Source organism: Mercenaria mercenaria, chromosome 8 (genome assembly GCF_021730395.1).
Source record: "Mercenaria mercenaria strain notata chromosome 8, MADL_Memer_1, whole genome shotgun sequence".
NCBI classification, from domain to species: Eukaryota; Metazoa; Mollusca; class Bivalvia; order Venerida; family Veneridae; genus Mercenaria; species Mercenaria mercenaria.
Genome location: NC_069368.1, coordinates 84,234,004 through 84,306,092, shown reverse-complemented (window position 1 = coordinate 84,306,092; position 72,089 = coordinate 84,234,004). Strand labels below are relative to the sequence as shown.

Sequence of the window (72,089 nt, the reverse complement as noted above, 5' to 3'; positions counted from 1 at the left end):
AAATAACGGAAAATGTGTTTCTGGCTGGTCACATGTCAGATTACCCCACCCACTTTTAATGTGAATATCTATAAAAGTAAGTCAAAACTGGTAACAGTAACACTTGTTAATGAAACTTAACACATGTAGGTATATTACCACAAAGTATAAATAAAATCAAAAAAACATTTTGCGCAGACACCTAACTGGGACCCCCACCCCTCTTTGAAATGTTTTTCAGTCTTATATTTTTTTCCATTACAGGCAGATAGAGCAGAGACAAGATGCAAATGACTAAGTTCAAAGTGGTGTGTGCATTTTAAATGAACAGAGACAGACTTGTTTTCACCATTCAAAATCACACAAACTCTTATTTAGTCCATATTTACACGTATTGTTTCTCATTATGATATCATCCCATAGAAGAGGCGTCTGCACGTAAAAAGGCACTATTGCTTAATGTTATCTTTTATTGACAAGTAATAGCAATACCGTCTGTTCTCAATTTTTTCTATGCCAGTTTGTATACCAAGTACGCTGTCCTAATGAATAAATGAGACAAGGGTATTCTCCTATATGAATGATTATGCGATAAGTTAATTTGTATAGTCTGATATATGTGGGAGAAACACGTCCGCTCTCTTCAGCTGCACAATTGGTCATGTGATCACTAACAACTTGAAGAAAAAATGCTCGATTCTGATTGGTCGGTTTCTTTCAGTGTAGACTCGTCCTTTTGGGCGAAACAAAATTTAAAACCATCAGCCAATCAAAACGTTTTGTGACGTTATTGAGTTTTGTTATTTTTGGGCAGGCCTATAAAAGTAGCTGCACAAGCTCAGTTGTTCAGTCGGGCGGCTTTCACCATTAGAATTTCAAGGCTTTTCCGCGTTAGCTTTTTTTTGTGATTTAGTGTTTGGGAATAAGGACAGCTAGCATTATGGAGGTGTCGTAAGACCAGCTAGACCAGCTTAATGCTATAGTAGGGTGATGCAGCATGAGGAACCGCTTCTGGCCATCAAGAAACGTTACATGCTTGGTAAAGTAGGAGATTCGCCATCTAGTGACAGGATCTGGCCTTGTTATGTCCGCTAAAATTGCTAGATCGGGTATACATACCAGCTCTGTATGCCTTAAGGGTGCCAACTTACGACAAGCCTGCATCGTTATCCTAGTACAAAAACAACGCTCGACTCCAGTGTAAGTCACATCAAAATTTCAAAACTTGCATTTAGTTTACAGCAAATTTGGATTTGAACAGCTGTGCACGACTCTTCTCTTTCTCTCTTCAAAAATGGACCGAATGGCAAGCGATATTACTAGGGTCTGGTTCAAATTTAGGGAATAAGGACAGCTAGAAGTATGGAGTTGTCGTTAGACCAGCTTAATGCTATAGTGAGGTGATGCACAGTAGCATTAGGAACCGTTTCTGGCTATCACAAAACGTTACAGGCTTGGTAAATTAAAAGATTCTCCGTCTAGTGACAACATCTGGCCTTGTTGTGTCCGCTAAGATTGCTAGATCGGGTATACATACCAGTTCTGTATGCCTTAAAGGTGCCTACTAACGACAAATGCATCGTTATCCTAGTAAAAAAAAAGAAACGCTCGATTCTTGTGTAAGTCACATCAAAATTCCAAAACTTGCATTCATGGTACAGCTTGTTTTGATTAGAAAAACTGTGAACGACACTTCTCTTTCTCTCTTCAAAAATGAACGGATAGACCGAACGGCGACCGATATTGCTGGGGTCGGGTTCAAGTTTAGGGAATAAGGACAGCTAGAGGTATGGAGGTGTCGTTAGACCAGCTTAGTGCTATAGTGGGGTGATGTACAGTAGCATTAGGATGCCTGCCTATGAAATGCCTGCTTCGTTATCAAGTACAAAAACAAAAACGCTCGATTCTTGTGTAAGTCACATCAAAATTTCAGAACTTCGGCAAACACAATCTCTTTCTCTCTTCAAAAAGAAAACTAAAAACATTAATGGACCGAACGGCAACCGAAGCTTCTCATTCGATTTGACATTCATAGATCGGCCCGACTCTGCATCTGGTAGGCAATGAAGCCGGTGCGGTGAATTATTTTGCCCGTCCAATCTTGTACAATAGAGACTCTTCATGCTAAGATGATGTGCTTGCTTGACTCAGATATATGAGACGCCATATGTTCTTTGAATGATCGTCCGATCTATCTTGTTCAATGGTGTACTCGAGATACTTCATGCTAAGATGATGTCCTTCTTTGACTGAGATATATTAGATACTACATATGCTTTGAATGAACGTCCGATCTATCTTGTTCAATAGAGACACTTCATGCCTGTTGGTTCTTTTTACAATTAGAGAAAATGATGTGCTTGCTTGACTGAAATATATTTCGAGCCTGTCCATTCTAAGATGGTGTGCTCGCTTGACTGAGATATATGAGTCAATGAATGTGATTTGATAGAACGTCAGATCTTGTACAATTGAGACACTTCATGCTTAGATGAAGTGCTTGCTTGATTGAGATATATGAGACACTACATTTGCTTTGAATGAACGTCCGATCTATCTTGTTCAATGGTGTCAGTAAGACACTTCATGCTAAGATGATGGCTTGCTTGACTGAGATATATGATACTAAATGTGCTTTGAACAAGCGTCCGATCTATCTTGTTCAATGGTGTCACTGAGACACTTCATGCCTTAGACAAAATAATCTCAAACCAGGACCAGACACACAAAGAGCCGATATCACTTTGGATGCCTCCTATCATTGTTTAAAAATTAGACGTTAGAGTTCGAATTCAAATCTGTATCCTTTGTTCTACATAGTTGTGTATCATATCAAATGTAGTGTTGGACGTCTTGTACTCCAAAAGTAAGATGTGGACACATAACGAAAGTGCCCAATATGAAGATATGTAGTGTATTAGTGAAAGGTCGTATCAAAGCATGTCGGTCCTAGATATGTCAAATTAACACTTGCACACACAATGATTTTGGTTTTAGTTATTTATTGATTGACGATCAGACAAATCAGAACCTAGATTGGGCTGAAACAGTCCTCCAGGTAGTCCTTTAGAAGATCAGGTAATGGTAGCTTGTCAATATCAGATGATTTATCAAGATACAACGGCTTGTTCATTGTTACTCTGATGATAACTTCGCTTAAGGTGTAACAGTTTGTTCAAAATCTGTAGATATTATAACCCTTGAAAAAAGTACAGTCAAATACATGGTGAATAAACACATTGAACTTTGTTGTAGGTGATTTTAATATTACTGTGTACTTGATGTGATCGCATTTATCCCCAACATTGAACATGACAAAGGATCCAATAGTCGAGGCAGAAAATATTTCATGTGCTTCTTTCCTCAATCTTCTCTTCATGGCTGTCTTTTGCTCGTGTCTCAGGTAATCGATTGGCATATTGAAAAAACTTATCAGTTTTAACAGTCATCATCGCTTTGGGGTTCGTCTTGAATTACAATCGGTTGTTTCACTTCATCGGGAAGTAGAAAGCAACATCTGACACTTATATTTACCAGCTATGATTCATTTTTCTCCTTTAAGTCCCAAGAAGGGCAGCACATTATATGCGTAGAGTTTGTCTAATACTGTGCGCATCAGCAATATGACTTTGTTATCATGATGCAACACTATACCAGCTGTGTCATTTTCTAAGATTTTTCGTCCATCCGTAACAGTGGCCTTACGACACTTGCACTCTTACGAAACAAGTACCATATTAAATCCGGCTTTCAAAAGATTCAGGTCGTGTTTTTCTGTGCATGTATATGCAACATAACGTTCAAGCGAAGATCGGGCTGTTGTTTCCAGTGTATCGCTGCTAGAGTTACGAAAGACAGGAATTTTGTACAACATATTTCACGTGTGTTCAACAAGGATGTGAGTACAAAATAAACAATGTTACGCATATATATGTATGTTATAACTATTTTTTTAAATATGACCAAACACATCGGCAACGCATAATATTCAATTTTCCTATCCTATTTCGATACAGCAATACAGCAATTTGATGACGTGTCCATCAAAACATGAGTCGATGTACGTCCATTCATCATGATACAATTATCTTATTTTCGCATTCATTTCTCTTACGCACACATGGGTTGACCCATTCTTGAACTCTATGTCATGTTCAAGCTTCATATCACGTATTTTGGACTTTCGTAATACCCAAAGCTCTTCATTCAAGAAATCAGGCAAGCTCAAAGGCGTGAGATTCTTTCCATAACGTTGGACCATTATGGAACACAGCTTATTCACCGTTGAGTCCAAAAAGAAACAACATTAGTCAAGCCTTTCATAGCTCATCACTATGAAAAAAGCAGTAGCAGCCATGTCACTGGCACATCTATCCGAGAAGAAAATGTGGCACCGTGTAAAACTTTGTACAGTTTTCTTCTTTCATGAGCAAAAAAGTCAGCTCCGTTTTTGTCAAAGTCGTTGAATTTCATCTTCAATTCTTTGATTCCTTCATCTTCTGAGCAAGACAGAGAGTATTTCTTCAATGCATGCACAACATATGATAAGAATGAAGCGTTTAGACATGTCAGTATTCTCATTGTTAGTAGTATGTGTCATATCAAACAAGAAGTAGTGATTTCCCTGTGTGTAATTCAAGAAGTAGTGATTTTCCTGTGAGTGTCTTATTAAAGTCCAGGTAGTGATTTTCGTGTGTGTGCAATATTTATCACGTGACCATGTAGTGATATTCAGGTGAAAATTAAAATCTTTCTATTGATCATTTTCAAGACGAATCGCCCACAATGGTTACATTTAATGCTTATTCAGTGCAGTGTTGAATTTATACACGTCTACGTTGATCGGAAGGTACTGTAATCATATTCCGGTTAGAAGTTGGTGTAGTGACTTTTCTCCATAAACACGTGTGTGTGTGTGTGTGTGTGTGTGTGTGTGTGTGTGTGTGTGTGTGTGCGTGTGGACTTGTTTGTGGTGGAATGTCGCTACATTTGAGCGCATACACACCAACAACCTCGCTACAATTTGGACACTCGCTACGTTTTTTCTGTAGCGACTTTTAGAAACCTGGCAAAATACTTCTTTTCATCAAAACTTTCATTAAAAATAAAATTCAGCTCATGTGTCATTTGCCGGAGTGTGTCGAAAAATTTTGCGCACAGATTTTGGGTCATTTTTAAGCCAAACACACTTTACTCCATTTCCGGTATGACGCATGCGCAGTAGACCCGTAATAAAAACATGGCGGCGATTGTTGTTAGAGACCAAGGTCAGGTCAGTACACATCGTAACAATTATTACAACATATAACAGAGAAAAATCACTGTGAAAATTAAAAAAAAGGGGTTATAAGGGCAGATGTACATGCACAGTGTTTGAATCCGCAGTACACTACAACATGTTTTACAAATGATGATTCAAAGAAAACTGAACAAAACAAATACAGTATTCTATTTCGAGCCTAAGAGTAGCCATTGATGATGTCAACTTCATTTTATTTACAAACGGATTTGCCAAAGGGTGTTGTTTTTTTTTTTCAAGGAACACAACGACTTGAAACATTAATGATTAAATAGATTTAATACAGAAAAAAAAACGCACGGTATACCGGATTGATAACATGTTATGATGTTCATTAGAAAGCTCTGATGTTAACGAAAAAGAAACCTGATAGACGATTCTGTTACTGCTTTAGAAACAACATCACTCTGAGCAAAGAATATTTTATTACAAGTTGAAGCAACAGTGAAGGAGTATAGTGTCCAGCAACATGTGATGACAACGATATAGTACAAAAGTCAGTGCAGTCAAAAGCGGAAATGATACGGACTCATCTTGGCAGACATGTTTAAATTTGGACATCAAAACTTTGACAAGGAGAAACGAATCATTTATGATTTTCTTTTTATTAATATTGGAACGTAGATGTTAGATTCTGGGAGGTAGTCGTACACTTCAAGCAATAAGTCTACAGTAGGCATGTTAACTGTTGTGCCTTCCGTTTCGGATAATGGCCATTGTGGACATGGTACAGTATAATTTCACTTGCTTATATTTATTAGATGAAAAAACTTGCACAGCATCAAGTTTATTTTGTCCAGATGTTATTCTGCTTACTTCTATCAAAGAGCTATAAAAAAATATGAAGTGGCTATAGGTAGCTAGCTAAAAATATTCAACTCGGAGATGTTTATAATATTCTCACTACCGACATTATCAGGCTGGTAACATTGCCCGATCGGGCTTTCGACAATAAAACTAATATTTCTTGAAAAATAATGAAGATATTTCTTTCAAACTTGGTCCATTTATTAAGCATTACGTATGATACAAATTAAAATAAAAATAACTTGGTTGCCTTCAGTTTTGGTAGAATTATTTCCCCTTTTCAGATTTTTATGACGCATAATTTCTGAAATCCAAAAACATATGTTCTAATGCTAAGTTTAAAACAAAAAAGGGTTCAATGGCTTTTTTATGCTCTAAATTATTGCGCTAGTACATGAATGTATATATTTTATTGTGCTTTCACTTACAACATTGTAAAAAATGTTAGTTGCAAAAAAAGTGTTAGTACATCTGCACAAGAAACAAATTATTCACACTAAATATATAGAATAAAAGTATTGGCGCACAAGTTTGGAGCAATAGAAAGCCATTGAACCTTTTTCCGTTAAACATTGCATTAAAAACTATTTTTTGGGGGGCTTCAAAAATTATGCATCATAAAAATCTGAAAAAGGGAAGTAACTCTAACAAAACTGAAGGCAACAAAGGTATTTCTATCTTAACATGCATCATATGTTATGCTTAATAAATAGACCAAATTTGAAAGAATTATCTTCATTATTTTTCAAGAAATATTAGTTTTTATGTCGAAAGCCCGATCGGGCAATGTTACCAGCCTGATTATAGGTTAAATCCCGTTTTCCGGTATTAACCACCAATAAACGCCCATTCCCGGTTTTATGGTGAGTGGGTATCAGCCATTATGCTACATGGCGGTAGTGTTTACAGGGTTTTATTTCGGCCGTTTTTATATTCGGCTATATACCCAATGCCAAAAAGTATGTATTTTTCCCAAAATGAGTGCAAAAAATCCCAATCTACATTCTGAAAAAAAAATCATCAATATTGCATATAAATTGACCAAATTACGGACAATTTTGTAACACAGGCACCAGTATCGGACCTGGGACAAAGAATATGGCCTTGTTTTCATCCTAAATGAGTTCAAAATGAAAAATGTGTAATGAAATATGACCCCCACTGCAAATGATACATATGTCTACTGAAGGCCAGAATCTCGAGAATCGAGCCTGGGAGCAATGGGTTCACTTCCCGGGCCATTGTGAAATAAAAAGGGGTGTCATATTTCATTACACATTTTTCATTTTGAACTCATTTAGGATGAAAACAAGGCCATATTCTTGGTCCCAGGTCCGATACTGGTGCCTGTGTTTTGTAATGGAAGTATGTTAAAGAGGTTCTACAATGTGAAACATGCTTAAACATATTCTTACTATATCCTATGGGACTATATATTTCCCAGTTTGGAACATTTTCGCGTCAAAATTCCCAGTTTTTGGGGGTATAGGCTATGTTCCCAAATTAGCTAGAAAAAACCCTGGTTTAAACTTTTAAACAAAGAAAATGATTTTATAAAAAAGTATTGCAGATTAAACATTCTTGTAATTGAGATGTAGTAAAAATAGCCTCAAAGTCTACTTTATATTTGAAATTTTATCTTTTATTCTACACTGCTGCTTCCGTGGCTCAATACCAAAAGTGTGAAATTATTCACATTTTTCAAGGTAAACAGATTATTTTGGGAAAAAAATTGTTGCCGAGGTCGTAGAATAGTATTTCCATTATGAGAAAGTAAGAACTTTCCTAAATCCCTATCTTCTGGCAAAAATAATTGCTAATATTTGACACGGTCTTTATATCGGTTTATCGCACCAGCTCCCCTGACCCTATTTACGCAAATACCGATAAACGGGATTTATGTCATAAATGTGTGTTACACACAAGCTTCTAATTGGTACCCCTGTCTGCAATATTTTGTCCGCCATTGTAGCTGTCACCATATCAGGGTACTCTTCATTCTGAAAACCAATAGATGTTATAGAATCATTTATAAATTTACCTTTTCTGCAAACATAATCCTTCTAAGGTAGGATTTTATGAATTTTATCAAAAATGGTTATGTTTATGATTAAAATTTAAATTTATAATAGTAAAATTTTAATCTTTATTTTCAACTCAAATTCATTAGTATGAGTGTTAAGTAACAGATATAAGCGTGACCTGTATTCTAACACCTCATTTGTAGACGGATATACAACAGTTTATTGTCTTGAGGCCCTGTATTGCATAAATTAAAATTGTGTTGTTTTAAACCATCATATTCTTTGAAGTCAAGTTTTGTAAACAGTAAAAGATTGAACAAGGGGATGGATACTAAAGTTAAAATGCTAATACATACATCTACAGAGCTCTTAACTTAGAAGGTAAAACACAAATTTGAAACAAATTCAAACAGATGACCATCTGAGTAATCGGCCATCTGTGTCCTTATCTACCACCTAACGGAACAAAACATGACATCTTTCTAGAAACTGAAGAAATATTTAATAATAGTAGTCGGTTTCTTTTTAATAATAAGTTAGATGCAAATGGCAATCATGACTCTTTGTATTGTTTGATAGTCAATCATATCCCTGTGGTGACTGCTATATGTCGTTTTTTGTATTATCGCTTCTTCAGGTTTCAGGGCAAAGGCTCGACAGATAAAGGGCATTCACGGGACGTTTAAATTACTGCTTACACTGATGTTTACGAATAGAATATTAAATTTTCATGTTTTCGTCCATAAAGGTCTTTGCTAATGTTAATGTACCTTATTTTTTTAAAGATGCTTATATTCAGCGAAGATGACCCTTTATCCGCATCTTCAAAGCATGCCTGAAATCTATTTAATATCGTTTCTTAACAGTTAAGATCAAAATTCTTAATTTTGTATAATCATATAGTATTCAATTATTCATAATTAAAATGCAGACGCTGTTCTTAATTTCAACGCTTGTTAAGTTCGGCTTCAAACCTAAGTGATTTATAATAGCAGTCGATACCACTGCCACCAGATCAATGTACATGTTATACCTTATCCCTAAGATTGCTATGATCTTCAAAAAGCCTTTCATATTACAAGATCTGTCAAATTGGCAATGGTTTGATGGAGACGAGTAAAAATGATATTATTGTTCTAATCCATGTAATGAGTTTTCTTCTTGTATAAGTCAATACATGCACATTTGCCTGTATGTGTAGTACAAACCAACCTATAAAAAAGCAAGTTTATGCGACTGATATGCTGTGAAATGATGCAAACAATCAACATTCCATATAGGTTTAACAAAAACATTCGTACGCCCGCCTGTTTAGCATAATAGAGTGAGCGCAGATCTACAGATCTCGGGCTCATGAGTTCGATCTTCAAGCGGGACGTATGTTCTCCGTGGCGATTCGATAAATGGCATTGTGTTTTTCCACCTCTGATTCATGTTGGGGAATTGTCAGTTACTTTCGGACTTGTGCCGAAACCAGAAGCATCGATTAGGTTAACTGTCCGCTGTTACATAACTTAAATACAGTTGCAAAACGGCGTTAAACCCAAAACAAACACACAAACATTCTTAAGGTAATTCTGCACGTTTGATATACCGGAAGTGATGGCGTACCGTTATTTATCCGGAAAACGTATAATAAAGCCTGGATTCGGCGTACGGAAATGAAAATAATTTTCTGATTTAATCGAAACCTGTGAGTAAATTTATCACAATTGCACTGTTGCTATATTACTAAAGTCAAAATATGATATCAAAATATATGACACGTTAAAAAATTTAAAAAATGTCTTAAAATTAGCGTGAAATGTACGGTTTACTTTAATATTGGTCAATTATCTAAAAAATGAGCACATGGACCTATACATTTTATTTCACCAAATTATAGGCCATATATTTATTTACAACTGTGAGAAGTTTCATCAAAATCTACATTGTAGAAAAATGTCTATTCGTGAAAATGTTATGAAAGTTATGATTTCCCCATAGACTCCCATTATGAAGTATTGCGTGAGGTCCAAATTTTTCAAATCAGTCTTAGACTAGCAAAAAATCAAGCACACGACCCTATCTTTTTTATTTGCTGAATTTTCTAGGTATATTCTGAAGATTTGAAAAATCAGAGTTTAATCAAATTCTACATTGTAGAAAACATTTCGATCCAAACCTACAGAACTACATTAATGGCAGATGTACAGTATACAACAAAACATGCGCAAATTAATATATTTAAAATATTCACTCTAGATCATTTACTGTGAGTGTTTAGTTTATTATTTAAACTGAATATAATTTCTTAATTTACATTGTAATTTCAACGCTTGTTAAGTTCGGCTTCAAACCTAAGTGATTTATAATAGCAGTCGATACCACTGCCACCAGATCAATGTACATGTTATACCTTATCCCTAAGATTACTATGAGAAAAATTGTACATCGCATTTCACACCTAGAATGCATGGGTTCTATAAAATTATTGAACAAGTTGTAATTTACAATCTGCAGCTACATTGTATGTAGTAGCATTTAAGTTATTTTTTTTAAAAGAAAAAAATAATTACTGATGAATAATACGAACAATAGACAAATAGGTAGTTTTTCTTACTGATTCTGTTGTGTGGAAATCGTTACAACCTTGTCAGTTTGGGTTCGATTATTAGTTCCGCCAGAAATTACGTCTGTAAAACTCAATTTGGTAATGATGTTAAATAATTTTATTTCAATTTTATCAAATTATGGGTGGTCATTTTAACATATTCCATCATAAACTTTCTGGTGTGAAATAAGTAGTATGTAAGGAAATGAAACACAGGAAAATGTCCTCATAATATCATGGCACATTTTTGAGATATTGAATCTGGTATTCTGAAGTAACTCTAATAAATATTGGAGCCGTTATTGTGGATCATATGCTGAATTGGTCAATTACTAGTATGCTATAGTATGAATGTTTGCTTTGAATATCAGAAAAAGATATTTTAAGATTTCTAGCAAGTACTGGCTGGCTACGTTTAGTATTCGAGCAATTTTGTAAAAACCGATGTGGTGTCAAAATTCAGGACATAGGTGTTAAACCGGCCTCCAGAAAAATAGAATTTCTAACCAAATTGATGCATACGTTTTTCTAAAACAAACTTGTCGGCATTTACGTTAAAAGGGGTTGAACACCAAACATGTGTATTTGAAAGTCAGAAACGAGAAAAAAACATTAATAGGGGATCGTAAACAGAAAGTATATTCTTATTGCTACTGCAGATAGGTGGGGTACTTGTTATCATCAATATTTGCTCGAAATTCATAAACAGGTATAGCAATTATTATTTATAAAAAATTCTTGAACTGCATTATTATGTAATGCTTGCATGCTGATAAAGAATGATACTATTATTTTGTTTAATTAATTTTATTTAAGATACATTTGCAATACTTTGATTAAAATCTTTGAAGCTGCCCTTGAATATCACCTAATTTCCAGAGTTTTACAGGACTTTTTTCCTGTATTTTATAAGTAACTAAGGCCTAAAAAAACTTTTGTTTCCGGTAACATGCTCAAAACAATAGGGTAGGTAGGTCGGGGTTGTTTTTTGTTTTTGTTTTTTTTTGTATTAAGGGAGACTTTTCGGAAATTATTTTTGTGTAAAAAAATGAATACAAATAAGGGGGTTATGCCTTTAGAGCATCAGTAAGTTGATTTCTAATATCACTGACCATGTTTAAAGCATAAAAAGTGCAGAAAAATTATCCTCCATGGCCATAAAAACATTTAGGGGCGGGCCAAAAATTGAGGGTAGATCGGGATACCGGAAACAAACAATTTTTTTACGCCTAAAGATTATAAATCATCAATAAAACTTTATATTGGAATAAGTGTAAGGCTCTGGCATTATTTCTAGTAAAATCGTTGTCTAGCCTAAGTTTGTGGATAGTTCAAGTTCGTGGATTCCCTATTACATATGATGTCACACTCCAGCCTTGGCGCACGCGCGCACTAACCAACCGGAAACCGGAAGTAAACAAACCTTTGTCAACAACCAAAAAAAAAAAGTCAAAATATGCGGTTTAAACAGGTAAGAACACCAATAAAACCCCAAGCATACAGAAATACCTTATATTCAAATTTTACTAATCCCAAATAACTCCCTTAAATACCTTAGAATGACAGGTATCAACTCGTCTGCTTTGTTTACATTTTAACTTGACAGCCTCGTTTGGGGTTTTCATTACATTTAGGCCAAGGTTATTTTATTATGTGTTGATTAGTCCAGAAACCTTACGGGTCCATTTTTACCAAAAAGATAACAATCTTTTTTTTTTATTTTAGATAAATCCTCGTCCTTTGAAGCAGATATACCGCCTCTACTCACCTACTGCCATGCACAATGCCTACAAATATATAAAAGATGAAAATGTCTCAGTGTGTAGAGCTGCTAAGATTTTTGGAGTGCCTGAGCAGACCCTTAGGGACAGAATACATGGTAAAATTGATCCGGATTGTGTGACCATTGGAAGGGCCACTGTTCTTTCTCTGTATGAGGAGTCTAAAAAAGTTGACCATCTGAAAACGATGGCTGGGTACGGGTATGGATATACCAAACAAGAAACAGTTGACATTGCCACTGACTATGCTATCAGATTAGGTAAACGTACCAAATCCAATCCGCTTACTCTGGCTTGTTTGAAGGTTTCAGAAACAGATGGCCAGATGTGAAAGTACACAAACCAAGAAGTTCGGAACAGCTGAGAGCAAAGATGGCAAATGAGAAAAATGTGAACACTTACTTTGACAATCTCAGGGGAATACTAGACCAGTATGATTTACATGACAAACCCCACCTCATTTTTAATATTGACGAAAAGGGTATCTCGTTGGACCATAAACAATAGCACATATTGTTCATGTACATGCTAATCCACCGGCAGTCACAACTGGAAAGAGCAAAACAGTCACTGTCTTGGGCAGCGGTAGTGCCAGTGGTGTGGCCATTCCGCCCTATTTTGTATTTGCAGGAACGCGCATGAATCCTGACTTACTGGCGGGCAAATGCGCTGGTGCAGATGGAACAGTAAGCGAGACCGGCTGGTCCAATGGTGCTATCTCCAGACACTGAATTGAACATCATTTTATCAAGTACATTCCAGGTCGCACCAATGAACCTGTTCTACTTATGTTGGATGGTCACAAGTCGCATGTTTCTGTAGGGCTTGCAGAGTGGGCTCTGGAACAGAATATTGTCATTTTTGTCTTTCCTGCTCATTGCTCCCATATTCTTCAACCCTTTGATGTTGCCTGCTTTGGACCCTTCCAAAAATATATAACATCCAGTGCCACAAGTTAATAAGGGAAACATCTGCCACTATTTGTCGGTACAATGTGTGTGAGCTGGCGTGCAAAGCCTACACTAAGGCAGTATCCCCTGAAAATCTATAGTCTGGGTTCAGGAAGACGGGTATATATCCCCTGGATAAAGCTGCCATACCTCAAGACAAGCTTCTACCAGCTGATGTCTACCAGGAGTCTGCAGAATGTAGTCAAGCTAGTGAAGCTTCTACAATGGAAGGGGGCTTTGAAGTTAACAAAGATGAATGATGTAGTGTCTTCATGCAAGAAAAAGAGAAAGAACTTAAGAGAAAGAAATCAGAAACTGAAAAGCAGAGAAAAACAAGAAAAACTATGAGCAAAATAGTATCAGGAAAAGAGATGTCTACAGAAAGTGTAATAGAGCAAATGAAAGAACATGAACTAAGTCAGAACAAAAGGAAGCCAGAACAAATGCAAACAAAGGAGAAGTTAGTTAAAAAATTAATGAAAATCAAACTCTTGAACAAACAGTCCAGTCCGAAGCCAGGCCCACTGAGAAGTCTGCTGAAAGCTCATATAGATGTGAAATATCTGACTCTGAGTCAGACAACATGGACACTGAGCCATGCTGTGTATGCAGTGCACGCCAGCCTATTGAAATCTCTAGAAACAGGTCTGATAAGTTTGTTGAGTTGCCTCAGTGTGATGGTAAACATGGCTGGAGGCCCTGTTTACACTGGGTACACCTGAAATATTGTTGCCCCATAACTGAAGTTACTGAAGGTCAGAAATTCTACTGCCCTTACTGTGTTGACTATGAGGAATAGGCACTGACTTGTGAAAAAAAACTTATTTGTAAATAATTTACTGTAAATAAATCATTAATTACTATATTTTGTGTTGATGTTAAATGCTATGTAAAACAAACTTTTTTTCCTAAGCCTAATTGACAATTCTCGTGAGCACATAAACTGATGACGTCATCCACGAACTTGAAAATGAAAGTAAGTAAACTAACTGACATGCCTGTTTTGTTCTGCACATTTCTGCAAGGTTGATGGTATTTTTCACGCGTTTTGCATGCTTTTGAAAAGGAAGTTGATTAAGGATTTGATTGTAAGTATAAATTTGTTGCTGTTTGCTAATCTTATTCGAGTATGAACTTGTTGTTTCTTGTATCCACGAACTTTGACCAGACAAGGATATAACTCGCCTAATAGTATTATATTAAAGCTATTTTATATACCCGGTATATATATAGACAATATCGATTATTGCGTATGCATATACTGGATATAACTAGTTATTAAAGTTAAATGCGTACAATAAAGTACAAACAAGTGTGTCCTGCCATTAGAATGGATATAAGGTATCGTGTAAAAGTAAGTAGAATTTGCTTCAGCATTTCAGAAAATGATGTTCAAATCCATAAAAAAGAAAAACTGTTGATGGTTTTGTCTTTTTCTTCGCTTTTGTATCAGGCTATATTTAGGTAATAATGATATTGAACTAATTTTAAATTCGTGGGTTTCCAAATATTTGGGAAAAAAATTTTCAATGTGTTAGAAAACGGACCTTTATTGGTCCGGATATTCTTAATCATTATGCTCGTTAGTGGTGCTAACTTATGGAAAAACATTACATCTTCTTTAAGATGGAGTTATATTCTTAGGAGTATGCTTAAAATGAAATATATCTTTTTTAGCAAACTGCATGCCATATTCTTTAACTTGTATCATTATGTTTTATACATTGTGAAGAAAAACTTAAATCATGTATATATACACATAAACATAAGATAAATGTAACAGTAGAATTCATATCAAACATTTTAATTCTTATCCAATTAAATTGATCAGCATTTTATATTGTTGATCTTCAAAAAGCCTATCATATTACAAGATCTGTCAAATTGGCAATGGTTTGATGGAGACGAGTAAAAATGATATTGTTGTTCTAATTCATGTAATGAGCTTTCGTATTGTATAAGTCAATACATGCACATTTAAAAAAAAGCAAGTTTATGCGACTGATATGCTGTGAAATGATGCAAACAATCAACATTCCATATAGGTTTAACAATTACTTTCGTACGCCCGCCTGTTTAGCATAATAGAGTGAGCGCAGATCTACAGATCTCGGGCTCATGAGTTCGATCCTCAAGCGGGACGTATGTTCTCCGTGGCGATTCGATAAATGGCATTGTGTTTTACATTATTCGTCCTCCATCTCTGATTCATGTTGGGGAGTTGACAGTTACTTTCGGACTTGTGCCGAAACCAGGAGCACGGGTTAGGTTAACTGTCCTCTGTTTCATAACTGAAATACAGTTGCAAAACGGCGTTAAACCTAAAACAAACACACAAACATTCTTAATGGCAGATGTACAGTATACAACAAAACATGCGTAAATGAAGATATCTAGATCATTTACTGTGGGTGTTTAGTTTATTATTCAAACAGAATATAATTTCCTAATTTACATTTTAGTAGTTAAACGTGTTTCAATTAAAATATAGTTCACCTAGTATATTACTATTTTACTGATGAGAACATATCTTTTATTTTGCAGATGAAGTTGTGCATTGGTGTAATTATTCAATTCATCCTGCATTACGTCGTAATGAATTATTTCTTACTGACACCCACAAATGCTTTGGAACAACCACAACTGATCCTTAAAGCAAACAAGAATTCAATTTTAAATTCACAATTTGCGTCATACCTGGAACGAGTTAAAGTCTTGAAGCCAAATAATCTTTGCTCATTCAAAAACTTAACAGAGTGTCATTACAGTGAGGAATTATATAACCTTTATTATGATACCTGTTTCACAGAACAAGTTTGCCCAAAAGAAAACTACTATTGTATAAACGGTGATGGATACACAATTCATATATGTGGGCAATTTAGTGACTGTACGAAAAGTAAGTACATGTAGTTCTATTTTACTATACAGAATCGATTATAGTGAAATATCACTGCGCGCTATTACATGAAAAAGTAGGTAAGTTAAGTCAAAATGCATGCTTACATTTGATATTAAATTTACTTTAATTAGTCTTTGCCTTATGATAGTTTTGCGACGCAGTGTTATGGGTAATGTTACATGTGATTAGTTGACACTTTAAATGTCATAAAATAAAAAAATGGCAAAGGGGTAATTTTACCTAAATTTGTTGTATGCTTATTTGCTTCCTCTTAATAATAATAATAATAATAATAATAATAATCGTCATCATCATCATCATAATCATAATAAAGACTTTCGTCACATTTATTTGATTACAGGGAAGAGGAACATTGTTTTGTACAATGTATCAAATCCTGATTTTGTTGACGCATTCTCCATTCCATGTCCTGACGGGTATTTTCAATTCAGCTCAGGAAACTGCTTCTACGCATGCGTGAAAGATGACTCTATCGTTGTAATTAAAAAATCAACGATAGATACTCATGCTCAGGGCTACTGCAATTTCGAAAGAAATTTCTGCAATCCGGATGGCTTCACGTCTTTCCCTCTGGATTCGCAGCATGATAATTGTGTTGATGTAAGCTATAATGATCACGGATTAAAATGTGATGACAACAAAGACTTGATGCCTAGTAAGTTAATATAACATGCCGTTCAGAAAAATGATTGTGAAAGTTTGAAATATCGATCCAGCAACTGCACATACATCTATGCAATAATGCAATTGGCTTTAATTATATTGAGCATTTTCATAACTTCTCTAGACGGAAACAGCCAAAACTTTAAAATGTCAATAGCATGCTTAAATGTATTGAAATGTGAAATATACAGTGTTTTTTTTCTCAATACGTACCATAAATTTGTCGTTTTGTAGGTAAATAGGGAGGTCACAATCTAATACATTAAGCGGAAATAACGTTCGTAGCTTTGACTTTTTACTTTAACAAGTACATTATATAATCATTTCGGATAGGATCGCACTGGGTATTTGATGTTTGCTTCAAAATAAAAGTAATGTTGTAATACAATGTTTCTCAAACACATAGCGTTTCTCAAGAACAAGAAAATGTTTATTTATCATATACATTTGTTCTTCAGATTGCTCCTGTGTTCCATCATGTATGCCTGGACAAGTCAGGACCTACGATAGTCATTTCGTATGCCAATGGTAAAATATTTTTTGCCGACTTATTATAGAATATGTTATGTTGCGTATATCAACCCCGTTACATTTTCAGGATTTATTTCATTTTGCATTTGATAAACATAGACTTTACAAATCTAGTGAGCAACAAATCTTAAATAAAAAGATTGGGTGTTTTTGGATCGTAGAATTTTAAGAGTTATTAAAGGAACTCTCACGCTTTGATCATATGAACAAATTTATTTCATCGAATTCTGAAATTACTCTGCAGTTTTGTATATTTATGCTAGACATGATTATGTTTTAAATAACTTTCAAGGATAATATTGGCTTTTAACACATTCTATTTGCCTTATTTTTAGGCGTAACGGCAGCGGGTTGAGTTACGCTACCCTGACACCTTTTGTGAAAGTATCGGTGCCTGACGGAGTTACGACAACTCATGGTTACCATACAAGTCAAACTGCCGAAACGAACGATAGGACGAAAGACGGCAATCAAGGTAGAAAAACATATTTCAGATTATTTTGAAAATGTTATTTAACCTGTAACACATTGATAGCTCGCAGATCAGTTTTTAAGTCAATTACTCATTGTGTTTATTTTATTTGTTATTGATTGTGGTAGAACATTCCGATAATTCTTACAAATACTACTTATTTTATATACTTAATTAGGTCATTGATGGTATTTACTACTCTAGCAAATTTCATAACATCGGAATGTTTTATCCATTAAGTTTTGCATAAATGACCTTATTCACTATTATAACTGGTCAGATATTGCAAAGTTATCAGCAGATAATGTTTTGATGGAACTTTCATTAATTGTTCAAAAATGTTAATTACTTTCTTTACCTGGTCAGCTTACTGTTGTTGTTTACAACTTTAGCAAAATGAATCAAAGTGGAATGTCAAAAAGATTTGACCTTAATTATTTTGTTTGTTTCAGTACCAGTCATTTATGTACAAAAATACCCAATAGTGACTGATTCTACATCTGATGTTTACGGTTATTTAGTATATAATGGGTATTTTGATTGCCTTGTTTTTGAAATTGCTATAAACATTTTAAATACTTGTAAACATGTTATTACTATGCAGTTTGTGAAAAGGGTATAAATACGAAGGAAAAATGATTAGAAAGAGATCAAATTGAAGAACTGAACTAGGAAGAGAGATAAAATTAGGAGGATAGAATTAGAGAAAAGGAAATATTTAATAGAAATGGAATCTGATAATTGAACAATACGAGATTGGGATAGAGAGAGGGTTAAGAAATGTTGAAGATTTGGAAAGGGTTCTTAGGTTATTGTAACATAGAACTTTTCGGCTAAGAAATATTATTTTTTAAAACAGTTTGGCGTGGGACAAACACTGTTTAAGAAGCTGATGTATCTATACCTGGATCAATTTTTAGTATAATTTACCTTGTAAATAAAATCGTGTGTGTTAAAAACTATTGATTTTTTTTAATCTATGCTACATACAAAAAGGCGCATGGTGCTACAAATCAGCACTCCTCCTCCTCCTTATTTTAACATGTCGAATAAGAATATTTTGTCCGATGAGACGAAATGCTTTTCTATGATCTATAAACTGTCGTCATATGTAGTTTATCTTATACAATATTTGGAAAATCTCTGTTTCAATGTATTACCTGCTGCCAGTTTGCAAATTATATTTGATTATGTTTAACTTTAAGAGGAATTTGCACTATTTGATGCGGTTGAATGTTTACAGTTATATAACTTTTCAATTGGTTATAATTTTATTGAATTTTTAAGAAAATAATGTTTGGAAAAAGTTTGAATATGTATGCTCACAGTAAACTTAGTGCTGAATGTTGTCAGGAAATATGACTGTAGGCTGGTAGCATGTACAAGACTTACATTTCATTAGCAAAATTGAATACAATAAAAAGCTTCTTGATTATACATAGAAACATACAACATGCATTTAAATTTATTTTCAATCCTGTGTGAATACACAAGAACTACTGCCACTTGCTAACCGTACTTATATGTAAGTTGTTTTGCAGTTTGAATAACTTTCCTGCATGTTTATATTTTCTGGTGTATAAGGCTAGCAGAGACTGTTCGCCGTCTGTTAATTTTATACCATCTCCCTTCCTTCACAACACATAAACAACTTAACTTTCTTTTGGTGCATAATTGGCTGATAAACATGATTGTTCAGTTCCTTTTGTAATACTGTTACATCACATTGTTTGCTTTTTTTGTAGCATATCATATTTGATTGCTTACAAGTCACCAATTTGTTGTGAAGCTTAGTCATTCTGTTGTGTTCCATTTTGTATTAATGAGCATTACCAGCTATATAATGCGTGCTTAAAATCCTTATTAACTTTTCTTGGTTTTCATGAAACAGAGCTGTCGATCATCACTTAAGTACTCCATTAGTTATGCTATTTTGATATATTTCATTTGTCAATGGGGTTTATTATCAGTAACTGTTCAGTGTATTTAAATAAATGTCTTATTTACCGATTCAGATTTGAGTGGAGCCAATTTGATAAGGGCTAAAATATTCTCTCTCTCTCTCTCTCTCTCTCTCTCTCTCTCTCTCTCTCTCTCTATTCATTGGCACAATTAAGTGTACTGGAAAACAACAGCGTGAATTTGAAGAAAAAAAAACTATTCGAATATGAAATACTAAACAATAAGTTACAATTATTTATGATAAACTTATTATATAAGGCTCAAACACACTAAACAGCTGTCCTTTATTTTATATAAAATTGACATATTTCCAGTGGTTGTAGCACACATCAGGACCCATTTTGAATTTTATAACTTACATTTTCTTGAAGAATATTGTCATTGCTGAATAAAATTCAAAAGAAAAAAGGGGGTCATGTTTGATGCGAGAAACATATTTTCAGTCAAACATACAAACTGTAAAAAATTAGCTAACAATGAGACCCAAATTTGCAGAAGTGGTGGTATATGATCTATGTATCCATAACAAATTCTGTTATGGTATTATTTTTTTTATGAAAATGCTACCTACATGTCACACATACATCTGTCATGTGATTTCAGCAAATGATTGCAAAGAAGATACTACAGAGCAAATAAAAATGAGGACTATTTAAATCCGCCATTATCAGGATGCATGTACCACGTGACTTTTTTGCTAGTCAGGGGTGTCAAAAACATGGCGGATTTTTCAGTAAATGAAACATTTTCTTAAATACCTTTTCACCAACTTGTTCAAATAAAAGGAAACATAGATGAGTGCCATCTCATAAGAAATTTCAACACTCGGCTACAAGTTGTTTGTTTCAAAGTCCGCTCGTATGCTGTAAAAATGCAACCGCGCATCTGAAGGATTGAGGATGTTAAGACGGGGGACATTTTCACAAATTCAATAAATTAACATTATGTAAGACCGAAAAAGACAGTCTGCGACACAGATATTTGTACGAGTATTATCCTGACATATACACCTTACGAAATTACAAATAAGAGCATTCTATAGGTTCGGGGCCAGATTTATGAAAATGCTAAGCAGGGGTACCGTTTTATCATTTTTCTTAATGCTGAGACGGGGGCATGATTTAACGATTTGGTAGTTGTAGTCCTTTGTTTCATTAAACTGCTACTTTTCAGTTTTTCCATGTTTATACTGCTTACTATAAAACACTCTCATTATATGTCTGGTAAAATTCAAATGGTCATGTCAAATGAAAGTTTTTTGCCGACGGTAAACTGTAGAATTTCACCTAAGTAAAATACTTAATTTGACTGATTTAATTGAAAATGCACCAACTTTCACTTTATGTGGCAAGTTGACGCTTCTTAACAGTATAAGTACATTTCTAGATCGGCTTTGGAAAAATAGTTAGTCTGTTTTTATATCGCACTGGCGTTGTCTTCATTACTTAAAGGCGCTCGTGGTAGTTTTTTCGGACGGGTCGATATTTACCCCGACACCGTGCTAATTTGGTTGTTCATAATCCCTGTACCGTACATCCGTATTCGGGAACTATCTGTTTTGTTCTGAAATCTATGACATCAAAATACTGAAAACTGAAAACTGCTTTATTTGATTAAACGCCTAATTTTACACATAGTATATTCACTGGCGTTGTACATTGAGTTATACCTGATTTATATAGCGCCCAAGGCGCTTTACATAGTTCAAATGCAGCCACACAGGGCGCATAATTCATCCTCTACTAGTACAGACACAGAGCGATCTGACCAGAGGGACAGAGCGAGACAAAGCCCCCACGACAGAGAGATCAGAAATCAGATACAGGCTTATCCGGCTAACTTAGCCTAGCTCGTTTCGAATAGACAGCCTGGTTCTTTAACGTGCCCAGTGTATAGCACTGATACACGCAAGGATTGCCTGGGTTCCTGACCAGTACACCTCTAGTGTACCTCGAGTACAAAACACTCCAGAAACACGTAAAAATCCGCTTATTAAGAAATCTGCCGTTTGATAATTTGATATATTTCTAGGTCACATGTTCAAATCATTGACGTATAAACACTGAAAAGAGTTTCCGCAGCATTTGTTGAGAAGCCTTTTACCTGCACCCTTCACCCTACTTAGTGGGTTGATTGGCCAAATGGAGTAGATAACCCTAAGTGCTTTTAAGATCAATATGTTAAAGGTTAAGGATGCAGCAGCCGGAATGATTCCTCTCTGTTTCTTCCTTAAAAAATACAGAAAAAAACCTGGTCCAGTTTCTTCAGAGTTTATTCCAGATGTTCCTCAGGTGAGCTACCTAAGGCCATTTGATCCTCTTGTTAACTATCTTTGCCTTAAGCTGTGGACAAAAACAGAATACTGTCAAAGATTTTGGCTGAATATATGCCATTGTTTGAAATAAAAATTGATTAGTAATACGTATTTCGTACCAACCTGCGTTCTATAAATGCACACTACACTCCATCCCGTTGTAATTTAATTTAAGCCAAATCTAATATGGTGGCCTACAAATTTTCTTTTTGTTTTAGATTAGGTAGACATAAGCAAATACATGTGCAGAGTTTGATTTAGTTCTATTATGTGAAATTTGATAAAATAGCAGAAATACCAACTTAACATTGACAAAAATATGAAAAAGTAACCATCGGTCTGCTGAACAACTATTGTTCTTTTTTACAAAATCAATTTCTTTTGACTTCTTTGTGCATGTCTCCACTAGAAATATTGTTTTCTGTTATAAAAATGTTTAAATTCTAAATTTATACTAGTTATTGTACTTCACTGAAACACATGGTAGGAGTATGGAAATTTTGAAAAGTGTACAAAATAGCATCATATCTGAGGACAAATAACACTGAAACAGTGCTGGTGACCTAGTATTTTTATTTCATTTTTCAATACATCATAACATAAATCTTGTAATACAGAACATTTCATCAAAATCTATTATTGCGAAAAAATGACGAAACTGCCGCGAGCGTCTTTAAGTAGTTTGTTCGGTTCAACTTTCGATATCAATATTATATTACTCTGACTGAAACAAATCTGTAACTGTAACTCTCATTCCTTTATTTAAATTTATTAAAATGTAAACCATTCTTACTTTTGCTTTGCTTCATAAAGAAACCACTGAGAGTGATTGAGCAATTCTGCACAGCAACGTTAATCTTGTATTCAGTTCTTTTTATATCATAATTGGTGCTTTTGTATCGCTTTTATTGGAATAGATATTTTCAAACTGCAGTTTAAGATACATTATCATATTTTCAAAGCCTTAAGAATGTTATATAGATATTGAATTATCAGAGTATGTGCCGGTAACCTCTTCACATGTCTTGTGAAATCATAGTAAAAGTTTGAAAATTAAAGTTAAAGAACTTCTGTTTAAAAGAAAACATAATTAGAGCCAATATTTATCAAACAACACGTTGCAGGTTTAGCAGACGCAGTAATCATTTTGATACTTAATCATACTATAAAGAGGTCGATCATCTCAATGGTCGAGTGGTAAGAGTCGCCGACTTAAAATCACTGTAACCTCTCTCTCACATAGGGCCTTGATTCGAAGCCCGAAACCGGCTATATCTCTTACGTAAGAAAGATTTGAATCTGGTGTCGGTTCCTTCCAGGAACGATAGTTCGTTAAATTGACCACAATACAACTGGCTTTAAATTTCATAAAATTAATATAAATAAATATAAATATATTGTGAGTAAAGTAAAATTATGTATGAATGTATGCAATAGACCAAGTTTCTTAGTATGTTGTTGCAAAGCAAATGGCACAGAAAAAGAATTAAAGCCTGTCAATATTATTCCTTTTTGATCTAGAAAAGAGATGAGAATCGGTTTCAAGTGTGTATCGCAGTCCGATTCTTTTCTTAAACGGCTTAAGACATTTACACTTCAGAAAAATAATATTCTGTAGGCTGTATAAGTTATTCGAACCAATACTTTTTTATCAAAAATATCATAAAGTAACATTTTTGGTAACAATAAATTCAAATCATAATCAGGTTGATATTTAATCAGTTACAGTCAAGACAGTGACCTTTAAAAGCTCGAGCGCAATCTTTCCAGGTTGTAATGACTCAATTTACATTCAGAAACAAGAATTATCCTTAAATGCATTTTTGTCACAAACTTTCCTTTTTGTGTATGCGAATATTAATACAATCAAAAAAGGAAGTAGCCAATTTATTAATGTATTAAATGCCTTTCAGTTTAAATTAATGAAGAACAATAATTAATAATAAAAATAAAGGGGAAAAGCGCTACCTTTACGACCAATGGTAAATTATACTTGATCATTTGTAAAAATTCGAAATAATTCAAATTTATTTGATTGAGAAGTTGGACACCAAAGCATACTGTAGGGGAATGCTTAATGGTCATTGAAGCATAAAGTTTTTCGCAGGACCAAAATATCCCTTTACCATCTCCTGAACATCAGGGTATATCAGCTGTGAAATATTGAAAGTAATCCACCTTATACAATTTCTGTAAGTAAGGGCAGATGGACAATGTGTGCAATGCTTAATATAATATATGCCAATGTAGGGTCGTGGCCTCTTTCATGACGCAGAAGGCTTTTTCTGGGATATATGCCCTTTCACATTCCTGGCACACAAATGTCTGAAATGCAAATGCGCTTTAGTACTACAATAATAAGCACATTCCGAACAAAATGATTTAAAATAAGATGTCTGAAAATACAAATTTATGATCAACAAAACCAGTACCATTTTCGATTTCTTTTGACAACTGTTACTTACGCTCATGATGCGCCGATGTATCTTATTCCTGACTAAGAATTCAGACAGATAACGCTTCCGAATTGTGTTCTTTATGATCAGAATTCAATATAAACTGTTGCTTTAAAATAACTTAAGAGTATCTGTTACAAAGAATGGTCTAGACATGATATTTTACTCTAAGGTACATGTTATTTCAAAAAGACAAGGCTATATACACAATGTAGTTGCGCAAAATAAAGGAAGAATTTCATAAAGAAATGTTTCGAACCTCTTTAGTTAAAGAAAAACAGTATCCCTGCTTAGCATTTTCATAAATCTGGCCCCGGGAGCTTATTTTGTAATTTCGTAAGGTGTATATGTCAAGACATTACTCGTACAAATATCTGTATCGCAAATTGGTCTTTTTCGATATCATAAAAGCTTAAGTTATTGAATTTACGAAAATGTCCTCCGTCTTAACATCCTCAAATTTGTTTTCTTCAGATGCGCGGTTGCACTTTTAGAGAAAATGAGCGGACTTTGAAACAAACAAAAAATGTAGCCGAGTATTGCATGTTCATGTGAGACGGCACCCATCTATATTGCCTTCTATTTGAACAGGTTGGTGAAAAACTATTAAAGAAAATGGTAACTTTACCGAGGAATCCGCAATGTTTTTGGTACCCATGGAGACTATAGATGATAATCACTCATCTAAAACTATTACATATACACAGATGTATACACAAAACCTACAGCAGTAAGAATATTGTATAAGATCGTAAGATGCGATTCCTGCCATCTGACTGTGACTAAGTATATGAATGAGTGGGCAAATAAGAGGTAGGACAGAAGGAGTGTATCCAGATGTGAGTGAGTGAGTAGTGAGTGAGCGAGTGAGTTTATCATCGACAAATTGTTTAAGCATTGAAGACCTCATTCGATAACAAAATCAGAAAGGAGCAGTTGTATAATTAAAGGTCATTATAACAGTAGCTAGATCTGGTATTTGTTTTCGGCTCTCGCGGCTTTTGCTAGTTTGGAACACACTCGCGCCTCATATTTTCCGACCTGGCTAATTAACTCGAGCCGAATACAGCATCCCAGATCAAGCTACTTATAAAATAACCTTATTATATTGACAGAATATTGTTAAATCCATTCTAGCAACATTGGCACATTTAAAGTAAACAAAGAATGTTAACAATTGACCGTTTTAATAGCAAATGAGTCAATTCTGAACGAAAGTATTACACATTTGCTTGACTTTTTATTACTGATTAGGATTCCTTAACAAGTAAACACACGTACACAATATTATCCAGCTGACGTGTTCGCCATTTCATAAAGTACCTCGAAAGTAAAATGTCCTAAAATGATTTTGTTATTTAGATAATGACCAGTCCTTGTCCACACTGGCGTTGGTAGCGATTGCGATAGTGCTGGCGGTTGTGATGGCTATAGGTATATATTTCAAGATGATTGTTAATTTTCAGTTTAATTAATAAATGCCTATAAATATTGCGCTTAAATGTACATTACCTTTAAACCGAGGTTGACGTTTCAATGTCTTTCTCTAAGTGTTTCACTGTACTTGTGACAGACATGTAAATCTTTGAAATAAGGTAGGTAAATAAAAGTTAGAATAGGAACGTTTGGAAGCGTAGATCAAAACCGAGTACAAAAATAGCAGACTCAGTTTAATGGGTCTGTCCGTGAGAGGTAATGAAATATGCGATATTAATGAAACATACTAGCACCGGCTTAAAAGATATTCTATTCAACATTTATATTGAATGGAGTCCATGATCCCATAAGACAAGAACATATAACAACAACCAATTCTAGGTACTGGGATACATTTACATATTGCACCTAATGACTGCTGTTGAAATATTCAATATAACAAAATAGCATAGGACGTAACCAGCAATATAGTTATTCAAAAAATCCGTTCATATAGCATTGAAATGTACCTTTTTTTATTTAATAGCTTATACACGTCATTTTCTTCTGGTCAGTGTACTTTAATGCATGGGAAATAAAGGAATAAATAAGAATATTCGGAGTTAATCTTACATTTGGCAGAAAATCCATTTTACATATATAATGCAGTGTACAAATAATTTGTGGCTAATAATTTCAGTTGTGATTTCCCTAGTTTGTATGGCTTACAAGCTGCTCCGTGAAAAAGGTAAGCATTTTCTTTGCTATTTTCCCATGAAAATATTGACAATCTGTTTCTTGTTTACTTGTTAGTGTTACATTATCACCCTTTAATTTCCTACTGTTGTTACTGCGTAACGTTTTGTGCGATGAACGGTTACTTATTTATAGACTTTCCTTTGCTTTATAACTTTCAAACGGTATCGGACACATTGCGTTGGTTGAAATGTATGATAACTAAAAAGATACTTGTGGGTTTCTGTATATAGGAAATGCATAATTATGCAATAAATAATATCCCTGTTTACAAGTAAGACGACGGAAAGGTTTTGGTAGTTTAGACATGAATATACACAATTTCACTTAAATTTTTACACGAGTGTAACTATGTTTAAGAGCTTCATTATGCTATTTTTCTGAACAAAACACACACAAGGGTGGAAACAATGCAGGCATATAGTTCAGTAAGAGGTCCTGGCAAAAACGGACATAAGTTAAATAATATCTAGATCTAACTATCACAAAAAAAAAGATTGGATACATGTACCCATGTTCGGTTTCTTTCTGGTGTAAATGAAAGAAGCTACTTATATGTCACTGGAAAAGTTGTGATAAATGTGACTTTTGTTACCTTTCTAGTTTATCTTAATAGATAGTCTCTCTTCAATAAAAAAATAAACCTTTTTCATAATAATTGTCATGAATTGTATTAACTGTTGCATGATTTGTGTTATTTATGTAAAATTCTACTAAAGTGAATATATAAATTATTTAAATTTGCAATCACAGATTGTTTGAATTCTTAGTCTTCTTAATATCAGTTTATTTCAAATAGAGCATTTCTGTACTAAAACTGTCCATAGTAACCTATACAACACTACTGATCTCTAAAACTGATAATGTATATATTAAAGTAGATTTATTCATATTTAGAAAAAAATAAGTCCATAGAATATTAATCTAGGAAATGTATTTAAGCTACAATGATAACATATTTGCAGAAAATGAAAGGTTAGAGTATAATACCGCTAATAATAATAATTCAATTTCATTCCCGCTTTAGATAACCGTGGAGGCCCTGTCTTGTATAGCAGAGCAGAAGGTAAGCGTAACGAAAGCAGTTTTTTCTTGTATATTAATAGTATGTGTTGCAGATTGATGAAATATGCACAGATTCAAATAATACCGCCAGCATACTGATTATAATGAATGTTTCTACGCTTTAGATATAACCTTTTCCGTGTTCTTTAAAAAGAAACAATTGCTGTTAAAATATGTAACCTTTTAGTACTAAATTATTTTTTTGCAATTTCTCTGATAATTTTTGTTTATATTTTATTCAAATGAATGTAGTACATGTACTACATGTACTTAACGAACTCTCAAATCATTGCATGTTTTTTCTTCTCAACCCTAGACAAATCTGATGAAGATTCAGTACATCTTGGCAACGGTATTACACCAGGTATATTTGCTCTATTGTTAAAAATGCAGTTTTGAACATCTGAAAACAAAATAATACATTACTAAAACTATTGTGGAAAGAGTACATCCAGATTGAGGTCAATATGTTTTTAGAAAATGTTTCCGCATTAATGGACCTCCTTTCTTGAAACTTGGATGTAGTTATCAATACTGGTCCGCCCTTAATATACAAGATGATCTTCTAATCAAAAGCAACAGAACCAAGCTTTGTATATAGCAAGGTAACCAGACTTTGACCAAATCTGTTCTTTTATGATAGAATGAAAGATATTTAATTTCATTAATGTGAGAAATTAGTTTCTACCTTTACCTTTTATATTTAATAAAACCAATAGAATAATTCAAGAAAAACATTGAAACAGAACAATACATATTAATCTCTATATTTTAGCTGATTGAAAAATGTAGTGTATTGACTTTGTATTTTCTTAAAAATGTAATTGCAGGTCCAGTTATAAATAAAAAGAGTAAAAAGGTGATAAACAATACGACTAATATTCAAGCAAACGGCGATGTTTACGTTCATCCAGGGAACGGTCATGCAATGCCAAATATCAATTCTCAAGACATAGATTGTGAATTTGGTTCTAGTCGTTGTGGCGTTGCATCTGTTGACGAACCGGAAATGGAAAATCTCAAAGTATGTTACTTGTCACAGTATTACATAGATACAGGCATTGTCAGCATATATAACAGTGAATTCTTAATTGGACAAAAATAGTGGATCCACGTATGTATGGAAAACTATTTAACAGAATCGATATTAGGCTATATATTTTTACACAATAAAATGAAATATACTCGTAGGTATAACTGCTATGCATTACGTACATGTATGTTTTCTCTTAGTGTGTGTGTTATAGAAAAATAACTGTTAGAATTTGTTTGTTTCTGTTCACATAAAGTAAACTGAACGATGAGTACAATATATAACATACATCTTCATTTTAGCTTACCTGTGAGTATGGCGAGGAAGCAGATAGTGCTAATTTATCTTCGGAGACCACTTATGTGAAGAGAACATACTAACTCGGCTACCTTACCATAAAACAGGTTATATAAAGAAAAGATGCCTGCAAACAAATGATTTGTACCAGCCAAAAATCGGGCAAAAAGTAGCAAGTAAACTAAAAGTGAACAGCGCATGAAAAGTTATAGAAACAAATACGGTTAAGATTGTGCCAAAGACCACCTGCGACCAGAGATCATCGGCTCTAAATATCTCCATAGCATGGTCTTTATATACATGTTTGACTGTATGCTGCAATTATTAATGAAGACTATGTAATTGGTGGGTGAAATAGAATGTTCCCTAAAATGGTGAATGAAATGAAAATTAATAACCATACAGAAAATGGTTTGATTTAATGCTACGCAGTTTTAGATAAAAAAAACTAATAATTTTTAAATATTTGTTAAGCTGATGAAGGGTTGTTGACATGCACTTGTTTCAGTCCTATTTTCAAAGGTGTATTTCGACCATAGAATAGTATTATTATTATTTAAACTAGTCGGTTATCATGTGTGTAAAGTAAGTGGTGCTTGAAGATACATTATATACAATTTAATCAAACTATATCCTTCAGTATGTGAATAACTAGCCAACAAAGCTTTACATTTATATAGATTATTTCAATTTTATCTATGGGGGCATCACTTGACTCAGAATGAAAGTTTGAAGTAAATACGATATGAAAGGTTTCACTCATACACAAGTGTGAACCTTTATGTGATACACGTATATATGTATAAAATTATAAAAAACTGCATTGTATGTTCTATTTATACATGTCTCTTGTCAGAAGATTTAAGAGTACTCATTTCTCGAATATTCATTTGAGTATTACGTCCCCTGACTCTACTAGTGCACTAACTATCATTTTTGAAAAGTTTGAAATTATTTTACCGCTGAATTAGTCTCAGACAAAGTTATTCTACTTGTGACCTTGAACTTGGTGTTGCAAGTATACAGATACTACTAAATTGCATATATGTACAAAAGTAACTATCCGCAAAAAACAAATTATATGTGACTTATAGTGTTCAAGCATATAGCATTATGATATTACAAGGTTGTATATAAATTATCTCTGCATTTATATGAAAGTAGCATTATTGGTGTGACTGGATTTTAGTAGATGATGTAATAAGTAGTTGTTCGATTTGATTAATGCTGCTTTAAACTGATTTTAAAGCTTTAAAAAGGCGATTTACAGACAATTCTATGAACTTTAAGTGAACATGATACTTTAGAATGCTTTGTCAATGCTAAGTTCTAAAATAATAAGTCGGCTTGTTTAGTTGAAGCGCAGTTAGTTTTATCACCGTCATTACGACTCATTGTGTCAAAGCTTGTCTTGATTTTGCATTTGTAGAATGTAATATATTTGTACTATGTTTTTCATAGTGTGCGATATGTATATTCTAAAAAAGGTAATTATATGTCACATGTATCACCTTGTTTGTACTAATTACAGTCAACCAATGATATACCTTTTCTTGTTTCTTGTTGATTCACCCTTTCATACTGCTTACTACCTGCTGCAAATATTGCTTCCGGTACAATCGAAAAGATTCATTTCCGTGGCAATACTATTTTTATTGCTGAAGGAATGTTGGCCATTACGGCCACAGTTTAGATTTTCCTTTGACTGTAAATGCATGTTGAATACCTAAACAGGAAACAGTATTGTTTATAAAGTACATTTTTCAGGTGTAGCTTTCATCTTGTTATATTTGTATGAAATACAATAAAACATTGATAATGAATTATTTAACCATGACTATGAAACAAGTAAGATTTTTGACTTATTAAATAAATCAGTACCTCATTTTTAATAGTTGAAATACAAACAAATGTCCACAAATTTCCCTGAAACATCTATTTCATTTAAAAAACAAAACATGACTGTATAGTTATAAGCAAATATCATGATATTTTAGTATCAAAGAAAAGTATGTGATCAAAACAAATGTAACCAATCGTGGTCCTCTATAATAGCAGAAACATCAAAGGCACATAATATATTGCATATTTTCTATTTTAATTTTACATACATCAGCTTGGTTCTTGTTCTCCTGATATTAAGAAGATCATCTCGTATATTACGGATTGCTAACCAATACCCTAGTATTCAGTTAGCTGAAATATACAGCAGTAGAAAAGTCCGTTTCACTGCAAATGCATTCTGTAACAGACTGCAAATATTTAAAGCCTGAGAGGGACTAGAGAACAGGCAGTATAAGCTGACCTTTATGCTCTACCTGAGTACATTAAATTACGTAAACTGGAGCAATTTGGGAAAATGACACGCTCAGAGTACCCCGGATCCTCGATATATTGACTTAGTTAGCTTCAGGCAATATTTTTTATGCTTACGAAAAGAAATCTAGATTTGTTCAACATCATGATCGGTCTATCTTACATCTTTCTCAAAATATGAGCTCAATAAATGATAGCGCCAATGAAAGGTAAAACTTGCACCAAAAATCTTATATTTGCCCTTTTAACAGCAGCCGAATGGTGAAGATAGCGAGCTTTGTTCAATTTTTTACAATGATTGTAAAAACTTCGATAAGATTTCGATCGTTTAAATATCAACAGTTACAAGCTTAATATTTCCCTGCATCAAACAAGTGTATTAGCATTTGCTGTCAGTCTATATTTAAGAAATAATAAGTTCCCAATCGTGGTTTATCGTAGAATAACCCGTGTTTTGAGTTCTTATGCGTAAGAATATATCACGAAGGCCGTACGATAAATCACACTTGGCAACTTGTTATTTCGATTCTAACACGACATACTAGTATCAACAGTGTTAGAAAAATTGTAACTACTTTTTAGGACCGTGCTTCGCACTTGGATCGGATGACGTCATTGCACGCGCGTGGGTTATTGCAGAATAACCCGTGATAGATTTTGCTCTACATGTATGTAGGTTATTTGTTGGTCGTGTTAGAATACTAAAATGTCCTTTGACTACCTGGTATCATTGATTGCAAACCTCAAATCCGATGCAAGCATAGATACAGTAAGAACATAGGAACATTCTATAGAATAAATCTTTATGTCCTGACATTTTGATAAAAATACTTTGACTTCTTTATACATGATTACGTACTCTGTATGATAAAACATAGAATGTTGCAACATGATTCAGTAAGCAAAGAAAGGACTGTATGCTTTTATACAATATGAATTGTAAATATCAAATTGACTAGCCATGAACGCGTTAAGATCCGTAATTTCATGTAGATCAGTTCCCGTTTCTAAGACAACGGACCGTTCCAGGAAATTGTTTATGTTTTATTATCTTATCAGTACCGTTCTATATGACATGTCATATATGCTGTTTAGTATGTTCATGGTAGTAAATAACCCCACATCCTCACACAACGCAGACTTCTGTACTGAGTTTCAAGTTTAGATATCAAAATGTTTTTCTTAAAATATTACTTGAATCACTCAGTACAGTGCCTGCTCTTGTGGGGAATTGGGGGGGGGGGGGGGGGGGGGGTGAGGGGGGCGTGTATTTGAATCACTCAGTACAGTGCCTGATCTTGGGGGGAGGGGGCGTGTTTGCGTTTTGAAGAGGGTTGGAGTTAGGGTAGGGTTACTGTTACTTCACGATAAGATTTTTGTTTGAAAACAACATATTAAACGACCGAAACGTTCGAGAAGCTTAGAGGTTTGATTTACCTTGCTTTCTGTGCAAAAAAAGCAATTAGCAAGCTGTAAATCAGCTAACAAATCTCAAAAAGCCCAAAAAGACACTCAAGTCCCAGCTGCTGAGATTAAACCCATCTAAATTTCCAGGCCTATGCAATTGGTTTGCGTGTATGTTCTTAACCTTGAGAAATCCAAAGGTGGTCATGAAAAGTCTCGGTTAAAACAGACCATTTCACCTGTTATGCCAAGGATATTCCTTGCAGAAATCAGAAAGCTACTTCTACGGCTAAAGCGCTTGATGAACATTCATAGTTCACTACTCCTTCCCGGAGCAGCTCCACTCTGACTAAGGTTGCAACTTTGAGAGCTAAAATATCAAAGAGGTCTGTAAGTTGGCTAATGTCTGCAAGACTCGTTCTACCACCATACCATCTAATGGGCAACTCTTTTGCAGAAAGACTACAAAAACAACTTAGTTACGCCTACCGTATTGCTGGTGATGCCTCTAGGAAGAGGGCTTGCAGAGTAAAGCCCCGTACAATCACAAAGTTCATGAAAACAAGTTGACATCGTGTTGGTCAGACGTTTACACCTCCAAGGTAAGAACAAATGGGCTGACAAGTAGTTGACATCCCCTATGAAGGTCAACCAGTTATTAAAGTTCAGTTAGAGACCCGCAAGACACCTGTCAGACCGTTACACCAGAGTCTCGTACTTCCTTTCATTTCTGTTCGAACATCCAAGATTCGCTTGCACCTAAACCAGTCCGTAAGGTCAGATGTAGATCTACGCCGCCACAAGATGTTGAGTACGATGGGGATCCTGGTGCCAGCACGGATATTACGTTATTCCTATGCGTAGAAATCTGCGCATTGGTCATTTACCTAGTCCACCCACTATGTCATTCAGCCTTCACCTTCTATATTGCAAACTCACAGTACAAATCCTACAGAGGACCAGAATCTTCTGTTTTACCCAGCCAGTCATTACGAACACCAGTTCCAGTCGATACACCAGTTATATACTCCTCCAGCAAGACCAGGTGCGCACCATAGGTTTTATCAACAGTCGATTGACAAAACAGAGTACTTTATTAAAATTAACTTTAATTTTACAGGGTTGTTTTGATAACCTATAAATCTGGTGTTTGGTAAATCAGAAACAGCCAAGGATGCCATTTTAGTCATTCATAACAATTCCTGGTGACTAGTACTTTATATATGAACTTTAAGATAGATTATGTTGTGAAAATGAGCTGTAACTTTCTGAAATTTGCAATTTTCGTTTTGCAGCAAAACAAATTCCTTTTCAATTAGAAATTATTGCGAAAGGATTTTTTTATCTTTTGCATCGTTGCGAACCAATTTCTATGCAATTATTTCATTTTAAGATGTATTCGCAAAAGTTTTTGACAAAATTTGATAATTTTGTTTTGTCTTGATTATGTTTTCCTTTAGCATTAGAATACTGTATCCTGTAATTGGAGTCGTATATAATTTTATTTTTATTCCTTCTTAGAAAGAGTGAAGCTGTTTTTTACAATCATTTACAAACACCAGTATAAAATATAGATTTACACCATTCAAGAGAAACAACTCCTGTTGACATGTTGTTTACTGCGCTTGATAGATTACACACCTACCAATATTCCATTCAGGTCACTTTAAACGGATTTATTTTTATTTCAGAATTTATCGAACTTTGATTCCCACTTCAAATTATATTTTTATTCAGATGGTTAAAATTTAAATTTCTCTAACGATAAATATATATAGATGCTTATTACTCTTAGCTTCACGCATGTTTGAGATATTCCAACAAAGTGAGAGAGTTTGTACCAAAGTCAAATTTTACTTGTTTATTTTAACTAATGGAATAATTCAATGATTATATTTGTATGTACATGCGCTCAAAGTCATCGTATCAGTACTCAGTAGTCCGTTGTATTGTGTCTATACTCTGTGACCTGTTGTATTGTGTTATAATCTGTGTTTTTGTCGTGTCCAATCATGTGTTTACCCTTGCATATGAACTTGTTTTGTTAGATAGAATGCTTTTGATTGGTTTGCTATGGTTTCTGCATGAATTACAGCTTTTTGGCGCAACCTAACATTGCCCTCTATACATCATTCTTTTAGAATCAGTTCAAAGTGAACGCAAGTTCCTTTCCACTTTATAGTAAACTGTCCTTATCTTTGAGCAACTTACCTTATTTAAATATATTATAAGTGCACACGTATCTTGTAAGCTATTTTATTTGCAATTGTTCATTTAGTAATAACCGGAGGGATGTATTGTTTTGTGAAATCTACATATTTTTCTTTGTATGTACTATATTGGTTCTCGGTCCAATAAATGAAAAAAAATGTACAACATGGTTGAGTTCACCATAAATCAAATATACCACCTACCACATAAGTGTTTGCTATTGATGGTATGGCTCGGTATATACTATACTATGTGTTTGCTATGGGTAACAGATACAATTCACTGGAAGTTAAATTTAAATCTAACTAAATAAAAGATATGAAAGACGCTTGTTGAAGAAAAGTATCTTAATCAAAAAAGCAAGATTCCTGCAATTATTATTGTTTTATGTTAATTTGGACCAAGAGTTTATTGCATTATGACTCTCTGCTCTCTGTTTTGTGCCGTTTTAATAAAAGCTGAGGTTTGGTCAGACAGTGGCATAATCGGGCCGTTGACTAGCTTTTACAATAAAGGTAATCTTGTATTCATATTACGCAAATCCAATCGATATTTTAGCCCGCCCTGGAAAAATATCTAAAATCTAAATGACATTGATATATTTAAAGTCTAAAAAAAGAATACCTATCTTACTGTATATGTAGAACTATGTAAATATTCTCTCTTTCAAGGTATAGTTCGTACTTATAATATCGATGAACTAAATGTTGTCTACGACGTCAAATAGATATAATTAAATGACTGAAGTGGTAGAATTAAATGCAGACTCTAGCCTTCTAAAACAAGAATCAACGAATAAGGGTTCATAAACCTTCTGACTGTTAAGGCCGTTGTTATATAGTGGTATTCAAATTTTTGTTCAATTTATTTTAAGCGTCATACGCAATATCGATGGCTTCATGTCTATGGACAGGTTGAAGAACCAGACTGCTCTCAGGCTTGTGTCTAATGGATTTCTCTTTTTTTCTATTTGTCTCTGTTCAGGAGCGTTCTCTCACTCTGTCTTTTAAGTCAAAACGTTCCGAGTGTGAACAGGAAGAAGATAATTTGTGGCTACCTTTGTATGTGTATATCCTGAATACAAATTTTGCATAATAATGGTACTAATAATGATAAAATCAAGAAAAGAATTATATATGTATTGAAAGTATAGAGACATTAATTCCCAAAATATGAATAATTTTCGCGGAGCCCATCCTTAATTAAAACCTGTATGTTTGGAAAACCAGTTAATTGATACAACACACAATATATGTTTGGTGACTTATTTCGTTTTAATATCAATCATGCATGGAAGAAATAAATGTTTTTCGATGCCTTCTAGTGTGATACAATAAGCCCTAATCAAAAGTGTTCTTTTGAGAAGTAATAAATTACACAATACTGGACCAGTTATTTCTTCGTTAAGATGAAAATATCATCTAACAAGAAAACTATAAAACACAATATTTTGAAAGTACCCAATAAAATTTATATAAGCATACGTGTAATGCTATATACTGTTACGCGCTAGGGTGGGTGTTTTTTTTTCGGTTAAGAACTAGGCACCTTCAGGAGGACTTGGCCAATCGACATGATAAAACTCCTAACTGTTCATGAAATTTACTTTGTGTATAATATTACAGGTTGCACAAATAGTTTATCGTCAAAGTATCAAAGAATAGAACGTTATATTGGTCACAGTGTTTATCATATAATTCAGTGTAATAATCATTTTGGAAATTGAGGCCCCTACAGTTTTTTTTTTTAATACTTTGAAATTTTAGATAGGTAACGCATATCTTTTAAGATATTGTTCTTACACTATTTTTGAAATCTCCTCGATAGTAAGGTTGTGTATTGAAGATTCAGGTGAGTAACAGGCATTCTACAGTGTACTATACAAAATAACAAAAAAAGACTTCACTATTGGGACATAATTATTGTAGAATAATTGATAAGAACATTTTCTTAGAATACTTAGAATTATTATTGTAGAATAATTTATAAGAACATAGAAGTTCGTCGAAAATTTTTGGTAAATTGCCTTCTTTATTCATATGTAATAAATCATAAAATGCACTAGGACATTTTTTTCAGCAATTAAATATTTGTTCTTAATAGGAAGTTATCTTTACTAAAAAAATATTTTTAGGCTCCAAAGGGGTTTAAATTATTCACATTGCATGATCATTTAAATTAACACGTAGTTATTAGTTAACAGAATCATTGCCGATATAACGATTCATGATTCACCATTTTATACGTATTGGGGTATTCACATCTCTTAAGTAGGGTGTAAGTGGAACTTTAATTGATATGCCATATTGTGAATATTGTCCCAAGACCAGATTGATCTTAAATGTGTGCCCTCTTGATATATCAAGTCTATATTCATGAGCAATGTCACATATACCGGTTTTTTTTATTCATTTGTTGTTCTTGTTTTAGTGAATTTCTTGTAACATTTCATTGGAATATACCCCAGGCAGCATTCAGATCACTTGATCAAGCTAGCCAAAGAGACAAGTCAAAGTAATTTTTAACCGAATTAACATCACACACTGAATTACACACAGTTATAGTTGTCTGTATATTTTGCATTTTTAAACAGTTTGTTTTCTGTGCATAAAACATCATATACTATCTTTCTTTCACAAAATTTACTCTTTCATTTGATGACTGAAGTATTCACTTATTATCAGATTGCTAATTAATTTTGTTGGCTAATAAACTTTATCATCACATTCAAAATAGATATACTTAGAATGTAATTAAATGTTTCGTTTAAGGCAAAGTTCAGCACCCTGCAGCAAGAAAATGAGAGCTTGAAAGAAGAGATAGAGAAGTTGAGAAGAAATCAAAATGGTTTGTTGATTTTTGACAATAAGAATGGACAAAGACTTTTCATTCAGTCAGCAATACAATATTCAGTATCACAGATAATTTGTTCCATGTAAGGCAAACAAATGAAACCTTATTGGTAGACATTATCACTGTCACTATTATTATCTATTATTAATTTTATTTTGATGTTAATTCACGTGTTAAATGTTGAACAACAGTTCAGACAGTTATTTCTTTCTATATGAGATGTCTGTCCGTCTGTCATAAAAATGTTTGTTAGTTTATGATCATTTTGTATAAAAAATTTGTTGGTGCATATTTTTACTTCTTGATGGTATTATTTGAATAAAGCTTAATAGATATCACCAGAATTAAGATAAGTACCACATATTGTGCAACTGAATGCCTTTTTAGCTCAACTATTCAAAGAATAAGTAGAGCTATCCTATTCACCACGGAGTCGGTGTGACTTCTTGGTTAAGGTTTTCATACCTGTCCACATTTTGACAAAAACTTCCAAAACAAAGCTTTGAAATTTTCAACACCTTCACCATGATCACCATTTCCAGTTTTAGGCAAGAGTACACAACTCTGTCAAGGATATTGGCTGAATTATGGCCACTTTTAACCTTTGAATCTTTAAGATTTTCATTGTTTGTGTAAACTGTTTGACATGTGGTTTTGAAATTTTTTTCACTCGTTTACCATAACAGTCTCTTTCTGTAGGTAATAATACATATCTCTGTCAACTATTTTGGCTGAATTATGGCCCTTTTTTGGTCTTGGAAATTGGTTCAGTTTTCGTACCAGTCAACGTTTTGTCAGAACTATTCGACATATGTCTTTGAAACTTTGAAAACCTGTTTATCATCATGTTCTTTATCTGTAGGCAAGAAAAAATAACTCTGTCTACTATTTTGGTTGAATTATGGCTCTTTTAAAACATTGTAATCAGTTAAATGTTTCATACCAGTCCATATTTAGCCTAACCTGTTAGTCATATGGCTTTAGTCACATACCACTTGTTTACCATCATAATCTACATAATAAATTGTGAAGGCAAAAGTATAATTAAACCAGGACAAGGACTTAAACTTTAGTTATGATCCTTTTTTTTACATAGAAATAAGTTAAATTTCGCATACCATTCTATATTTTGCCATATGGCTTTGAAACTTTGACCACTTGTTTACCATCAGAATCTACATAAAAAAGTATATAATAAATTATGTAGGCTAGAGTATATAACTAGGACAAGGACATTAGCTTATGACCTTTTTTTACATAGAAATAAGTTAAGTTTCGCATACCATTCCATTTTTTGTTTAAACTGCTTGATATATGGCTTTGAAACTTTGAACACTTGCTTACCATGATAGTCACACATTGCCATATAGTGCAAGATTTGTCTAAATCCACAAATACAGGTACATTGTTTGTCTTATCTTTTTCTTCTTTTGTCTGAAAATCTCTGGTAATACTTTGACCCCATATTTTCATCAGTTCTTCGAATAGTCGAGCGAGCTGTCAATAGACAGCTATTGTTGAAATAACATTTTGGCCTCATAAATAATTTTCTGATAATTTCAGGCAAGACCTGCAAAGTGAGGTATCATGTCGACAATGGTATTTCAAAGTTGGCCAGATCCTGGATAAGAAAGATTTAAAGTAGACTTTCACACCAGTGTACACCAGTGTTTCAGATGATTTTGCCCATTCCAACATAACTGATTTGACAGTATCCCCTATGTCGAATAATTTGCAGGCTAAAATGACAAATAATGATGCATGCATATTTTTGTGTAAAATGTGATAAAAATTAATACCTTCTCAGTTGATCTCCATTACTGATAGTATATTTCTAGATTCAGAATGAGCTAGTTTACAAAAAAAGATAACATTGAGCTACAAATGATAAAACATAACTGGAATTTTTTTTGACGTGCATATATGAACAATTCTGATGTCATTTTTGTTATGTTAATTTTCTGTGTTTTTTATTTAATGCGCTAGCATAAGAAAAAAGTGCTATGAGGAAAGTATTTCTTTAGACTTTATTTAAATGATGCATGAAAAATTATTTACCACTAGTTGTAGATGCAGACTTAAATATCTGGAGCACTTGAGAAATTAATTATATTGGTAAATCAGACAAGCCTTGTTACCACCAAAACAAGTTACTCTGGAACCGGTTATTCTGATCTACATCTACAACCAGTGGCAGATTTTGTAGTCTGTAATTCATTAAATGATATCCTGAAACGGATTGAGTGATATCACAAAATCGATGCATTATGTGAGATCCTTAATTTGATGATATAGTTATTCATTTTATGATATCCAAAAATCAATAATGGATATCATAAAATAGAATTAAAGATATGATTAAATGGAATTAAGGATATCATAAAAATCTGATTTTAGAATATCCAATAAATGAATTACAGATATGTATAAAACATTTTGTGATATATCTATATGCATTTAATATATACATGTACAAAAATGATAAATTCTATCGTTAAATGAATTTGTGACATCCATGAATGAATTAAGAATAGATTACTTATAACTGAATTTAGGATATTACACTTAAACAGTGAATAAAGAGTAAAATGGCATTCCATAGTATTTTGTATTTTATGTAGTGAACAATCAAATTTGCATCCGATCAAATTATATTGCACCAAATTTTGTATATTTATTTATTTATTTATTTATTTATTGTTTATGTTGAAATGTATAAATGTTTATTTATTTCTTGATGTGATTTTAAAGTGTGAAAAGTGATGTTTGAGAGAATGATCAATTTCTAGTAAAAGCTGTAAACAAATATGTATTGATACTCATTGGTGTAACAATTTTTATATTTATAAAAAATTTATAAATGTAATAAATGTTCACTGATTCTTTTCATTAACTGAAAAATGCAATGAGAAGTTGAAGTACCTGTTTTCAGTTTTGTAAATAATATTTACAAAGAAGTTAAAGAAATGTTCAACAAATGCTCTTTTTTTATCAAAAGTTGTAAAGAGCTGAATTTATGTTGAAAATATAACTGTTCTGCATGTCAGAACTTTGACGTGTCATTTGCGTGAATTTTGTTTATTTGGGGTTGAAAACTAGTCTAGGATACTAGGTTAAATCAAAGAAAATGCTTGTTTACACTCAAGAGGCCATGTTTTTTTTTTGTTCAATCATAGTGAAAATTTGGCAGAATATTGTTTCCACGAAATCACTAGGTAAAACATGTTTACACTGTTATGGTGTGTTACTCAGATGAGCGACCAAGGGCCATTTTGGCCCTCTTGTTATAGAAACTTTTTGTAAAGAGAATCATTTTTGTCAAGGTTTACATATTAATTTGCTTTAAACATTTTATCAAAATGTGTCAATAAGTTCTGCCAGGCAGGATGTTTAAACCTGGTGTTTCTTCTAATTTATAATGACTAGTTTCAAGTCAATTAAAGTTCTGTCAGGCAGAATGTTTTAGACAGATTGGTATTCGTCTTCTAATTTATAATGACTAGTTGAGTCAGATAAAGTTCTGCCAGGCAGAATTTTTTTTTTAACCTTAACAAGCTTTATATCATTTTGATAACTAACTAGTGGATTTGAATCAAGTTCTGCCAGCCAGAACTTTTTATACAAATAATGGTCTGTTACCTTGCAAAATGTATTGTAAAACGAAAATCTTTTAGCCTGTACTGCATAATAGAGCTATATTTTAAAAAGTTATGCCAGGCAGAACGTGTTAGACAGATTGGTATTCGTCGTATAATTTATAATGACTAGTTGAGTCAAATAAAGTTCTGCCAGGCAGAACTTTTTAACCTTAATAGGCTTTATATAATTTTGATAACTGACTACTGGATTTGAATCAAGTTCTGCCAAGTAGAACTTTTTTAACCGTAATAGGCTTTATATAATTTTGATAACTTACTAGCGGATTTGAATCAAGTTCTGCTTGAATTGAATCTAGTTCTGCCGGGCAAAATGTTTTGTAAAATAATCGTCTATTGCCTTGCAAAATGTATCATAAAATGAAAATCTTTTAGACTGTAGCACATAACGAATCTGAAAAAAGTTCTGCCAGGCAGAACTTTTAAAATCTTATTTCTATATTCATTATATAGAGAACTTTTCAACATTTATATGCTTTACATTATCACAAACTACTGGCTTGTAGTTTATAATGTATTTTAAATGTTTTGTCAGACAGACCTTTTTAAAACTCATTGACATACCCATTATATCCTTAATCTTATTTTGAAAGACTTTAGTTGAGTTAAAGTTCTGCCGGGTAGAACTTTTTTAACCTTATTTATACTTCAGTTATAGGATTTTTATAATTTTGATAATAGACCTGAAAAAGTTCTGCCGGGCAGAACTTTTTAAAACTCATTGATATATCCATTGTATCTCATTTTGAAACACTCTAGTTGAGTCAGATAAAGTTCTGCCAGGCAGAACTTTTTACAACTCAATATCTCATTTTAAAACACTCTAGTTGAGTCAGATAAAGTTCTGCCGGGCAGAACTTTTTACAACTCATTGATAGATCCATTATATCCTTAATCTTTCTTTAAACACTCTAGTTGCGTAAGATAAAGTTCTGCCAGAACTTTTTGAACCTTATTCATATTTGAGTTACAGGCTTTTTATGATTTTGATAATAGACCTGGAAAAATTCACAACTCATTGATAGATCCATTATATCTTATTTTAAAACATTCTAGATGAGTAAGATAATGTTCTGCCAGGCAGAACTTTTTGAACCTTATTCATATTTCAGTTACAGGTTGATAATAAACCTGAAAAAGTTCTGCCGGGCAGAACTTTTTAAAACTCATTGATATATCCATTGTATCTCATTTTGTAACACTCTAGTTGAGTCAGATAAAGTTCCGCTGGGCAGAACTTTTTGAACCTTATTTATTTTCAGTTATAGGCTTTTTATGACTTTGATAATAGACCTGAAAAAGTTCTGCCGAGAGCAGAACTTTTTACATCTCATTGATATATCCATTATATATTTTATTTTAAAACACTCTAGTTGAGTAAGATAAAGTTCTGCCAGGCAGAACTTTTTGAACCTTATTCATATTTCAGTTATAGGCTTTTAATGATTTTGATAATAAACCTGAAAAAGTTCTGCCGGGCAGAACTTTTTAAAACTCATTGATATATCAATTGTATCCTTAATCTTATTTTAAAAGACTTGAGTTTATTTAGATAAAGTTCTGCCTGGCAGAACTTCATATTTCAGTTATAGACATTTTTATAATCTTGAAATATCTTTTGCTTGTGTATAATGCATAATGAACATAAAAGTTCTGCCGAGCAGAACAAAATGTAAATAAAGTACGTGTATTTGAAAGAGTATTTTGTGTTTTGTCTTATTTTGTTCTGACACGTTTAAAAAATAGCCTTCTTTTTATCCGTGTAAATTCCCCAAAATGGCTACTTTAAATGGGATTGATGGGACAATCCCTTTTAAAATGGACTTGGTTATATTTAATTTGGTATCAGGGGAGCGGTTTTCAAGTATGCAAGGTTTCCGCAGCTCAACCTGGAGGTCAGCAGTTCATGTACCACTGATTTACCACCGCATCTCATATGACACCAGTGCTTGGGTGTGTTCACTTTGTTAAATTTCACAATAATCCAGCACAGCTAATACGTACATTTTATTATAATAAATGTTAGTATTTTATTACCTGAAGAGAATCACTAATGTTCATCTGAATACATACTATCTAATATTTAAAAAAATATGTAAGCAGCAGTATGCTTCATTTGGTATCTTGCAGATTTTAAATATTGGCTCATCTTTGTCCCTTTACAGCCACTTCTGTTCAATCTATAGGAACAAGAAATTCCAGGACTTGTGGAAATCTGTTTGTTTTATATAATGATCCCGACGATTTTCATAATGGAATAATATATGTATATTGTCATTTATTATTAACGATACTTATAAGGATTCCTGAGAATTAGCATTTTTATGTTTACTAAAACGGAATGCGTGAAAAGATTTACCTGGCTCCTAAGCGATGGTCAGGGCAAAAGAACAATCTGAGGTCCCTCGTGAAATATTTTATTTTCATACCACTCGATGAAAATAAAAACCGTATTCATGCAAAAAAATGAATATCCTCTATGCAGTTCATTGTCATCTACGCAGTGATAACTGTTTGGTAAAAAATAAAAAAAAATCTATTATATTAAAGATAAAAATCTTCATGTTAATAACAATACCCGTTGCCTTTTTTTTTTCAGGGGTAGATGTAGATATTATTCAACTAGCTGCTTTAGAACTTCAATCTGAACGGACATTCTCCTACTAGGTGGTAAAAATCCAAAAGCCGTTACTAAGTTAACAAATATTGAAGTACACGGGATCAATATGTTCTATAACTGTGAATATGTAAATAGATATGAGAAGAGCTTTTAATAAACTTTAAAAACTATTAAGAAACATTTGGAAAATCAGTTTTGCTGGCACATAATGTGTTATTTGATTCTAAAATCCAAATGAATTCATGCAAGAAGTATGGGGTAGAACTATTAAGTATTGAAGGGTTTGGAGACACATCAGATTTATTCAAGAAAGAATATTCTGGAAGAAAATTGAACCACGAAGGCTACAAGCAAAAGGGTCCTGTTAAAGACATACTAGGGATTGGTTGCAAGGCACACAGTGCAGATGAGGATGTACTTTTGTTAAGTAAGCTTAGCCCCTAGTGAAAACTGTTTACAATTTTAATAAAAATTAAAGACTTATTCAGCGGATGAAAATAAAATAAGATTAGAAAGAAGTGAAAACCAGAAGAAGAATATGAACAACTACGACGAACTGCTCGATAAAAACGTTCTTGTAAAATCAAAAGCAAACATGTTATCTTCTGCCGGAATTTCAACAAACCACTTGAACATTATTTACAACAGATCGGGATATGACGGTTTGTACATAATGTTTCGCAAGCTTTTGTCGGCCCCTGAAAAAAACTGCAAAGGATGAAAAATATTTTGACTAACTGAAATACACTACTGACTGATGTTGAAACTGAGACAAATGCATCGGGTATACAAAGACGGATATACTTAAAACTATTCAGGACTGGCTTATGATATTAATCAAGAAATCAGATGCTTTTACTATAAAATGTATCATAAACGTTAACTCCATTTTACAAAAGGGTTAAACTATCAGGTGAATGCTTCTATATGAACTTTCGACGTCGACGTCAAAATAAAACCCTAAATGACGCCCGTGTATTATCTAGAAAGTAAAATATTTAAAAACCTTACGCTTCGAACCCTATTTTTTATTTGATCATCCATAATTCGTCTACACGGTTTGAAGATATAAAGAAAATCACTCGTTCAGAAATAGTGTAATTTTACAGCATTACCTAACAAAAGTGGCGCAATTTTAAGATGTCAAAACCGCGTTTGCGCTTAGAAATAAAACGTTATTGCTTTTATTATTGAATACAACTTTGAATACTTACAAAAGCTATAAAGCCTAATATCTGGTCTTTGATATAAGGCCTTTATTCTACTCTACAAAAACGGATAATAAATGTTAAAATCAGATGTATTTGATGTAAAAAGGATGCCGTTTTACATCTGCCGCTAGGTGGCGCCTCGACGTCAAAAATAAGGGTGTACATGTATATGTACAGAATAACGCTTCAAGATGAACTAATACATTTGTGTTCCTGCTAAAAACCGTCAAAATCTGAGATGTTGCCGATATTTGGGTGGAAATTAGCGATTATCTTAAGTAAATCAGAATCTTTCCTTTATTTTTGTTTGCTTCGTTTTGTTGCTGTGCTCTTGTGCACATACTTTAATTTTCTGATAATATGGTAAGGAGCGCCTAAAGTAGATGTGTAGCCGCCGTTTATACTTCATTTTGACTTTAAATATTGATGATGTTACACATCCACACTGTTTATTAAATTGAAATGGAAATAGATTATTCAATTCATTAACAATCAGTTTGAATGAAAATTGAATATGACCGTATAAAGTATTTTATTTTAATAAAATTTGTTATCAGCCCTGATAAGTAAAAGAGATATGTAACCATCTACTCAATCGTGCTTGTTATTTATTTGTATTGTAATTCTGCATTTATAAATATTAAGTTTACTGTAGACTAACAATAAAGAAGCTAATAAGAATACAAAATCACAATAAAATCTGATATGCATTATTTACATAGTTAACTTATTGACGATTTAAACTACATGTATCATGTCAGCTTATTTGGCTATCTATTTTATAAAGTCCTGATTACCTAATACAAAACATTCAGGTCTAATCCTTATGCAGAATTGAAAATTGTCTTGTCACTATATAGAATGTTTGGACGTGCAATAGACGGGAAGCGACTGTAATATCCTGGTCACAAGAACGCTACGAGCTCCGTACGAGAAGGTTTTCAGTCGAATTTTGGCAAACTCGTACGGCGTCCGTACGGATATCGTTGACTCGTACGAGCGTCGTATAGATTTTTTGAACTCGTAGACTACTCGGGAACTCGGTGAAAATGTTTCACCGAGCTCGTAGAATTTTCGAAGGCGGAAGCAGCTCGCAAGAGCCCTGTGCGGGAAACGCACGGGCCTCGGAAGAGCTCGTACGGGCATCGCACGATGTCCCTGTGGATTTGGAAAATTGCAAAGCTTGCCAATGTTCGCACGACTATCGCAGGGGACTAGCACGGTCAACGTACGATGTCCATACGATATCAAGGACGCCGTGCGATGTCCGCACGGGGCTCGCAGGGCATTATGATTGCTCCGCACGACTCCCTTGATGATTCAAGATGGAATAGAAACGGGAATGTGCGGACACCGTACGAGTGCCGTACAAACCCACGAGCACCGTACGAGGTACGGCCAGGTTCCTTCCGAGCTCCGCACGACTTGTCTGCGATGCCCGTACGGATATCCTACGACTGCATCCTCTAAAGATCGTACGGGGTCCGTACTGAAAAATCGCATGATAGCAACCCTTGCTCCGGTTAATGATAAATATCAATGTTTAGAAATACTATTTTCAAACAATATTATCCTAACTAGAAACCGGAGCAAGGGTTGCTATTCAACGAATTTCTTAAAAAATGCTCCAGAACGGACGTTAAAATTGACGGATAGCAAGAGTTACTGTTCGTTAGGTTGCTATGCGTCGCGAAGTTAATTATCTCCCTTGCGAGTAATCGATCACAAGCGTCTACAAGCAAAGACGGCGTTATTTCTGATTTTACAGCTGTTCACTGGTTAAATGGATTATTTGGTGTAAGTGAAGCAATATTTCTTTCCGTTGATTATTTTTTTACATTATCTGTAGCGCCCTTGCATACAAACATCGATATTAGTCACGTAAAGAAAGATTAATCATATAGTGCAGCTCGAACCCCACCCGTGTAGGATATTTATTTAGCAACAACCAGCACTTATTTTCGTTTTGATTACAAGACCAAAATTATGTTTTTGAACTCTTATATGTGCATGAAAGACATACCAGTTGTGTTTTTGAACACAAAATGTACTGATAAAATTCTGTTGTTTATTAAAAATCATGTCCTAGATTTTGACACATTTTTTTTAGCAAAAGCAAAGAAGTATAAAATACACAGAATGGCAACTGGCTGTAATCACGCGTGACAGCAGTTAAATGCATATTTTGTCCTATATGTAGATCTATTTGATTTATTTTAATATGACTTATTTATCTATTACAAAGAAAGATTTCCCTGATTTCTTTAGAGAGTTTATGCAGTCATTCAGTACAAAAAATGAAAATTTAGCCCTGTTCAAAATCAAATGGCATTAGCTAGGTTGCCGGTTCCTGCTACCTAGACCAAAGGTCTATGCAGCTGGTTCTGGCTACCTAGACTAAAGATTTTTTATGTAGCCTGCTCTATAAATATTGATATGGTAAATGTACATGTATTTAAAGTCAAGGTAGCCGTCTCTTCAATAAGCTGTATTATATGTATTATAAAGTTTTGAAAGTTTGTTCATTGATGAACAAAACTGATCTTCAAGCAGAAACTCAGTTTTATAGGTAGATAAGGGGGGGGGGGGGGGGGGGGGGGGGGTCCCAGTTAGGTGTCTGCGCAAAATGTTTTTTGATTTTATTTATACTTTGTGGTAATATACCTACGTGTATTAAGTTTCATTAACTAGTGTTACTGTTAACAGTTTTGACTTACTTTTATAGATATTCACATTTAAAGTGGGTGGGGTAATCTGACATGTGACCAGCCAGGAACACAATTCCTGTTATTTTTTTAAAAATGGTTCTAACTTTTTATCTGAAACATTCATGATAAAATAACTATGCAATGGACATTCACACAACATGTTGCATTTTAAATTGTACTGAATACTTTTTTCAGCACAGAGACACAAAATGGTCTAATCAAATTTACTGATTTTCAGTGGATGAACTTCACCCAAAAGCTAAAACATTTTTTATTAGTTGAGATATTAAGGTGTTATTTTCAGCAGACATTGTAAACTAAATAAACATAAAAATGACAGTATATCAGATTACTCTGATTAATATTGGAAGACTGGTACACTCTCAAACTGGGTAAAAGTGGGTGGGGTAAATAAATATTCAAAGCAACACTACAAAAATTGTGCAGTTGTTACGAAGTGGCCTGAGATTGTCTATTATTATCTTAATTGTGCCCCCCAAGAGTGGTGGGGGACATATAGATTTGCTCTTGTCCGTGCGTCCGTCCGTCAATTCGTCCGTCCATCTGTGCGTCCGTCCGAAGTTCGTGACGCGCCTAGCTCAAAAAGTATTTGATATAAATTGATGAAACCTTGCAAGAGTCTTAATCATTATATGAACTTGCGCACCTTCTATTTTTCGTCTGGCTCCGTCCCCTAATTTTAGAGTTACTGCCCCTGAAATAGTAAAAGATGCACATTTTCACCTTGTGACACGCCTAGCTCAAAAAGTATTTGATATAAATTGATGAAACCTTGCATGAGTCTTTATAAGAATATGAACTTGCACACCTCCTATTTTTCGTCTGGCTCCGCCCCCTATTTCTAGAGTTATGGCCCCTGAAATAGTAAAAAATGCACATTTTCACCTTGTGACACGCCTAGCTCAAAAAGTATTTGATATAGATTCATGAAACCTTGCATTAGTATTAATCATGATATGAACTTGCGCACCTTCTATTTTTAATCTCGGTCCGCGCCCTATTTCTAACGTTATGGCCCCTGAAATAGTCAAAAATGCACATTTTCACCTTGTGACACCCTTAGCTCAAAAAGTATTTGATATAAATTGATGAGTGTTTATCATGATATGAACTTGCGCACCTACTATTTTTTATCTGGGTCTGCCCCCTATTTCCAGAGTTATGGCCCCTGAAATAGTAACAAAATGCACATTTTTACCTAATTATGTGCCTTACTCAGAAGTATTCTCGGTGCCTTACTCAGAAGTATTTAAATGTGAATTCATGAAACCTTGCTTGAGTCTTTATCATAATGTGACCTTTGCACACATGCCATCCTTCTTGAGAATTTTAGCATTTATTACAGAGTTATGGCCCTTGAAATAGCCAAAATAATGGAGTTTTTGTTTGTGATGCTCATTGCTCAAAAAGTATATGGTATAGAATAATGAATCCTTTTCATATTTTTTGAGGCTATACCCCATTAAGACTGCAAACATTTGAATTATTTCCCCTTATTTGTGACAAATGTACCAATCACCAGTCGGGTGTGTGTGTATGTGGGGGGGGGGGGGGGGGGGGGTCACACCCTGTGTCCTACAGACACATTCTAGTTTTATTAAATACAGACTTGGTTGATAAATTTTAACAAAATAATTTTCTCTTTAATAAGACTTTATACATGTGTGCTATGGAAAAATCAATGCAGAAAATTTAATGTTAATTTGAACAATAGCTTTCCTCAAAATATACTGCCTCAGGCAAAACCTTTTGTTAAATACTTTGAGCTTTCAGGGTTAATTTGGTTTGTCTACATGTCATGTTCAAGGTCCATGCTTTTTCCATGACACACATGTATAAAGTGGGAATTTTTTTGTTAAAATTCATCAGTCAATGCTGTATTTAATAAGATTAAGATAGTAATAGACAATCTGAGGCCATTTCTTAACAACTGCACAATTTTTGTAGTGTTGCTTCGAATATTTATTTACCCCACCCACTCTTTCCCAGTTTGAGAGTGTTCCAGTCTTCCAATATAAATCAGAGTGTACTGATTTACTGTCATTTTAATGTTTATTTAGTTTACAATATCTGCTGAAAATAACACCTTAATATCTCAACTAATGAAAAATGTTTTAGCTTTTTGGTAAAGTTCGTCCATTGAAAATCAGTAAATTTGATTAGACCATTTTGTGGCTCTGTGATGAAAAAAGTATTCAGTACAATTTAGAATGCAACATGTTGTGTGAATGTCCATTGCATAGTTATTTTATCATGAAAGTTTCAGGTAAAAAGTTTGAACCATTTAAAAGAAAATAACAGAAACTGTGTTCTGGCTGGTCACATGTCAGATTACCCCACCTACTTTAAATGTGAATATCTATAAAAGTAAGTCAAAACTGGTAACAGTAACACTTGTTAATAAAACCTAATACATGTAGGTATATTACCACAAAGTATAAATAAAATCAAAAAACATTTTGCGCAGACACCTAACTGGGACCCCCCCCCCCCTTTGTTTGCTCAGTGTACTTGTTTTTTGTTTATCATGTACACATGTAATTATTATGCAAATAGAAATGATACAAACATCATTTATAATTGTTTGAAGTAAACCCTCATTCATAGACAGTACATGTGTGTATGTTTTTCTTCTAGGTGTAATGTTTTGGGAAGAGGCTAGCTTAAATGTATGTTCCAGCAACCGGATATATACATAGATACCAGAGATACTTGAGATATATATAGCTACTGGTTAGAGGTAAGCAGTCAATATATATATATATATATTATTAAAGTATATATTGTACATTGTCATTGCACAGATTATATCCTAAACAACTCATGAGTTTTTGACTATACCAAAATTTCAGTCAGTGCTTACAACATACTTAAGAATAATCCCTTATATTTTTTTAATCCAAAATAGAGGTACAATGTACCTTTGAATTGAAATATTTTTTGTAAAATAAGTTGTAATTAGACTCCAAAAGAGGAACATTTCAATTTACTTATGATATATACCATTGAATAAAGATTATACATTTGTCATGTATATACAATATGTTTTCTCAGTATATGTAATACAGAATCTTAAAGGCTGGTAACGCCTTATTTTATATTGCGGTAGCCACAATTTTGTGTTGTGATCTTTTTTTTCAATCCTACTTTATGTAATATTTTTCTCAGATATTTGTACAAGATTCAAGTGTTAATGAACTTTTTAGAAAGCCTAATTGGATTGATTGCATTCCATTCATTTACCTCCAATATGGTTTAGAGGTTCCACTAGGCCTCAGAAAACCCAAGATTCCAGGACTGACTCATAATTGTTTAAGTTTATATACATTTACATGAATGATAGTGCTTTTCTAAGCATGTCATGTATAATATAAGCCTGGACATATGCTATTTACAAAGTTAAAAGTATATTATCTTCATGTCTACTAAATGTTTACAATACATGTTTATTTTAAGAAGTTACTGATTGTTAAGGAGAAAAATATATAATTTACTGACCAATATGTTTCTTTAAGTGAGCTGTAGAAGGAGTTGGGAGGTTGACAAATATCTTACAGTAACAATAACAGTATAATACCAGATTATATCAAAGTAAGTGATTTACTTGACCTACAATCTTGTGCTAAAATGTGTTTAGCCCACTTCAAAAAGAGTATGACAATATGCTCTTGAAATTAATAGTAAATGTACAATTTTTGTATGGGCTATTGTTGATATGAAAGGACAATTTTATGTTGTGAACTTTCTTTTTAAATCATACTTTCTGTTATATTTTTCTCAGATCTTTATGCACTGTTAAAGTATTTATTAATTTAATAGGAAGCACAATTGGATTGATTGCATTCCATTTCCTCCAATATGACTCCCTAATTGTATAAGTTTATATACATGTACATGAAAGATAGTGCTTTTCTAAGCATGATTTCATGTATAATATCAGCCTTGACATCTGCTATTTACACATAAAGTCTACTAAATGCTCAGAATACATTTTTATTTTAAGATGTTGTTAAGTAGTAAAATATAATTTTCTGACTTGTTACTGAACTAATATATATTTTTTTTTAGGTGAGCTATGGAAGGAGGTGGAGATGGAGGTTACAATTGACAGTTTAATACCAGATTAATATTACAGTTGATATCAAAGTAAGTGATTTACTTGACCTACAATCTTGTGTTAAAATGTGTTTAGCCCACTTCAACCAGAGTTGATGTGCTCTTGAAATTAATAGTAAGTGTACAATATGTGTATTGCTGATATGAAAGGGCAGATTTTATCGCTAATATTTTAGAGCTTCCAGCCTTAACTTTCTGTCTTGTATCAGTAGTTTAGAAAGTAAGACGTTTATTTTATTTAAACAATAACAAGTTCATTTCCAATAGTATTTATTTCAACTGTCTCTTCATACAATACAATTGCGTAAACACGAATATTAGCTGCTGGTGGAATATTTAACTTAACTGTTAATGTAATATGCTTAGGATCTTCTGTTATTACTTCCTTTTTATATTCTAAGTTAAAATGAACAACGGGATTGTACTACAAAGTAAACATATCGGTTATATGAATGAAAGTAAATACCAATAAAACGACACCGGTGTCGCTTTACATTGAGCCAATATTTGTTTAAACTTACAAACGATATTGATTCAGAATCTATTTTAAGAAAACGACACCGGTGTCGCTAAAAAATTTTCATTAAATACTTTTACCCCAAAAAAAATTGGTTCCGGTGGGACTCGAACCTACGCCCTCCTAAAATTGTGATTAACACAGAATAATAGTAATTGAATACTCTTTATTATGGGTTGTCTAATACCTTAACACGGTTTATTACATTGATAACATTTTCCCAATAATTATAATTTCGTCTGCTAAACAGTCTAGTGTGTATATGCTTACGATAAAATGGAATTATAGGTTATAGAGTCAGTATATGAAATGGTAAATATATTTTTTATATTCTTTTCTTTTTATAACATATTAAAAATTTAAGACGTTGGTTTGTTTTAATTATATCTGACTGATAATAATACACGTTGAATCGCTTTTGAACAATATATTTCATTCTTAAAATCAATGTATTTTAAAGTAGAAAATTATAAAAAAAAGTGCAAAAGCCCCGTCTGCTACACATTACTTTTAACCCCGACATCGGGTAATATCAATTATGTGCGCGCCCGATGCCGGGGTGAACATTCAGCCGTTCTTAAGCCACCTCACCTGTTGGTTCACCTGAAGTGAAGCATTGGTTCCTCTTAACCCGTCCCACCTGTTGGCTCGCAGCAGGATCGTCTTTAACCCCATTGTTTGTTGTCTCTCGAAACCTTCGAAATTAGAGACAAGAACGAGGTAAGACAAGCCCGGTGGCTATTACAGATTATAGGAAGATATCTATTATGCGCACAACCTTCAATTAGTCACAGCTGCTGGCATCAAGCGGGTGGAACAGACCCAATATCGAACCTCTGAATCAATCAAGGTTCCATTAAACAGACAAAGCAGGAGTCATACTAAGCCTTCCTGAACGTAGCATGTAACAGTCGCAACCTACTTAAACGTATTTAAAATTTTCCTTAAATGTTTAACACTGCACTTGTGCAATATACTTATGAATAAAGTAGTAAAGCGTAATATAACACCATGCGTCATTAATCAGTAAGGACAAAACTATTATAAATGTTTTTCAGTGTATGAATATTTCTTCCGGGTTTTTTTAATTGTGTAAGTTAACCTTGGTCCTTTCAGCCTTACGTCTATCAAATCAGATGTTTTCATTTGGTTAAACCGTAGGTTTTCATTTGGTTTAACCAAAGACTTTCGGTGTATCAAGGATACCAAGTTAGTATTTTAAGACAGAACTTAGTTTCTACTAAAGTTTAGGGTAAGGCCAAAGTGCACTTATAGAATCGGGCAAGGGGTCAAGTGGGGTCATACTGTTTTAATCGCCTTACTTTCTAAACTACTTTTATCTGTTCACAATTCATGTTTATTCTACAGAATTACTTACATGTATTTATAAAGCAGAATGGAATTGAACATTGGACTTTGTTGATGTCAGTTACTTAACCAATATAATGTTTGTTTCAGGTGAGCTAGTGATGGAGGTCGAGGCTGTCTATATGTAGTTATAGCTGAGGTATCAAATCTTCCTAAAGGTAAAGTTCAGCTTGAGACCTTGGCTAGAGGAGGGGGATGCAAATTTAAAGGTATGATGTTTATGCCACTGGCCTCTAGTAATTGACTTGTGTGTATGTGTGTTAAACACTGTACAGGTCACAGTCTACCTTAAATACACTCTAAATATTGTAATTTTGGTCCAGTCTTGACTAAAATTGCTCAGAATGTTTGTCTCAATGATGTTTAGGCCGGCCAGATTAGAAGCTGCGACATATGACCTCTAAAACTAGGTCACTAGGTCATATTATTGAAAAAAAGTTTGTGTACAATCTTGAGATCACAATTTTGGTGTGATCTTCATCAAACTTGGCAAGAATGTTAATCAGAATGATATCTAGGCCAAGTTCGAATAAAATGATATCTAGGTGAAGTTTGAAATAGGTTCACATTACCCCGGAAACAAGGTCACCAGGTCAAATAATTGAAACAGCTGGTCATCACTCTAGATAGAGGTCATAATTTTGGCCCGATCTTCATCAAACTTGCTCAGAATTTTTATCTCAGTGATATCAAAATCCAGTTTGAAGTTCGGTCAAGTGACCTTAAAATTAGGTCAAATTGTTGAAAAGGTTGTCAACACTCTAGAGGTCTTAGATTTGGTCAGATTTTCATCAAAGTTTGTCAGAATGTTTAACTCAATGATGTCTAGATTGAGTTGGAAAATATGTCACATTAAACCAAAACTAGGTCACAAAGTCAAATTATTTAAAAATCTGTCACTTCATAGGTTTAAAATTTGGTCTGATCTTAATCAAACTTGGTCAGAATGTTTATCTCAATGTTACCTAGGTCAAGTTTGAATTTGGTTCACATGACCTTCAAGGTCACTATGTTGAATCTGCATTATACTGTACAGAACATTTGTTTTTAATTTAATTTTTTCCCATTATGTACTTAGTAACGAGAAATTTCATAGGCTTGTATGTATATCAACATTTATTTGTGATAAACATATTTTCTTACTTGTAAATATAATGTTGATGGACTGTCTGAAAAGATACTAGACAAGAATTTGGCAGATTAATATAGAAATTGCCCAATGTCCTTTCGTTATAATGTATTTTTTAAAAGTTTATTACGTTTTATTCACATGTACCAATTTAATAATTATTTCTAACAAAAAAAGACATATTTGGGAATTACTTTTCAAAGATAAGAACTGTTTTAAAAATTCTCCAAAAGCTTATCTTTAGGTCTGCTTAGCTTAATTTCTTGATAAGGAAAATCAATGTCACTAAATCTGTTTAATCAGAACCTGTTTATAAAAAAATGTATTCAGTACACTTTTGCGCATTTAAAGGAATTGAAAGGTATTATGCTGACAGTAATTCAAGTAAATATTTATCATTCTTATATTACAGGAGGAGATACTTAAATGCTTAAGCAACAAAGGTTATAACAATGATGCACATCTGCTTCGTGTAATGCTTAAATATGCATACCAGCAGTTTACAGAGTTCAGAAGCAAGTTTAAGAGCATGGTATGTTAATTTCAACATTATTTTGTTGACCTTTTATTTAAAAAAAACTATTGTATGATTGTGTGTGTGTGGTTTTGTTTTTTTCTTAAAATACATTTAAATGTTAAAAACCTTATGCAACTGAACTAGTTTTGTCTGACCTGATTCCCCACTCTGACCTGACCTCCACCCCCCCCCCCCCCCTCTCCCCAATTTTTTTTTTAAATATGTTACAAATGTAATTGAATACCAAAATAAATATGAGACACACTTTCATTTGACCTGACACCCCTATTTACTATCCAGCACTGAGAACAGTTGAGCATAAGCCCATATACAAACATATTTAAATATCAGGCCATAAAAAATTGTTTGTTTGCGGTTATATTAGTTTTAGAGTGGGAAGGTAGAATTTTGCAGACATAACTGAATTACCACTTACAAAACACTTTCAGCAGGTATAAACAGTTAAATTTTCAATAGGAATACCAAATTGTTTTTCTGAAGTTCTGAACTCATACGTAAACCGGTACACTATGACAATTCTTATACATTTGGAAACCATAGATCAAAGTATAGACAACTTATTCATTTTTTTGCTTTCTCATCTAGACTACTTGGAAGTAACAATACAAACATGAATGTATGAAAGTATAATGTTACTTTTTCAGGTTTTGGATGGCTTTAAGAACAAGCACTTTCGAACTTTGGATGTAAAAGATCTGTGCCAGAAACTGTTCAAACGTTATTCTTCTGGCCAGAGTACCTGTAGTGTAGATAGACTACACGCAACTTTGATAGTGGTAAGCAATACATTTGTTATTAATACCAAGTGTAATAGTCTAATGCTGTTAATTTGTGATACACAGACACAAATGGAAGGTAATAGACAATTCTTATACACAGACACACATGGAGGTTAAGAAACAACTGCTAATCACAGACACACATGGAAGGTAAGACACATGTGGAAGGTAAGAGACAATTGATAAACACAGACAAACATGGAAGATAAGAACAGACACACATAAAAAGTAAGAGCCAATTGTTAAACACAGACACACATGGAAGGTAAGAAACAATTGTTAATCACAGACAAACACGGAAGGTAAGAGACAATTGTTAAACACAGACACACATGGAAGGTAAGAAACAATCGTTAATCACAGACACACATGGAAGTTAAGAGACAATTGTTAAACACAGACACACATAGAAGGTAAGAAACAATCGTTAATCACAGACACACATGGAAGGTAAGAGACAATTGTTAAACACAGACACACATGGAAGGTAAGAAACAATTGTTAATCACAGACACATCCGGAAGGTAAGAAACAATTGTTAATCACAGACACACGTGGAAGGTAATAGACAAGTGTTATACACAGACACACATTGAAGATAAGAGACTACTGTTAAACACAGACACACATGGAAGTTAAGAAACAATTGTTAATCACAGGACACACATGGAAGTTAAAAAACAGTTGTTAATCACAGACGCACATGGAAGTTAAAAAACAGTTGTTAAACACAGACACATATGGAAGTTAAAAAAAGTTGTTAATCACAGACACACATGGAAGTTAAGAAACAATTGTTAAACACAGATACACATGGAAGGTAAGAGACTACTGTTAAACACAGACACACATGGAAGTTAAGAAACAATTGTTAATCACAGACACACATGGAAGGTAAGAGACAATTGATAAACACAGACAAACATGGAAGGTAATAGACAAATTTGATACACAGACAAATGTGGAAGGAAAGAGACTATTGTTAGATACAAGCAAACATGGAAGGTAAGAGACAATTGTTAAACACAGACAAACATGGGAGGTAAGTTACTTTTTGTGTGTACACATGAAAGGTATGTAAATGGTACGGTATGACCTGGTACAATGTTTATGCAGAAACAGCTACAGTAAATTTTCAACAAGAAGTCCAGGGGAATACACAGCCAGGTGTGCACCAAGAACCTGTAGCCGTAGACCTAGAAGCTTCGTCAGGAGACACACATGCCATAACTAGGAACAGTTCTTCCTCTGAGCCTTTGATGCAATACCTGAAGGTACGTGCTACTATCTCAGTTTTACACAAGCTTAATGAAGATCTTCAAAAGTCAATAACCAGCAGAAGAGCAGATTTTATATATTTCTCCCTTAATCTATATAGCTTGCTTTTAATGGAGATAGAATATAGAAATAAAACCCGAAACATATTCGATATTCAAAAGTAAACTGCTTTCTCCTTAAAGGAAAACGATGAGATGCAGTCTGACAGTGGAATAGGTTCAGCAAGACAAACAAATGTGAAAACAGTGGAGTGATATGAATTCTGCTACTGTATCATTGAAGGCTCCATGTACACCGCCGTATGAACACATCTGCGGATGTCTTTGAATTGTTTTTTGTACTTTTAGTTCGTGTAAATGTTTAATTCTGCTCAAACCGGGGCTAGAGGGCGTCGACGGTAGCATGCATTTCCACTACCAGGCTCAATCAAACCGAGCCTGCAACATTTTCGTGTTGAACGACCTGTGGAGTTTCCTAATTTTCATATTGCATAAACAATTGTTGAACAAAATATGTTAATAGCATGAGTTAACACGGAACCGATAACAGATAAAACTATGCTATATAAAGGATGTAGCTGCACTTAATATGTTTACGTTTTTAATCATTTTGCATCTAGGACAGCAAAAGTACTTTTTATTAATCTGAAATGAAATAGTCTCCTTCAAATCAACGTCTTAGTGGGTCATCATATATAAGATTTTGTAAATATCAGAAAGTCTTCTATTGACAGTATCTGCACTGTTGAAAGAAATTATGCGTTTAGGAACACCAAATTGTCTTGTTTTCAAATAGTAGATTTTAAAAGCCGTATACCTGTCTAATTGTACCCGGGATATGAATGGTTTGAACGTTCTAATATTTTAGTTATATTTGTTACTCTGAGATCAAGTGACAGGTATTCATAGGATACGAAACTGAGGTACTAAATTAAGAAAAAGTGAGTTCAGCATATTTTATTTTGCAGAAAAGAAGTCCATATGGACTTACTATTTTTTTAGCTCACCTGTCACAAAGTGACAAGGTGAGCTTTTGTGATCGCGCGGTGTCCGTCGTCCGTCCGTTCGTGCGTCCGTGCGTGCGTCCGTAAACTTTTGCTTGTGACCACTCTAGAGGTCACATTTTTCATTGGATCTTTATGAAAGTTGGTCAGAATGTTCATCTTCATGATATCTAGGTCAAGTTCGAAACTGGGTCACGTGCCGTCAAAAACTAGGTCAGTAAGTCTAAAAATAGAAAAACCTTGTGACCTCTCTAGAGGCCATATATATCACAAGATCTTCATGAAAATTGGTCAGAACGTTCACCTTGATGATATCTAGGTCAAGTTCGAAACTGGGTCACGTGCCATCAAAAACTAGGTCAGTAGGTCTTAAAATAGAAAAACCTTGTGACCTCTCTAGAGGCCATATATTTCACAAGATCTTCATGAAAATTGTCAGTAGGTCAAATAATAGAAAAACCTTGTGACCTCTCTAAAGGCCATATTTTTCATGGGATCTGTATGAAAGTTAATCTGAATGTTCATCTTGATGATATCTAGGTCAAGTTCGAAACTGGGTCACGTGCTGTCAAAAACTAGGTCAGTAGGTCTTAAAATAGAAAAACCTTGTGACCTCTCTAGAGGCCATATATTTCACAAGATCTTCATGAAAATTGGTCAGAACGTTTACCTTGATGATATCTAGGTCAAGTTTGAAAGTGGGTCACGTGCCATCAAAAACTAGGTCAGTAGGTCAAATAATAGAAAAACCTTGTGACCTCTCTAGAGGCCATATTTTTCATGGGATCTGTATGAAAGTTAATCTGAATGTTCATCTTGATGATATCTAGGTCAGGTTCGAAACTGGGTCACGTGCCATCAAAAACTAGGTCAGTAAGTCAAATAATAGAGAAACCTTGTGACCTCTCTAGAGGCCATATTTTTCATGGGATCTATATGAAAGTTAATCTGAATGTTTATCTTGATAATATCTAGGTCAAGTTCGAAACTGGGTCACGTGCCCTTAAAAACAAGGTCAGTAGGTCAAATAATAGAAAAACCTTGTGACCTCTCTAAAGGCCATATTTTTCATTGAATCTGTATGAAAATTTGTCTGAATGTTCATCTTGATAATATCTAGGTCAAGTTTGAAACTCGGTCATGTGCGGTTAAAAACTAGGTCAGTAGGTCTAAAAATAGAAAAACCTTGTGACCTCTCTAGAGGCCATACTTGTGAATTGATCTCCATAAAAATTGGTCAGAATGTTCACCTTGATGATATCTAGGTCAAATTTGAAACTGGGTAACGTGCCTTACAAAACTAGGTCAGAAGGTCAAATAATAAAAAAACCTTGTGACTTCTCTAGAGGCCATACTTTTCATGGGATCTGTATGAAAGTTGGTCTGAATGTTCATCTTGATGTCAAGTTTGAAACTGGGTCAACTGCGGTCAAAAACTAGGTCAGTAGGTCTAAAATTATTTAAATCTTTTGACCTCTCTAGAGGCCATATTTTTCAATGGATCTTCATGAAAATTGATCTGAATGTTCACCTTGATAATATCTAGATCAGTTCCGAAACTGGGTCACGTGCGGTCAAAAACTAGGTCAGTAGGTATAAAAATAGAAAAACCTTTTGACCTCTCTAGAGGCCATATTTTTCATGAGATCTTCATGAAAATTAGTGAGAATGTTCACCTTGATGATATCTAGGTAATGTTCAAAACAGGGTCACGTACCTTCGAAAACTAGGTCCATTGGTCAAATAATAGAAAAACCTTGTGACCTCTCTAGAGACCATATTTTTCAATGGATCTTCATGAAAATTGGTCAGAATTTTTATCTTGATAATATCTAGGTCAAGTTCAAAACTGGGTCACATGAGCTCAAAAACAAGGTCACTATGTCAAATAATAGAAAAAACGACGTCATACTCAAAACTGGGTCATGTGGGAAGAGGTGAGCGATTCAGGACCATCATGGTCCTCTTGTTTCAGTTTAGGAAAAGAAAAAAGAACTAAAAACTGATAAATAATGATGATCTCAAACATAAATTGACTTGGGCTTAGACATTTATCTTTAGATCACAAAGTGGCTGTAAACGTCTAAAGTAACCGAGTCGTCTGCTTGGATATTAACCCCGCATTTGGGAAACTTCGGAAATTTCCGAGCCGGTCCGAGTCTCAATTTTAAAAGAAATAGTGATAGTATAAAAGGCACAAAGGGTAAGCGGAATAATACAAATATCTATTTTATTTTTACAAAGTTGAGTCGAGCAATAATTTTTCTCTGAAACATCGCCGAAGCAACAACTATTATTTTTTTCCGTTTTCCGTATTTTGCGCAATATATCAACGAAAATGACCCTAAATCTTGTCTAAAATTAAACTTTTATAATTGACTTCAGTGGAAAATAAGAGATGTAATATAAACGGGAAATAATAAACTTACAATTTCTAAAATTATATCATTATATATTAAGAGGAAAGATTAAATCAACGATTGCCGCCGGAGCAAATTCGTTATCTTAAACCATTTAAAAGATATAACGACTAAATCGAATTTATCCTTCAGAATCTTTATTTAATGTGTCGTGTCAAAAAACCGATAATACCGATTATTGGAAAAAATGAAAGTTCAATATGAGCTGTAAAAAGTCAGTGTTCAAACTATGAGTTTGTCACTCTTGGTGGTACATTGATATATCCCTATTTATACATTATTTATCATTTTGAATATCCATCGTATTGAAACTCATTTGAATTGTTGTGATTAATATATTAAGTGGAAATGATATGAACTATTTTCAAATTTGAATACATATTTTATATCGCCTTTTCTGTAACAGACAATGATATAAAAAATTTGTAATTAAAAACGGCGGGATTAAGCGGTATTTATCGTGATCCGTGAGGATTTTTTTCTGTACCATAAGTAATGTTATGTGATCATTTTTCATTCTTTTAAGTCCAGGAATCACCATGATTTTAATAGTATAGTTCTATGGTTCGTTATACAATACCTTTCCATCAAAACCAGAAGAAACGTAAAAACTTAATATAATTATATGATCATAATTCTTGTTTTAATATTTAAATGTATTCAAACGGCTTTTCTGGATGTATTTTGCACATAAGACTGGAAACAATTTATATTTAGAGGGTATCAAGTGACAGTTTTGTTATGTCACAGAAATAGTTTGTATATTGATTTGAGGAAGAAATTATTCTTACATGAAATGAAAAATATATTTTCAGACGGAGATGCTTATCAGTTCATTTGTGATTTGACAGAGGTGGTGATCCTTTTCTACAATTGTCATATGCATACTCCATCAGATTTTCTGTTTCTTTAGTGATTTATGTGTCATTTTATTTTTGGCTAATAGTGTGATAATTAGATATTAATTATTGTCATAATGTTATATAATGTAAAAGCACATATTTTCGCTGGGTCGAAATTTCGCGAATTTGAAATTTTGAGCATGTTCGCGAGGTTTAATATTCGCGAAGTTGTAAAAATTGTGTCATATTTGATTTTGAATTACACTAAATTTAAATGGTGAATATTTACGCGAGGATTAATTTTCGCGAGATGTAGGGTCTCGCGAATATAGCGAAATTATTATTATTATTATTATACCAGATCTATATAGCGCCCTTTTCATGATCAATTTCACGTTCAGATGCGCGTTACATAGTTCAAATGCAGCCACATAGGGCGCATAATTCATCCTCTACTAGTACAGACACAGAGCGATCTGACCAGAGGGACAGAGTGAGACAAAGCCCCCACGACAGAGAGATCAGAAATCAGATACAGGCTTGTCCGGCTAACTTAGCCTAGCTCGTTGCGAATAGACTGCCTAGTTCTTTAACGTGCCCAGTGTATAGCACTGATATCCGCAAGGATTGCCTTGGTTCCTGACCAGTACACCTCTAATTGGGTGGGAAACAGTGAAAAGCGTTTCTGAAAATTCCCGAGTAGCTCCTGGGATCGAATGGAAGGCCAGTGTGCAAACCACTGAGCTATCCGTCCACCACAAACATTCGCAAAAATGTCTGCTTTTACAGTACCGTTCAACGGTATCCTCATAGTACTAAGTATAAGCTGGTCAAAAAAGCTTTCATTTAAATGTATTTTATGATTTAACCAGCTTTGTTAGATACTATAAGAAATGACTTAATTTTAAAATCATTGTTTCTATGTATTGGTGACAAAATTGTAGAAAGGCGTAATTTTTTATTTTTACAGTGTCAATGATATAGGTTGTTTATTTTGAAAGTGAACTGTTCAGTAAATTAAGTTTTTTATTGTGTCAGTTAATTGGGTCATTACTGTGTTAGTGAAATATTGTAATATGTTATTTATTGTGTTCGTGCAATATGATATTTATTGTTGCAGTGGCATAAGTTATTTGCTGTAAAATATGCTTCTCGTTCAGGCAACTTGTTCAATGTTTGAATGAAACATGATATAAACATTTTAAATCAAACAAAAAGAAGATTTTTTTTCAACCAAACTGTGAGCAAGCAGCGTTAATACTTGCATGTCCTTATAAAACAAAGCGTTATTATTCAGTATTAAGCAAAAGGTGCTATGTAAAATATTTGAAATTTTAAAAATCACACTGCATATGATTCAAGTCTTAGTGGCTACAAGTTTATGTTACTATACTAAAACATAACTTGGTAGAATATTAAAGGTCACACATATGCACACACGCACGAATGAGTGCACTCATATTGAATTGAAAGGCAACAGGAGAAAATTACTGCCCAGTAGATTACTCAAAAGATAAGGAATGCTGAGCTTAACCCTAGTTCTCCGCAACATCATTATTTTGCTTTATCGAATTGTAAAATCTTTTTTCATGACGGCGTCAAATATGGTGACGATATATTTCTCTGGTAGTGGGAGTTTTTGAAATAAGATTGCAGGTTTTTAAAGTATCAAACTTGTTTTTAACAAATTCAAACTTTGAGGAGTTAATATTAGTAGTGAGGTAACCAGAGATCGGAATTACCTCAAATGAGGTAAAACAGTCCAATTCGTAAAGTACATTGGGAGGTAAAACAGTCCAACTCGTAAAGTGCACTGGTGCTTTAAAAGTAGATAGACACGTGAAGCACACCATGACTGACTTTTATTGTTTAAATTAGAGCCACCTGGAGCATAATGTTTAAATAATTGCTTTATAATGTTACATAGCTCATTGCACTCGGAATGGTATTTTTGCTTGTTTGTTTTTATTTCAAGATTTAAGTGTTATAAGTTATATAAATTAAACAGTTGTGAAACCTCATTATATCATTTTAATCTGTCATAATGGAAGGATCTTAAGAGGAAGAATTAAGAAGAGTAGAATAGCTCTATTTATTCTTCAAATAGTTGAGCTGAGCTAAAAAAAAATAAAGTGAAACAAAGCAGAAAACATTTTATAGCTTTTATTAACACAAACCACTTAAGAAAATAAAACAACGGTACAAAGAAGAATGCATCAAAAACCTGTATGCCCCTCCAGCGAGCACCTTTTTTAAAAAATCCCTGAACAAGTCTTATGCTATCGAGTATATCATTAAGGTAGACTAAAGCATTGCAAACACACAAAGAAATTTAACTTATTTTTGTTTAGCTGTAACAGGTCAAGTAAGAAAATAAAACAACAGTACAAAAAGAATGCATCAAAAACGTGTATGCCCCTCCAGCGAGCATCTATATAAAAAAATTCCTGAATAAGTCTTATGCTATTGAGTATATCATTAAGGTAGGCTAAAGCATTGCAAACACACAAAGAAAAATAATATTTTATGAGCTGAACTTATTTTTGTTACATGACAAGCTATGTACTTGATAAGTAACTACATTATATGATCTTTAACATTGGTAGCAGTAGTTGTGTCCTGTGTAGTTGGTGTGTTCATAGTTTTCATATCCTCTGGAGTGGTTGTCATATCTCTTTGAGTAGCTCCTGTACCACTTGTACTGCTTCTGTCAGTGGAGTTTTTGGTGTTAGAAAAGGTGCTCATCTATAAAATGCATCTGGTATAGTGAAAAGTTTGAAACAAAAATGCTTCATATGACTACCAGAGCTTATTTCTTCTTTTGTTTTAAGGTCCGTTATTAAATTTTACCAAACCTGCTTGTACAATTAAATCAATTTGTTTAATGTTTACTATTTGACAGCTTGGTTATGAAACTAAGATTTATTTAATCAAACATACTATCATTTTACGCAGTGTTTAAAATAAGGATATGCCTATTTATAAGATTTATTTAATCAAACATACTATCATTTTATGCAGTGTTTAAAATAAGGATATGCCCATTTGTCCAGTGACCTTAGTATACTTACACAAGTTTTATTTGCTGCGTCACCAGTCCCAGTCACTTCTACAACTGTAATTAGTACTTTTCCTACAACGTGCTGGCATGGTGGAAAACGATCATATCTCGACTTGGTGTATTGAAAATAATTAGCTGAAGGAAAATGCTCCATGTCCATGACACTGTTTTGAAAGCTATCAAATATAATTCTTTCTACATGTGCATATATAGTACTGCTAGTGTAATTATCACTACCATTATACTGACACTGCATAGTCCTTAATTGTGTTCTACAGCCTAAGTCTTCAATATTTATTATACAATTTGAACACTGTATGAAAGTTATCAGAAACAAAGCACGCCTCATTTTTTCTTCCAAAGATGAAATCTGTAGTTTTATGGTGGGAGTTTTGTGTGCCAGTGACCTTTCTACATGAAGGTAAATCGGTAACGGAAAATGCTTACACAAGAGAAATATTACGCTTGCTTGCTATCTGTTTGTGAAATTGTTTTGAATGAAACACATTCAGTTGAAAACATCAATAGAAGACAAAGGCAGTTTAGATAAATTTACAGCAGAAAACAATCAATTATAATGTAAAACTCCTTTAAACTATTTAACGGTGAAAATAGGTGCATGTTTACAAATATTCATTCGCATTTTAATAAAAAGCGCTACCATACTGAACTGAGCTATCGTCACGTGAAACGTACATCGTAGATAAAAGGTTACACTGTAGTAAATCAGTTGAACGTCAAGACTATAGTCTAGAGTTCCCCTTCACTTTCACTATGCACTGTTTGAAATATTAGTACGACGGAAAAAAACCACATTAGGAAGACTTATTTCATTACAAAGCCGATTGAAACAAGTACTTTTTAGTTCTGTGTGAACATCGATTCTTTAAAATAAGCGCACACTTTGCTGCCTTTGAAACGCATTCATTTGGTTGATCACAAACGTTTTGCCATCTGTCTATCTACACAAACACCAGCACCACTAGGATCATCAGAGCGTCCGGTTTTTAATAATACGTGTATTGGATCATTGTTAAACAGTGGGTATTTAATATAAGATCTTATAATGTTCTTATATCTTAAACAATTGAACCAATAATTCCAGTTTTGCTTTGCTTTCCCCATTCCTTTTTTTTCGTCCGAATATCGCCAGTAGCATACTTCTACCATCGGTGTCACGCTTCTACAGAATGGACACTTATTCATTTGTTTTTGTGTGTAAGGATCGATAGAAGTACATTTGGTAATACAGTCTTGACATACAATATTCGTACATTTACACTTGTTAATGTAAAAAAAGTCTTTTGAATCTAAACAGATCCCACATTCTTCCTGCCATAATTCAAAGTATATTGTTCGGTAGTCCATGCTTATAAGTTTTGCAATACATAAGCTGAAAATCTTAATAGATGAGGACTGGAAAATATATTTGTTCAAGGGCTTATTTACACTTTTTGAGAAAAAGAAAAGAACAGGTGTGACTTTTGCGTTGTATATCTGTGGGAAGATACTGGTAAAAGTATGCTTAATATGTTACATCAAAAGAAACCGTTTTTAAAGCACTCATAAAACTGGACACATCTCACCACCTGTGTCATAGATGTTAAGACTCATAAAATGCCAGAATTTTAGTGTCCTATTTAAATAGTATAAAGTTTTAAATTGTTTCCAGGTGCTAGCGCAGTAAAACTAGAATGGAATTTTGTATTTTTTATTACAAAGAGAATGCTTCCACTTATATTCAATTACTGTTCATAAACAAGATGATAAAATGAGAACACTTGATTCCTTCAAAGACTTTCATTTTTAGTGTTCATTTAAAATATCATTTAAAAAAAATTGTAACCAGATGTTAAAATCGTAAAGTTGTAATGGAATGTAAGAAAATTTTATTACAAAGGAAAACATACATTCCACCGTATTATATAGTGAAATGTAATTACAAATTGTTTAACACCTGCAACATCCTTTATACTGTATATAAGTGTCAAGCTTCAACTTGTTCATCACAACCATTTCATGCAACGCTATAAATAATGGAGACATTGACAAATTCTGCAGGTGAATCTATAGGTTTCAGATGTAAATTTGGATTTAATAGAAATGTAACGGTGAAAGTGTTCAATGATAAAGTCTTTTGCTATATTAATGATACGAGGGACTGTTGGGACACTGGAAAATTCGAAATCGATAAGTCGAAAAGCGTCTCTACAACGTGGATAGAATTATTAACTCTAGCAGAGAAAATTGGTGACATGCAACAAACACCTTTCATGAAGGAGGTACGTTCTCATTATTTTTTATATTCCATATATGTCTAAAAAGCATGAATAAATATGACTTTGTAAAATTATGTTCTGTGTTTTAGATTCTTTAATTCATTATTTGAATAAACAATTATAATGTTATTTTAGAATGTAAACCGTAGACCCAAACGTGCTGCCTCACCTGCTGCTCCAAAGGAAGGTGCGTCCGCGGACACAGGCCCGCCAATGGACACAGAGGAACGAAATGACAAACGTTTAAAGCAGCATTAACTTCGTGAAAATAATTAATAGTTTGGACATTATTTTCAAAAACATACACGATGTAATCAATTTTAATTCAGTAGACTTATCACAAATATGCATTTAAAGTTACTATGAATGATTCTCTGGAATATTTATATGTTAATTATTTCGTGTACAGAACAATAAATCACACTGATGTTGTCATAAACTCTATCAGAAACGTTACAAATTGGGAACTAATTCAGAGGACATTTTACATTACTTCTGCTTATGAAAGCTGTAATCCACTTACAATGTTACTGTCAAGAGAGAATTTGAACTCTGAAACGGATGATTTTGGAACTGATTTAATGAGGAATGATGGTACATTATAATGCGATTAAAGTTCTTTTTTTAACGTGAATAATTAAGCTAAACTTTAACATGGGTATAACCAAATGTCCAATGTGTGACAGTGAGCGCATAATGTTGATTAAGGAACATGGCTACATATCCCAAGCAACACAACACATTTGGATGCATAAATGTTTAAACTGTAAAAAGTGCTGTATCGTTCTACAGTCATATTGATAGAAGCGCATTTAATGATGAAAACATACCGTGTGATTATGTTTTGAAAGCACCTAGAAGACTATTAGAAAGAACCTATAGTGACATAATAAGACAATAGAATGTACCCTTTTTTTAGACATAAACAAAACACAAAATCATGTATTGTGAAGTAGGATTTCTTCATTTTCCATTATTTCTCAATCAACAGTTAATGTTTAAATGTAAAACATGCACCTCTAATGTACACATTTGCATTATTTGCTACAATAAAGCAAAGCGAGGTGATCGTATTATATGCAACAATTTTAAGGAATGTGCTTGGTTTCAACGATGCCTTGAGTGTCTTACAAACGATGACATAAACAAGTCTGATCCTTTGTTAAATGAACAATAAAACATGTCCTTTTCTGGAGACAGTGGCAGTAACGATATACGCTTTTGTTTCTTTTGCAAAAAGAGACAAGTAACGCAGCTGATTCAGGAAGAAATATTCGCATGTATTATCATCTATAGAATATGTAACAAATGTAAACGTTCAATAGATCAATCACTACACTGTGACGAATAGAAAAAGACCTTTTTGATTTGTCAAATATGACTTTTTTTACCACGCCTTCAAATGGTAAATGTATATATATAAGTATGTTAATGTTTAGCTACTTGATACTTTGGTAACACAGGATTATATCAGTATGACACAAGCTCAATTAAACAGAGTAAACTTTCAGTTACAAAGTGACACATTTAAGTCTATACATTGTGACTTGCGACATAATAAAATAACGTGTACTGTAAACGAGGATATCTCAATAATTTTACGAAGGATAAAAGCAGATTATAAGATTATAGTTGTGAAAGGTAGACAAAGAGTTTCACTACCATACGATATATATAAGACACTTTGTGAGGGTGAACTTAGTTTTCAGTTTTTAACATCCTTTCTGAATGAAAAGACAATATGAATAAGTCGGACAAAGGTAGAAAGCCTTGCATCAGGGATGAATACTGTGGAATATGTAAGCAATGGTTAACCAAAAAATATTGGACACGTCATATTTCCTCAAAGAAACATTTGAGAAAAAACGGTGCAACTCTACCTGGAAATAAAACTCCAGAAAAGGGGACATATGAACATTACAAAATTCAAGGTGATACTTTAAGAAAGTGTTCACGTGAACACCAATCTCTTCTTGAACCGTGTGCATGTTTTGGAGAAGACACAGCTTCTCAAGAATTAGATATGTTTTATAATGTAAAACAAAAATTATTCGAAAAAGAAATGGAGGAGATGCACAAAAATGACTACTTAGATGTTCCCCAGGCGCAGGATATTGAGTGGTTTGAGTGGGAAAATTGCGAAGATGCTGAAACACAAGAATCAATTGGCAAAGAAAACGTATGTTATGAATTTCATGACAATCAATACGCATCATTAAAATGTAAAATATGTAATCCTACTAGCTATCAAGATTGGGAAGAATACTAACGTTCTTCATATAAGAAAAACAATGATCTGTGCATATTTTTGGTCATTTATGCGTGATATGTTGCGCGATTCACATGAACCGTAGTAGCAATATGACAAGTTCTTGCTGTTTAACAGGGAGCTGTTACATGTACTATGAGGATAGACTAAAAACGTTTGTGAAATGGCCTGAACAACTTATTCCTGATAAATATTCATTGGCAGAGGCAGGATTTGTTTACACGGGACAATCGGATTTGGTTACCTGTTTTGCATGCGGTGTTAAGTTATGTCAGTGGTCTACACTAGATACAGCGATTGCTGAACATGCGAAATGGATGCCTACTTGTCAGTACTTGAAAATGATTGGTTATGGCGAACGTAAAACGGAACAGGAAACCATTTCATCCCTTGACGATAAAAATACATTTAGTACAGGTGCGAACTTGAAACAGTCAACACAAGGATTTATAACCAAAGTACCGTTCAAAAACTGGTTTTCAAAACATCCTCAGCAAGGAATATGAACAGTGCACCACTGCTGGATTCTTACTTTGACTTTTTCTACGCCAAATCTATTATTTCCACCATGCGCACCAAGTTTAAAACAAGATGCTTTGGATGTGAAATGGGTGCTTTATCTCAAAAAGATCATACATGCTTAATATTGACTGAAACAGAACTTGTGAAAATACATTTTGATGAAATAATCAAAGTGGTAGATGAACAATATATACTTTCCGAATGGGAGAATGCTGCTAAATCACTGGATGATGTTTGTGATGAAGTTATACAATTATTTAAATTAAAGATAAACTGTACAGACTGGAGGGAAACGGAGATGAAAACTGATCAATGGAAAAAGCGAATCACGAACGTAGCTATTCAACTGATACATTTGGAGTGGCGTTTTACACAGAAATAAACTATAACATTTTGTTTTTGTTCTTTAAGAAGGTGGAATGCATCTTTGTATTATGTTTTTATCTCCGTTAAAACATTCTATTTTTATATGTTTAAGTTTCTTGAAATATTTCCATGTCAAAACATGTTCAACTATTATATTTTGTGAATGTAATGTGCACGTTTTATATGTATCACTCTTATAATACAAAATAGATATGATTAAAATTATAGTCTTATAACATTTTTTCTCTTTTTTAGTATACTTTTTCAAATATATAGCGATGGAAAAAAAAAAAAAAAAAAAAAAAAAAAAACACTTTGTTATTGTTATGTGAAAGTTATTTGTCTGCCAAATATTTAATCATTTTAAAACTGGACACCCTGTCAGTAACATGGAAAGTGTTGTAAAATTTGAATCTCCAGCCACATTCATTGTTGCCGGACCCAGTGGCTCCGGAAAAACATCTTTGGTTTTTGAGATGCTTAGATATGCGAATGACCTATTTTCTATTCCTCCTAAAACAATAATCTATTGTTATGGCGTTTATCAACCATTGTATGATACAATGAAGATGGAAATATCGAGTTTAGAGTTTATTGAAGGCTTACCTGCGAAAGAAATGTTGGAAACGTGGAACATGAAGGAAGCAGGACATAAGATTATCATAATCGACGATTTAATGAGAGCAGGATCCAAAAATGGCGACCTTGTGGATATCTACTGTCAGTACTCCCATCACTACAGTTTTTCCTGCATATTTTTATGTCAAAATGTATTTTGTGCGAATAAGGAGTTTCGAACGATTAGCCTAAATACGCATTATTTCATAGTATTTAAAAATCAAAGAGATCAGTTGCAAATACAAACATTGGGTAGACAAATATTTCCCAATCAAATAAAGTTCTTTATGGAGGCTTACAGAAAAGCGACTGAACAAAAATATGGTTATTTAGTGATTGACTTATCACCTCACTCCAACCCCTTGTATAAACTACGAACACAAGTGTTGCCGCATCAGTTAATGATTGTATATCGACCCGAAAAGGTGGTATAATGAGTCAGTTGATACATAAAGAAAACGATTTTCTTCAGCTTTTTATAAAAACGTCTCCTTCTCAGCAAAAGGCATTAATAAAAACGATACAACATTCGCAGCTAAAAGCAATAGTGCAGGTGGTATATAATGTGTTAGTCAATCATGACAGCTTACCTGCACAAGTCAAAGGCAAAGTGCGAATACATAAACTAATATTTCGACGTTTGATAAAAAAGGACTATCATTA

The 72,089-nt window shown here is 33.6% G+C and overlaps 1 protein-coding gene and 1 long non-coding RNA gene across 2 annotated transcripts in view; both read left to right on the top strand.

Annotated features, from left to right (window-relative positions):
• Positions 1–14,682: 14,682 nt before the first annotated feature.
• LOC128559128 (uncharacterized) lies at positions 14,683–31,030 on the top strand. Its single transcript, XM_053550299.1, has 11 exons — positions 14,683–14,787; positions 15,978–16,332; positions 16,697–17,011; positions 17,478–17,547; positions 17,886–18,025; positions 26,117–26,188; positions 26,871–26,918; positions 27,954–27,992; positions 28,308–28,355; positions 28,822–29,015; positions 29,327–31,030. The coding sequence occupies exons 1-11, from the start codon at positions 14,722–14,724 to the stop codon at positions 29,402–29,404; spliced, it is 1,425 nt and encodes a 474-aa protein (XP_053406274.1). The 5' UTR covers positions 14,683–14,721; the 3' UTR covers positions 29,405–31,030.
• A 39,693-nt stretch (positions 31,031–70,723) lies between these two features.
• The window catches only part of LOC128559130 (uncharacterized), a 2,171-nt gene continuing 805 nt past the window's right edge, over positions 70,724–72,089 (top strand). The window contains exon 1 of the long non-coding RNA XR_008372210.1: positions 70,724–72,089. This exon is cut by the window's right edge and continues 478 nt beyond it. This is a non-coding gene — a long non-coding RNA (uncharacterized LOC128559130).

What these genes read in the sequence shown, in the direction of transcription:
- LOC128559128 (XM_053550299.1), top strand. Translation starts at nt 14,722, where the DNA reads ATGCGTACAATAAAGTACAAACAAGTGTGTCCTGCCATTAGAATGGAT. An exon ending in AGTCATTTCGTATGCCAATG is followed by an intron (nt 17,548 to 17,885) that starts GTAAAATATTTT and finishes CCTTATTTTTAG; the next exon opens with GCGTAACGGCAGCGGGTTGA. An exon ending in GACGAAAGACGGCAATCAAG is followed by an intron (nt 18,026 to 26,116) that starts GTAGAAAAACAT and finishes TTTGTTATTTAG; the next exon opens with ATAATGACCAGTCCTTGTCC.